This window comes from Eulemur rufifrons, chromosome 18 (assembly GCF_041146395.1).
Source record: "Eulemur rufifrons isolate Redbay chromosome 18, OSU_ERuf_1, whole genome shotgun sequence".
Taxonomy (NCBI): Eukaryota; Metazoa; Chordata; class Mammalia; order Primates; family Lemuridae; genus Eulemur; species Eulemur rufifrons.
In genome coordinates, this window is record NC_091000.1 from 22,165,351 (window position 1) to 22,237,439 (window position 72,089).

Consider the following 72,089-nt stretch of genomic DNA (forward strand, 5'->3'; position numbering starts at 1 on the left):
GGAAGGCTGTTTTACTCATGGTTATGGTTTAGTACAGGAAAAGAATACAGGCTAAAATTAGCCAAAGCAAAAAGCATATAGGTTGGGGTTTGGGGAAATATCAAATGCAAAACTTCCTTGTTTTCTCCTTGTGAAGTCAGCATGCATTACTTTCCAGGCACTGATGTGTGGCAGTACGCGTGGAACACTGCCAAGCACAGATGCTCACCTGAGCCGTGGTGTTCAGTTTTCATTGGAGTTTCAGTATATAGGTGTGATAGATGGATTGATTACACATGTGGTTGATCTCGGTCTCTAGGTTGATTGATATCTTGTGACCCAAAACCCAGCTTAAATTACCTTGTCTTTCTAGGATGGCCAGCCCACCCTAAATCATATCCATAGACTGTGCCGCATGAGCCAAGGCCCTCAGGTGAAGATACTTCTGTCAGGCATCAAATCCCAAGGGTCCAGACATTACCTTCCAAAAGCTGAAGGCAAAAGCTAGAAAAGCACTTTGGGAAAGGCTTAATATTTTACTACATGCTCATCTATAGTAACTTCTTAAGAATGATACTTAGGAGACAAAAAAGTATAGAAAATCATTAAAATACATAACAATTGCTAATTTGGCAGGATAAAGAATTACACCTTTTCCCTCCACCCATTTCAAGCTAACATATATTTTTCACTCTGAGGCATGACTCTAGTTTTTAACGATGGTTTAAGAATTCTGATACCGTTCTGACCCTTGATCAATTATAAATCACTTGCTTTTTCTCTCTGATGCTGTTAACATTTTCTCTGTATCCTTAATATTTTGAAATTTAATGATTATGAGCCCTGGAGTCTTTTTTCCATTCATTATATTAGAATTTGGTTGGCTTTTTAAATTTGGAGTCTAATGTTCTAAAACACTTGTATTATTTCCTTGCTAGCTCTACCTTTTTCATATTCTTTGTGTTCTCTTCTTGGAATACCTGTTATTTGGGAAATGAACTTCTTGAATTGATTATCTAAGGTCAGCTTTTTTGTTTATATTTTTATGTCTTCTTTCATGACTATTTTGGAGAAGATTTTCATTCAATTCCTCCATAGAATTTTTTTTTAAATTTCTACTATCATAGTTTTATCTTGAGGATGTTTTATTTGCTCTCTGAATGTTGCTTTTATAGCACTCTGGTTTTGTTTTAGTGTCTTCTCTTAACATCTGAAGATATTAAAACTAGAATTTTTAAAGTCCTTGTTTCTTGCTGTTTATATAACTTTTAAGTTTTGAAGGATTTTTGTTAGCTTTTTTGGTCTTAATGATTTATGTAAGAAGCTTTCCTCAAAGTCGGGGCATTTTTATAGTTTATTTATATTTACCGTTGAGACACTAAAATGGTTTTTGAAAGATCTGTGTGAGTAGGTAGTGCTTGTTGACTTATAAGTCTCCCTGTAAGGGTGATCAGAGGGGAATCTGGCTTTTTTATTAGGAAAATGTTAGCTGTCAGTCTTTCACGGGCTTTCCTGTTGGGCAAAGCAGTTGCAAGAGGGAAGGAGTCCTTCAAACTTTTACAAGGAGGGTAGGCCTGGCTCTTAGCATTGGTGTGTGTGTTGGGGGCGGGTAGGCAGTATGATGAAAGGACCCACAATTCAGTATATAAATTTTAGTAGTTTCTGGATGAAAATATCTACCACTCCCTTCAATAATGCTGAGCATCTTCAAGATTAGAAACTATATGATTTGATATTTCCCAGGATTAAACTCCTATCTTTTACCAAAGTGAAAAGAGTAATTGCCTGTTTACCTGTTTTGAGGGGAGACATCTGGGATGTAACTGCTTGCTGTACAAACTTTCCAGCAATCTTTCTTGTAATCAGTTCCGTACATACTCCCTGTTTTGTGAGGTACCTGATTTCTCCAAATCCTGAGACTTTCTATTATTCTTCAGGGTGAATCAACCTGTTTTATTTCCTTTTCATTGCAATCTTGGCTTTCAGTTTTCTCATGTAACTAATCTAATTGTCCATCAACTTTTTAGCTTACAAAATGTACTTAATAAGAGCTCTTGTTTGCCATACTGTTCTGTCTTGTTTTCTTTTCCCTTGTGCATTTGGGCTAGTTTTTTAGCCTCTTTACTGCTACTTGCGGGGTGGGGAGAGTGTCAACAGATTTTAGAGAAACCTGTGTACTTACTACCATTCCATGCAAGACCAGAAGTCTAAATCAACTATTGACCAATGGAATAGCAACCCTTAACTAAGATGGGACCACTGTATTATCATCTCAGAGTTTATTTCATCTATTTAAAACATGGATTAGTAAATCATTTTCTAATTGCATACTTCAGGATTGTGTATATAAAATGAAACAATTTGTAAAATTATGGCAGGTATATTCTGGATAATCTGGGGGTATTTATTTTAGAAATACTTAAACCCATATATTTATTTTAGGGCATTACACACATATAACACATATACACATTCACTTACATATACATTCATCCAATTACTGTTACAAATCACATTTATTGAGTGGCTCTGATGACTTGGACCTTGAGCTAAGTACTGTGAGGGCAGAGATCAAGGTATGATTTTGGCCTTTGGACACCATAATTTAGCAAGATTCCTACATGTGTAGAAATAATTTGGACACTAGAAGCTCAAGTGTCAAACAAGGTTTATATTTCAGAACACTGCAGAGAATCAGAAAGGAAACAACAAAAAGCTTTTATAAATGAAAATAATTGTCTTATTATTCACACATTAAAGCTCGACTGCTCAACTGTTACATTCATAGGAGTTCTCTCTATGCTGTCACATGGATTGCATTTGCCCACATTATAGATTTAATCCTAGTAAGTTTAGTTTTATGATTTCTCAGGATGCATAATAATTAAAGTAGCAAGTAACTAATGTAGACCACGGCCAAGAGGGAAGGGAAATGGCATTGGGCTGAAATGACGCTTGACCCTGAGGGAGTATACAACAAGCAGTACCCACTTGTCAGTGTAGTTAGAGGGCAGGGTGAAAATCCAGGCTCTGCTCCCTATTAACGAGGTAGCCTTGGATGAGTCAGATTAAGTCTCTAGGCCTCAGTTGCTTTACCTGTGAAACTAGGAAAATGATCATACATTCTAGACTTCTTGGAAGGATTTAAGAAAAGAGTACACATAAAACACATGGAAATTAATAACAGCACAATTAGTGTGACATAATATTATTATTTTGAGAGCTCTACTGACTGGGATGATTCATAGTAGTTGGAACAGCTTAACGCCACCACCTTCAGTTCAAGCCTTCAGCATGACACGGCATCGGGGAAGCAAGTTGGCCAGAGTCTAACCCAGGAGAAATTACTCTGAGGATTTAAAAGTGAGTGAATTTTATGCAAAGGAATGTTTACATTGTTATAGAATAGATGAGAAGCCAAACAGAAAAAGAGACACTGAGGCAACCCAGAGATCAGTGACAGCAGAAATCACCTACCAGAGACACAAAGCTCCTCACGAGGGCTAGAGGGACACAGGGACAGTGGGAGAGGGAGGCATACCTGGTTAATACCTTCTTCCACCACCCAGGCCCCAAAGTGCCTCCCATTGACTGACCCCAGCTGGAGCCCCCTGACCTTGGAACCGGGGAAATCCAGCCTGGAGGTCATCCACACGCTGCAGAGCAGAGCAGGAGCCAGGGAGGGATGATTTGTGGACAGACAGGCCCAGGAGCAGCACGGATACTCACAACATAAGTTCTACACACTAGAGAACCATTGCAACCATTAAATATTCAGACTCAAAATGTACCAAAAAATTAGTGCTTAAAACAATAAATTTTTAATTATACAGGAATCTTGGCAAACTGCAATTAAATATTCCATTAAAGTTCCAAAGAGCTGAGGCTGTGTGTGTGTGTGTGTGTGTATGCATACACGTGTGGGGAGGGAGAGAGAGAGGAGCAAGTGAATATTTAATAATTCCTGGAAACTTTTCAGGCCACACTGAGAATCTCTTTCCTAAGCTGCTACAGCCCATCATGCCCTTATCATTATGGCCAAACATTGTAGAATTGTTTTACATTTTTAAAAATTTTCAATTGACACATAATAATTGCACATATCTGTAGAGTACAGAGTGATATTTCGATACATGTATACAATGTGTAATGATCAAATCAGGTAATTAGCATATCCATCACCTCAAACCATTATCATTTCTTTATTTTGGGGACATTCAAAATCCCCTCTTCCAGCTATTTGAAAACATACGATAAACTAATTTAAACTATAGTCACCCTACAGTGCCATAGAACATTAGAACTTATTCCTTCCATCTAACTGTAATTTTGCATCCATTAAACAACCTCTTCCTATCCTCCCCTCCCTCTACTCTTCCCAGTCTCTAATAATCACAATTTTGTTTTTGCATTCATCCAACAAACACTTGTTGAGCATTTATTGTGTTCCAGGAACTAAGCCTGGCCCTGCAGATTCACGATAAGTGAGGCATGGCCCAGTTCCTGGGAACCGCAAGCCTGTGCTGAACTTACACTTTTGAGTCTCTTTCTTTTTCTTGGCTTTCCCTGGAATTAAGCTAGTGTAATAGGGAGCTGGAATCATTTGTTTTTCATTCTGCTGCAATATTTTCTGGCATAGTATCTATGACATAGCAGATATTTAATGAATTTTTGTTGAACTGAATTGAGAAACTAAAAAAACTAGACTCTTTCTTCATGTTCTTTGTTCAAAGTTGCTGGAGACCAAAAAGTGATGAAGTAAGAGAATGTTGGTTCTTGGAAAATATGAAAAACAAATTTGAAAGTAGAGTAACTACTTTGCTTTAATATTACTAAGTATTTTAATAGGATTCCTTGACAGGAGATCCTACAATGAGTTCACACTTTGCCATAAAAATGTAAAAAGATTTTTTCCTTCTAAAAGTTATTCTAAACTTTGTGTTTGTTGCCTTTTTGTTATTTTAAAAATATTCCTTCTTAAATATGACAATGCAAACAAATCAAGTTATCAATTAACAAAACATCTCCTGTGTTTAGAGACATCATCTTCAAGTGGAAGCCAGTGATGTGGATTCTGGGCCTGAGCCTGTTCTGAGTGACATGTGTCACCACAGTGATTACCAGCTGGAGTTAGTGCTTCTGAGTGTCTAGAGAAGGAATTTACTTTCTTCCTTACGAATTCATGCATGTTTCCCTGGAGGCTGTATTATCTGAAAAGGAACTATATTTACAAAAAAGAGATTGTTTTATAAATGAGAGATGCAGTTAGGCTGCTGTGTTTCTTTCACAGAAATGTGTTTATTCTGCTTGTGACGATGGTCCTCTATAAGGAATTGTACATTAGTTTCTTTACACACAAAGAAAATGCAAAAATAAATATTGAAATGTTGGCCATGTTTGAAATCAAATCTGCACCAGGATGCTTTAAGTGCACTGTTTAAGGGTTAGGAGACGTGTATGCAGTTATTGCTCCCCAGTGTTGTCAAATACAAACTAAACTATTCAGGACACATTGTACCTCCCACTTGCTTCAATGACTGCCACTGGGAAGAACAGATGAAAGCCATCTATGAGGCCGGTGGGCCTTTCTCTCCTTTCTTTGCTCTTTGTTTCCACTGCCTTTCAAACAGCTCACAGTCCACAGTGAGCACAGAGGTACAATGCACGGTGGGGGGTTGACTTTAAGTTCCTTTTACCTTTTGCAACTATCTTGCTGACTGTGCATTTTTAAAAAGGTCTTAAATTGGTAACTGACAAAGTTATATATAAAATAGTAAGACTTTGATGTTCTTGTTTTCTTCCCTCTGAAGTCTGCAGTGGCAGTGAAAGATCATGTAGACTGAATGACCTTCCCAAGGGTAACTTTTATTAGGAACCAAATGAGTCCTGCCTTCCACAGATGTTTTTTCAAGGTTTTCTACGTGCAGGTAACTCCGGAGGCAAGCTTTCTGTAAATAGACATTCCTTTGTGGCCACATACTCATAATTCTTGTCGAATGAAACCAGTGAAAGGTAGTTTAAAAGATCACCACCTCTTTGCTATGAAATAACTTTCTTTAACATAGCAAATCAATATAAAATGCTCTCGTCCGTAATTAATGACTAGAAGTATTTTATATTTATGGATGACAGTAAAAAATGTCTATTTGATATAATTCTTTATAGGAAATTAAGGATCGTTTTTATCTTGTACCAAAAAATAATGACGTAACCATATGATAGTGACCATGAAGTGAATTAGCCATTTTGAAATTTAAGAATTAAAATTTTATTAAAAAAATGTGGTATTTCTGGAATCTTTGAGGAATATTTCCATGTCCCAAAATATGTCCTGCGTGTTGATTTCTGCCTTAGCCTTTCTCCTGACTTCCGTCTCCTGGACGTTGGCTACTGTTCTTTCTGGGAGACTGGCCCTTGCGTGTCTGATCTAGCCTTGCCTTTCCCTGTCTCATCCCTAGTGTGGACGAAAATTCTTGTCCTCTAATTCCCCCGAGACAATGCTGTCACTTTGGCAATAATTTACTGAATGTTTGGAAGTGATGGAAGCGGAGTGCAATACAGAAAGACTAACGTGCTATCTTTAACTGGTTAACATAGGAATAAAGGGAACTCAAACGCAAAATACATCTACACAGAGTATTAAGGTAACAATTAGAAAAAAAAGAACTAACTTTCCAGGTTGATTCATTGAAAAATAGTTTTTTACCCTCATCCTCAAACAGGTTTGTCAAGCTGTTGTTGTTACTGGCTGAGTTGGCCTCCTGCAGACGCAGCCTCAGGGCTCTCCTTTTCTACTGCAACTGTGAGAGGAAGGGCTGCATCTCTGCACCAAACACTTTCAAATTGTTTCCTGAACTACTTAGAATGACAGAAAACAATGGGTCTTTTTTGGGAAGCAGATATGATTTTATGTGAAAAACTAACCAAACTCAGGGAAAGAGAAAATACAGTCCAAAAAGAATTGTTATTTTTGTAAATTATTCACGTGACTTTATTAATAGTAAATACTATGTATATAGTCAAGTTTTCATTTCATTGTAATTACTAGTTTTCCTTACTATTTTTAAAGTATTTAAAAATAATTTATATAAACATTGACTTCTCCACTTTACCTACTTAGCCCAACAACTTAAAAGTACTTGTAACAAGTGTAATAAATTTACACTTGATTTGTAATTCGTTGGTGTTCTATAGTTGTAGACTCTTATTCCCAGGAATTTTTTCTATCTCTGAAAACAATGAGCCTTGGCCATAAATATAAAAATGAAAAGTTACAATAAATTTAATAAAAATGTAAAAAACCCCACATAATTCTTTATTTAAATATAATAAAGAAAAAACAGGATACACATACACAAACACATGATTTATAGTTTATCTTAAATACACCCAAATATATCTATGCTTATTGTGCTTGCAACTGGAGTTTTTAAAAAGAGCGTCAATTTTTCCGGAATTTATGCTATATTTTAAAAATTGCCTTAGTGACTTTTGTTATAATGTGTTCAGGGTGATTTCTAATAATTAGTTTTACTGATGTAGGTATTCATATTTTGACATGCTAAAATAAAGACTATATACTTTTAAAATGAGTTTTTGTTACATATTGTACTTGAATTTTAGTTGGTTTGCCATTCAAGAAATAGTGGAAATAAAAAGTAGTAATTGCAAAGATTTATTAAAGAAATTGTCTGTGATTGTGCAAAGAAAATTCAAATAGAATTTAGCACCCTATCTATAATAGAATGTCAAAGAAAACTATGTGAGCATTTTTTTTCTTCTTAACTAAATACATTTTCTTGATTATATCCACAGGTCATTTTACGAAACTAGATTAGTCTCCTAATTCTGATTTCTAGTTCCTTGTGTCTTTCAGACAGTGCCATCAGATGAGTAGGACATGAAAGAAGGGTATTTTTAAATTTCCATTTGCATTCCCTGCAACATTAATTCTCAGGTCAGTGATATACTCTTGGGAATTATTTAATAATAGTTGTGCTTAATTATCCGATATGTGTGGAGTATTTACAATGCACACTGTATGCCACTATCAATCCAACCCACAATGTACTAATTGGACAAATGACAAGGGTAATCAAAACTTTCTAAGATCTTGCCAAAATCATAAGTTCACATTTGAGATGAAATTACTAATGACTAGCCAGACTCTTACGTGTTCTTGGGAGACTAATTAACCATAATTAAATACACAACTCCCTTTTGCACTCACCCTGAGCACTGATCATAAAGTTGTGCATGTCGGTGGTAGCAGCAGCTGCATGCAATCAAGGTATAGTTAGTATGCTCTTTGAGCTTTTCCCTTCTCCATGTCCCCTTCCCCCAAGTATATTTGATATATTTCAGTTGGCCTATATTTTTGATAGATCATTTCAAACATATTCTTTAAATTTAGTCTAGTTTTCATTGATATGGTCAAAATAGTGATAAACATTCTGAAACTTAATTTATTTGTAAATGTATTATTATCATGAACCAATATCTTTGCTCTAATATCTCTCCAAACTTTATTATGTCAAATTTTAAAAGGATACCTATGCACATTGAATGTGTCACTTCCTAATCTGACATCATATGATGTTATAGAATATAATAAATATTAGAATTAAAATGTAATTATTTTTAAATGCACTTAATATATATGTACATGTATATCTCTATAGATATGGATATTTTAAGTGATATTTCTAAAAATCATCTAAATTTCATTCAAGATTTAGTATCAACACTGAAAAAATAATATTGGTCTAATTTTGTACAAGAGTGTCATTTTAAAACACATTTTTTATTGATAAGGTAGGATGAGTTTATACAGTGTGGAAATGTAAATGTAACATCTACAGCCTTGTTTTTTGGTTTTCACTTTATAAAGGAGAACTAAAAGATTAACACATATGTGCGTATATATATTTATATATATGATTTCATCATTTCATTCTGTAGGAACTGGGAGAGAAAACCTAAAACTGTAGAGTACAAGCTGTCCCACAAAAAAAAATTATCAGAAAAAAATTATCAAATGCTGTGAAATAGCCTATGACAATAATTCTACATTGGCCTCTCTTTGTCTAGCTACATATTGATTACATAATACGGACGCCTAGTATATTTTCAAGTCTTCGTGTGAATTTTTTAGTTCACCAGAACCCCTTGGGACTTATTGATATTGAACATATTTTGCCACCGTATTTTTCCTCAGATTAGGTTATATTTTCATGTTCTCATTGGAAACTACAAACTGAACTTCGTAGGAAAAGTGCCAAACAATTGGGCACAAAGAGTAGTAGAAGAAAAACACCCCATATTCAGCAGAATACTATCTTAGGACAGAGGATTCAGGAAAACTTTGAGTCCAGTTGAAATTTCAGGGAGGATTAAAATGGCAATAAGTGCATATAATATCCCAGCTGGAATTTGTTCAGGATATCAGGGCCAAGTGCTCTTTTAATTATTCAGTTAATGGCCCTGTCCATGCCAAAATAACCACCCTGCACTGAGGTTGGCAGCCTGTTTTTCCAGAGGTATGCCCTCATTTGTGCACTCTAAAACCACACAGAACTTAATTGCTTATCTGCTTCCCTTTTTGTTCCAAGATTCCAGTTTCATTTATGAAGTCAGGTACATGCGTAGATCATTCTTGGGATTTGGGGAAATAGTTTAATAGTATATAAACTAGTTCTGTTTCATTGAAATGGTTTGTACATAGAAATACCAAAACATAGAATCTTCATTTTTAAGGGCATGTCTCCCTGTAAAACTAAAATAATAGCTACATATCACCTAACGAAGTCCGTAACAGATGGTACACAGTATTATTATTTTTTACTAATTCACTCACTGACCTGTCATGATAATGTTAACTCTTCATAACTTTTCTACATCAGAAAATGATTTAGGTTAGTTTATTAAGCAGTCACTCAGATGCTTTCAAATATGTTTGGATTTAATTTCTAGTCAATTTTCTGAGTTTTCACATTTTATTTTTATGCTTTGATATCCTTTAACTAACTGAAATTCTTCCACTTAGATATTTTCTTTTGAAAAATAGATTTACATGAATTATGAAATGCTTCCACTTTCCTATAAGTCACTAATGCCCTCAAACATTAAAGAGACTCATATAAATTTTACTCAAGCCCTGCAGTACAAACAAATGTGTGTGGAGTATAGACTACTCCAGGGAGTTAAGAGAAGTATAAGGTAGTTTGTTTCAATTTCTCTTTATTACTGTGCTGGCACTGATGTGACTGATGCAAAGACAAGTGTTCAATCCTTCACTCGTGTTTCTCCTTCCCTCTAGCATCGCCTCCTCTCCCTTTTCCACAATCTGTCTCTAACTTCCACTCCAGACCCAGGAACGTATCTCTACATTTATTAACACAAGTTTGCTGCCCTTAAAACATAAATGCTGTTGTACAACTGAAATTATGAATAGAAATTTTACTGCTAACACAACTAGAGAAGCTAAAATCTGATAGTATTTAAAGATTAGTATGAGCTAAGTTATTTGATTCAACCATAAGTTAATTCAATTATAAGAGATTTCAAGATTAAAATATCTATTTCATACCTTTTTTCCTTTCATTTACTTTAAATATGATGTAACATAAATATCTATACTGATCACAGAAAATAATTATTGAAATATGCATTTCATTTTGGGGGTCAACATTTTGAGAGGGTCATTGATAAGTTGAAAAGTGTTTGCAACTGAGATGACAAAGAAAATGAGGCTCTAAAAACAAATTATATCAATAAAGGGGCTTTCTATGATAGATTTGTTTTTCTTTGAGATCAAAAAACAGTGTTTTTATACACTTTACCTCTCACAATGTTCAGAATGACACTTTGAATGAGAAAATGAAATTTTAAAAAGTTGAAGGAAATGATACTCACATGACACTACATGTATTAATAAATGGTGGAACCCGAATTTAATGCCAGGCTGTTGGGCTAACAATCCTTTATATTTTCAGGATGCCATCATAATTTTGTAGAAAAAAATATCAGCTATTTTAATTTGGTCTAGAAAGTTGAACTAGAATCAGTCTATAATATGAAGGCAAATTTTGATTCATATAGAGAACTATGAAATAAAAAGGGATGGTGACAATAAACTAAGAGATAAGGTCAAGAATCCTGATTTAAAAAAAAAAATCATAATGGACTAAATCACTTGACATCAATATTTCCCAAACAAAATTTATGAAGTACTTTCCCAGAATACATTATTGGATAGTTAAGGTGTACTTAGGGAGAAATGAAACAAAACTACACATGACATTTGATAAAGTAGAATTATCATAGAAATTTTAATTCATTATGTGTTGGGAAAATTGATTACAGGAATTGGAGTTATTCTTGTCATACCCAACTAAAATTAGAGTTGAGGGATCAGGAGAAAATGTACTCAGGGTACAAAACACCTGCTCCAGGAACTGTCTCGAAAGCCTACCTGCTGAAACAACTTGGCTGCCAGAATGACCTGCCATGACTGTGAGACTAGTTTTACATACAGTTGTCACTCACCAATCAGAGCTTGCTAGCTACTAAACATCTTCAGTAGAGCCAATAGCTTTCTTTCAAAACAATTTGCATAACATTTCTCATTCCCAATAAAAGCTCAACCTTTTCCTTTGTTCCTTGGACATACTGAAGACAACCCAGGTTTGTGTATATTCCTTGAATTGCAATTCTGTTTTTATATATATTCCAAAATAAAACTTTTTGTTTAGAGTTTTATCTCTATATTTTATTTGATTTTGACTTACTCAGTATCATAAGTGGGTTCCAAACTGAACTCAACTGGAAAGATTGAGTAGCCCCCAAAACTACAGCATGAAGTATCCACCCACAGGCCCCTTGAGCCTCTGCTTCTGCGTGTCACCTTTTTTGCCCTGTGAGTGTCTCTCTTGGATCCAATGCCCATTTCTTGTGATCTGAGTTCTCCAGTTTTAGTTGGGATTTGACATTATGAGGGGCCTTTCACTTTTAATTAAGAAGGAGTTTTTCTTTTCTGTTAAAGAAGGCTTTGTCCTTCTTCCTGTTGAATATGTATTTTATTCTTTGATTCATTTTGCACACTTAGTTTTTATTTTGGCTTTTGTGTATTTGGTGTTAAACTGAATTGTCTAGATAAATTATTTACAAAATAGGCCCTGGAAGTTCAAAGGCAGACCAAGATAACACCGATCAGGGACTCTAGTTGGTTATATGCTTAAGCATTATGTTCCATCTTCACATGCTTTCATAAGGAATCAAATAAGTTCAATCAGAAATGGAAAAGAAGACATTACAACTGATACCAGAGAAATATAAAATATCATTGATGAATACTACACAAACTGGAAAATGTGGAAGAAATGGATAAATACCTGGAAACCCACAACTCCCAAGCCTGCATCAGGAAAAATAGAAATCCTGAACAGATCAATAATAAGCAGCTAGACTGAAGCAATAATTTAAAAAAACTACTGACAAACAAAAAGGTCTGGCTCAAATGGATTCACAGCCTAATTGTACTAGGCCTACGAAGAAGAACTGGCACTCATTCTACTGAAACTATTCTCTAATATTGAGAAGGAGGGAACCCTCTCCAACCTATTCTACAAAGTCAGTGTAATCTTGATACCAGAGCCAGGAAAGGACACAACAAAAAAGGAAAAGTACAGAACAGTATCCCTTATGAACATAGATGTAAAACACCAGCAAAGTGAATTCCACAGCATATCAAAAATATCCACTACTATCAAGTTGGTTTAACCCAAGGCACACAGGATGGTTCGTTCAACATACATAATTCAATAAATGTGATTCACTACAAAAACAGAAGTAAAAACAAATACCATATGACCATCTCAATAGATGCAGAAAAGTCATTTGATAAAATCCAACACCCTTTATGATAAAAACCCTCAACAAAGTAGGCATAGATGGGCCGTACTTCAAAATAATGAAAGCTGTATATGACAAACCTACAGCCAAGATCATACTGAATGGTGAAAAATTGCCCTTAAGAACTGGAACAAGACAAGGTTGCCCCACTGTCACCATGTCTATTCAATATAGTACTGGAAGTCCTAGCCAGAGAAATCAGGCAAGAGAAGGACATAAAGGGCATCCAAATTGGGAAAGAGAAGGTCAAAGTACCCCTGTTTGTTGACAATATGATCTTGTATGTTGAAAACCCAAAAGACTCCCCAAAGGACTCCTAGAATTGACAACAAATTCAGCAAAGTCTCACATTACAAAGTCAATGTACATAAATCAGTAGCATTTCTATACACTAATTACACTCAAGCTGAGAGTCAAATCAAGAATGCAATACCATTTAGACTTACAAGCTGCAAAGAAAATAAAATTCCTATGAATATACTTAACCAAGGAGGTGAAAGATCTCTACAAGGAGAACTACAAAACACTGATGAAAGAAATCATAGATGACACAAACAAACGGGAAAACATCCCATGCTCATGGATTGGAAGAATCAACATTATTAAAATGTCCATACTGCCAAAAGTGATTTATAGATTAAATACAAAGCCCATCAAAATACCAATGTCATTTTTCACAGATCTAGAAAAAATAATCCTAAACTTCACATGGTAGCAAAACAGAGCTTGAATAACTAAAGCGGTCTTAAGCAAAAAGAACATATCTGGAGGCATCATATTACCTGACTTCAAATTATATTATAAGGCTATAGTAACTAAAACATCATGGTACTGGTATAAAGGTAGAGACAGATTGATGGAACAGAATAGAGAACAGAAATAAAACCATATAGCTAGGATGAACTGATTTTTAAGAAAGCAGACAAAAATGTACACTAGGGAAAGGATACCCTATTCAAGAAATGGTCTTGGGAAAATTAAGTAGCCACATGTAGAGGAATGAAACAGGATTCTTATCTCTTACCATATATAATAATTAACTCAAGATGAATTAAAGACCCAAAATTATAAAAATTCTAGAATAAAGCATAGCAAAAACTCTTCTAGATATTAGCCTAGGCAAAGAATTTATGACTAAGACTCTGAAGGCAAATGCAGCAACAACAAAAATAAGTAAATGGGAGTAATTAAATTTAAAAGTTTCTGCACAGCAGAGGAAATAGTCAACAGAATAAATAGACAAACTACAGAATGGGAGAAAATATTCCCAAACTATAATAACATTTGACAAGGGGCTAATATCCAGAATCTACAAAGAACTCAAACAAATCAGAGAGAAAACAACCAATAACCCCATTAAAAAGTGGGCAAAAGATGAACAGAATTTTTTAAAAAGAATATATACATATGGATAATAGATATGTGAAAAAATTCTCAGCATCTCTAATTATCAGGGAAATACAAATTAAAACCACATCAAGATACCACCTTACCCCTGTCAGAATGTTCATTATCAAAAAGTCAAAAAACAATAGATGTTAGCCTGGAAGCAGTGAAAAGGGAACACTTATACACTCTTGGTGGGAATGTAAGCTAGTACAACCTCTGTGAAAAACAGTATGGATATTTTGCAAAGAACTAAAAGTAGACCATTCAATCCAGCAATTCCACTACTGGGTATCCACCAAAAGGAAAAGAAGTCATTTTATTAAAAAGACATCTTCACCTGAATGTTTATCACAGCACAATTCACAATTGCAATGATGTGTAATCAACCTAAGTGCCCATCAATTGATGAGTGGATAAAGAAAATGTAGCGTATATACACCATGGAGTACTCCTCAGCCAGAAAAAGGAATGAAATAATGTCATTTGTAGCAACTTGGATGGAACTTGGGAACATTATTTTAAGTAAAAGTATCTCAGGAATGGAACAACAAATACATGTTCTCACTAATATGTGGTGGCTAAATGATGAGTACAAATGGTCATAAAGTGGTGTGAATGACATTGGAAACTAAGCTGGGGAAGGGGGGATAAGGGGTAAAAACTTATCTGCTGGGTATAATGTACACTATTCTGGTGGTGGGTACACTAAAAGCCCTGACTTTAGCAGTATACAATTCATCCATGTAACAAGAACACTTGTACTCCCTAATATTTTCAAATAAAAATTATTAAAACAAAACAACAGAAAAAAATTTTCACTCTAATAGATAGACATTGTATCTTGAGTCTCTTTACTACACCAACATCCTTAAAAAGGTAGTCTGTAGCAGAAGACATGTAGAAATGTGAGAGCCCTATGGAGAATTAGCTTCTAATAGGAAGCTAGAAATATATATCTAGAATTTTATTATTTTTTTCAATACCAAAAATATTCACTACATGTTTGACCAAGCAAGAAAGCTGGGCCTTTAACTTGACCCCACATCTTTTTCTCCTCACTCATCTATTCTTCAGTCCCGTTCATTCTATCAGATATCTTTCCATCTTGTTCACTTTTCTCTATTTCCATCGTTTTCCCCCCAGTTTAATTCACCATGATCAGTAACTTGGCTTCTTGCAAAAGTCTCCCTACAGGTTTTCCAGGCTTAAGTCTTCTTCAGTACTAATGCTTTTGTGGGGAGCGGTCTAGGCCTCCTAGTGTACCCGCCCAGGACATGCGTAGTCAGGCCCTCCACCTATCCCTGTGGGACACGCTTGTGGGACACACCTATCCGGGGCTATAAAAGCAGCTTGCATTTCCTGTTCGAGGTCTCTTGCCATGTAACTGTTGTAGATGCCTCATTAAACTACTGCTGGAAGAACTCCAACTGGTCGTGTCGTACTTGCTGGCAACTGCGGCGCGACAAGTGGTGCCGAAACCCGGGAACTCTCGCACCAGGCGGAGACGACCTCATTAGAGGTGAGTTCAGAACCGCAGTAGTAGAGGTAGAGTTGGACCCCCACCTTCGATCGTGCTTCACTATGGGAAATTCCCCGAGCGCCCAGCTGCTCCGTGCTCTACAGGAGCTTTTGGCTGCACGAGAGTTGAAAATCCCCGAGCGTGTCTTACGGCATTTTATGCAGGAAGTAGATTGTGTGGCACCATGGTTTCTCCACTCGGGCTCTTTCACCGTTCCGAGCTGGGATAAATTAGAGAAGGACCTTCGTTGTGCCCGTGCTACTGGGCCCCTTCGAGAGTGCGTCCTTCCTATTTGGGCATTGGTGCGCACCTGCCTAGAGGACTCTCCTTGTAGTATTCAAGTGCAGCAGGGGCAGCAAGCTCTGAGTGACTATCAAGATAGTATGTCAGAAAGGGATAAGGGTGGTCCGGACCGGCCGGGGCGTTCGAGAACCCGGTCGGAAGAAAAGCGGGGAGCCGCCCGCAAGGGAGAGCGCTCAGGAAGGCGACAGGGACGCCCGTTGCCCGGCCCGTTATCTAGGGAGGACGTGGCTTGTAAAATGGCCGCCCTCCGTCTGTCTTCTTCTTCTTCTTCTTCTTCCTCTTCTTTGTCTCGCTCTTCTTCCTCGTCTCGCGAGAGGGAGGCGGAGCTTTCTCCGGCCGATAAGGCGGATTTGGAGGAGGCGGTGGTGGCGTATGAGGCGGAGCGTTATTGCCCGCCTCCGTATGCCTCCGCCCCTCCCCCACCAGTTGATGGCGGGGGAGGTATATCTTTCATGTCCTCACGCACTGTCTAGAAGCATGGGCTGCCTGGGGCAAGCCTGAGGTCCTTAAGACTGATAACGGCCCGGCCTATACTTCCCGGGCCTTTCAACAATTTTGCCGCCGTCTCGGCGTTACCCATCGCACTGGCTTGCCCTATAACCCCCAGGCCCAGGGCATTGTAGAACGCGCTCATGGCACAATCAAAGTCTACTTACAAAAACAAAAGGGGGAGGCTGGGGCTTTGGGCGGTGGCAGGTCTCCCAAATCTGCCCTATCTCTTACTCTATATACTTTAAATTTTTTGCTGCTGGATGACCGTGGTCGCTCGGCGGCAGATCGCCATGTGGATCCTGGCCCCCCCCTTTCCGAGCGGGTGATGTGGAAAGATGTGCTTTGTAATCAATGGAAAGGACCGGATCTGATTCTCAGCAGATCCAGGGGAGCTGTTTGTGTTTTTCCACAGGACGCCCCGGACCCTATCTGGGTTCCGACACGCCTCACGCGACGCCTCAGTCATCCTGCTGCTTCCTCGCCGGCTCCTGACGACGATGCTGTTGTGGCGGATTCTGCTTTCCCTGACCATGACCCTCCTCGCCCTGGGAGTGCTGTCCAGGGCGAAACGTCGTTGGGCCATCCTGCCTGTATTCCCGAGACCCCTGCCGGTGACCCATGATTCACACATATTCCCTCGACCTTTTACCACCAATGCCTCTTTGGGTCTTCCCTACCTCCCGTGGTCCAATGAGTCTGGGGAGGTTTCGGGCAATGATTCTTACACCCTTGCAGGGTCCCTATGCTTCACTACCCTTACAACGGACGCGGCTGCCAGGGCTGTGTATCACTTCAGTCCCGTATAACAACCTCTCTCGCGCAGCTAATCTATTACAGGGAATTTGGTCCTCCAATTTCTCTAGGCTAGCTGCTCAGCTTCAAGTGGAAATTACCCATATTAATTCTACCTGGTTAGATCCTATGTTCACTGATGGCCTCCTCCCAACCTTTCTATCTCTTCTCCGCAGTGTTCGGGAGTGGGCCGGTCTCGGGTCCCTGGGCCTGCTGGGATGCCTTGGTTTGGGCCTCCTGTTCTGGGGACTCATGCGTGTTCGACGGCAACAACAGAGGGATCGGGCGGTCATGGCTCAAGCCTTTGCTGCCCTTTATGAGGGCTCCCCTCCTGGAGTGTGGATAAGCATGTTACATACGGACGGCAACTACCGCTCTTCCCCTTGACAGCATGGCGTGGCCCTTGCACCCCGAGGGCTTGTCCCCATTGCACCGGGAAGGGCGCGCGACCCCTGTTTTGTGGTCAGCCCTTGCACCTTCATGAGCTCTCGCTCATTGCACTGAAGAGTGGTGACCATACGCCCCTTGGTGAACTGTGACCCTAGATCCGGACTGGGGCTTCCGTTCACCATGAGGCAAAAACAAAAGGGGGAGCTGTGGGGAGCGATCTAGGCCTCCTAGTGTATCCGCCCAGGACATGCATAGTCAGGCCCTCCACCTATCCCTGTGGGACACGCTTGTGGGACACACCTATCCGGGGCTATAAAAGCAGCTTGCATTTCCTGTTCGAGGTCTCTCGCCATGTAACTGTTGTAGATGCCTCATTAAACTACTGCTGGAAGAACTCCAACTGGTCGTGTCGTACTTGCTGGCAACTGCGACGCGACAGCTTTTGTTATAAATGTAGCCAGGATGATCATTCTGAAATGCAAACCTGATAAGGTCCCTCTCTTGCAGAAATTACTTTACAAGTTGCCCTTGCTTCCAGGAAAAAATTCATACTTCTTTAAATGTCTTGCAATGCACTGAGACTATTTTTCTGTTCAGTATCTTCTCTTAACACCTACTCTCTGTCATTTCCCTATTAAAGTTCCAGGACCGTGCACATCCCATTCCTTCTTCCTCAGTATATAATACTATCTTAGACTCTCATTTACTTTCCAAGGCTTGATTAATGCCTACTCATTCTTCAAGATCCAACTCAGACATCATTTAAAAAAACAAACAAACAAACAAACAAAAAACCTATTTGAATCTATTCAGTCCAGGGTATTCAACTCCATATATCTCCTTTTTCATCTCTTACAACACAATAATGACATTGCCTATTAATTTTCTTTATGTCCCATCAGACAATAAGTTCTATGATTTTAAGTACCCAGAGCCCACACACACTGGCATATGGCAGTCTCTCGTAAGTGTTTATTGAATATGTGAATGAATTAATATGTAATGGGATGCTTTCTTTTATGGGAGATACTAGAAATAGAAATGTGCTCCAGAAATAATGGGAACCAATTAAAATCAACTCTGTTGTTAGACGATACTTTGAATTCTTCCCCTGCCATGATTTTCCTACACATGACATTGCTCCAACCTTACTGGTACATACAGTTGTGTCACTCTACAAAGAAGATTTTAAATGTCAGTCAACTCTGACTTAGATTGTTCACTGAAAATAAAATCACTGGGAAAATACAACAGGTGGATATGTGTTGGGGATTAGAGGACTCTGGGGACTGAAATGAACCTACCAATCTCATTAGCTGTCTTCTGAGCTGCCGAGTCTACCTAGGTCCCCAGGTGAAAGGCTAACAATTAATTCAATTTACTATCTATTCTGTAGAAAGCTCCAAAGGTTAAGATTATGGAGGACCAATGAGGGCAATCTTTTATACTGTTTAAATTGCTGTTTAAATTTGAATTAGATTATAATGGTGACAGTTTGAAACTGACACGGTTTAATTCATTTATCACATTCCAAAACCTGCCTTCCTGAACTAGCTTTAAAGTATGTCTTATATAAGCAGCCAGCCAGTGCACTTACATGTCTATTTTTATTATTTACTAGGAATTTAAATATGAAACAGCACTTGCTACCCTTGGCAACTTTTTTGTTCACTTTCTATTGTTTTAATTTTTCTCTACTATGGGTTCCCTCCTGCCATGATATAAAGTTTTTTATTAATAGTATAACTCATACTCCTTATGACACAGCATTCTAAGTGTGTGTGTTTGTGTGGATTTGATAACAATAATAACTAATTTATGTAGTGTTATGATTTACCAGGATTTACACCATTGAACAACACAGAGGTTATAAAAATACAAAATATTGATTTTATTTTTATAAGTAAATATACTAATCACCAATATAGTAAGTGCTATGAATAATGACCAAGACAGAGAGGAGAGAAAGAGGTGTGTTTGTGTGTGGTGTGTATTTTATATAAGATTATCAGGGAAGGCAACATTTGCACAGAGACTAGAAGGAAGTGAAAGATTTAATACAGGGTTCTCTGGGAAGAGTATTTCAGGGATAGGGAGGAAGTGCAAACCTTTCTGAATGAGAGCATGCTTGACATGCTTGAGGACAGCAAGAAGACCAATGTGGCAGGAAAATAGTGAATAAGGACCAGGACAGTAAGTGACAAGTAGGTCACAGAGGTGGCAGGTGATGCTTGTGAAGTTTTCGACTTTTTTAAATTTTTAAAGTCAATGTACAAATGAATATTCCCACTGGGCTACTATCCAGATGAAAATACAGAACATGAACAGAAGCGGACTTCACATTCTATTCTAAATAATATATCCCACCCCCAAAGTCACTATTATTCTGACTTCTATCAACTCCTTGATCATCTGGCTAAGATAGTTGAGTGACAAATTTCTTCAATGTAAAGTTATGCTTTTTTCCCTCTTTTATACCATACTGTTTGGAAGGAAGTCACTATGTACAGTCCAACCATAAGGCATGGGGAGTTATAGTCTATCTCCCTGAGGGCAAAATATCCACACACACACACACACACACACACACACACACACAGAGTATTTGGAATTCTTCTATAAAGGAGATTTGTCTATTGCTCTTACTTATTTATTAATTCAATTATTTATTTTACTAGTTACCTATTTTCTTGCTCAAATTGTTCAAAATTTGGCCATTGGAAGCTCTTTCAGTTGGCTCCTATGTCCCTTTGAGATACCGTGCTCACTTCCTTTTTTTTAATTTAGCATTTAGTTTCTGGCATTACAAGGTGATCCAGGTTCTCTGTCCCAGTCTTAGAATCAAGTGTGTCTCTAAAGGATCCTGGTTCCTTTAATTGGTATTCAAAAGCAAAATCTGAGTGCTGGATGTGTTCATTGTTTTAGTGGGTTGTGATTACTTCTAGCCCTGCTCAGCAGATAGAACAAGCAAATATATGTTTATATACTGATCCGTATCCTATTTCTTTTTATGCTAAATTTTGATTAGTTTCTAAATATTGAATATTAAAAAATGTAGGGTCTCTGAATATTTTTTTAACAGAGAGGATACTTTAAACATTTATTTGTTTATTTAAATTTTTTTAGCTGCTGGCAGGCAGCTAGATGAGGGGAATATCATCTTGGTCCAGTTAAGGATTGGGCAGATTCAAGACTGGATTTAAATCTTCCTGAGGGTTGGTCTAATTTTTTTTTTTTCTTATAGAATCTCATTTGAGAAACTAGGGTGTAAGTGAGCTCTCTTTATTGGTAGAACCCGAACTTTGTTCCCTTCATACTGTAAAACCACCAAGGTTTACTCAGCGTCTCAGCCACTTAGTAGTCGCTTTCTGCTTATTCTGTAATGCTAAGGGGTTGGCAAGTGGCTCGAATAGAGAACCAGCTCCGGTTACATTTACTTCTTTGGGTTCTTGTCACTCCAACATCTTGTTCCCTCAAGTCCTGGAAGTTTTGTATCCCTAAAATCCAATTATTGTTTTTCCAGCCCTATGAAACCTGCAAAATTTTTGCTTGGCTACTGCTTTCAGTTGAGAATTCTTCTTGAGGCTTTTTATCCCCGTATCTATGCTGCTTTATAAACGTGGCAAATGCCTTGAGGAAAATGTGGTATGGGTTGTCAGGATCGTCTCATTGGGTTTCTCTTGTATTCATAATCTTGATCGCTCAAGTCCCAGCTTTGGTAGCTCTCAGATACCTTCAAACAGATATATGCTTTAAAATATATTGTATCTACCTTTTTTAGTTGTTCTTGGTGACAAGTTTGTTCTGCGGCACTTTATTCTGTGGCAAAGCAAAAATAATCTATAAGAAAATGTATTAATCTCAAATCTCATGATCAATATGTGAACATTAACTTGGTCATATGTTCTGAATACAGTCTTAGTAATTCAGTGCTTTCTCTTATAGATGATCACAATCAGATCCTAATGATTAAATTGAATATTTTTAAAAGTTTTTATGGGCTAAGAACTAAGAATAATTTATAAGAACTTTTTATGGTTAAGTAAATAAACATGTTATGTATTTTTAATAATGTTTAATCAAAATTGAACACTCTGTTTGAAAGAGTGCATGGCCTCATATTCCCCTAAGAGTAAACTAACATTTCCATTAACAAAGGATCTGATATGTCACATTATTATCTCTGAGTTGTTGAATCAAGTAAAGATTAGCCTCACCTAGCATGATCGATTCAAGGGAATAAACTCTATATGCTATTTTATTTAAAAAGGTTAAATGAAATGTCAGTCAGTTGTTAGGAAATTTCAGTACTTGGTTAATTTTGAATGCTCCAATACAGTAAATAACACTGAACTTTAAGAATGGCAGCATGTACAGGACATAAATTAAAACTTTGTAATGGCTCTAAAAAATTCAGTGATGATATTATTCTCAGGTACATGAACATGATTGATTGTAGTAGAGAGATAATTTAAAAAATATTTTTTCTATTATTCTAAAAATAGAACTTGTAATTTGAATATTATATATATTATTATAGTTTATATTGGCTTTAATATTTTGAGAATTGACATATATATACTTATGTATAATTAGTGTAAGACACTATCAACTTAGTTTTTAATTCTCATTTCTTTATATTATATCAATTAATGACTTCAGGGATCTCACATTGTACTTTCCAAAAATAATTTGGCCTATATCAATTTCAATGAAAATTGGTTGATCATGACAGTCTCCCATGCTCTCCATTATTTTTATTCTTATTTATTCTTTCTTATGGTCTTATTTTATCTATATATAAAATCACTCTTATCCACCCAATCTTACGCACATGAAAATAGAAACAAAGATATGAAAAACTGTTGCAAAGGCACTCTAAGTTTCTATTCCTCTGCAATAAGAAAAGTTACATAATATTTTTCTGGGATGAACTAAATACAGATTTTTGTAGCTGTTCTACTTTTCTTTTTTAACCAATTATGACAAATTTAAAATAAAGATTTTATCACATAATTTTTTCTTTCATTCACTGTAAATATAATAATCAATTTTCCCCATCAACAACACATATTGCAATCAGAGTTATGATCAACAGGGAATGGCTAATATTAGCAAACATTCAAATTCTTTGACACTTCTTGCACTAGTAAATAACAGAGTATCTTCTGTTAAGCTCTGAAAAAAATATGAGATCAAGTTTAAAATATTAGGCTAATTAATTTATATTTATTCATCAGTTTAAGAAATCTTTACTTATCTGAAATCATAAGGAAATCCAATATTTAAAATTTCAGAATGCAGGCATGTGTCTTTTTCCTTCTTCCTGATCCTCTGGTAACCCAAGCCGCCTGAGAGCACACTTCAGATATAAAGAATACCATCTATATTTTATCTTACAATCAATTTTTAAAATATAGACCATTATTACAACAGAAAATAGATATGAATTGCTCTTCTTGACTTTGCGTTCCTTGAAAGGTAGAGTCTATCGACATAAAACTCTTCCCACTTAGATGAATGACAGGCATATGCACTTTTTCTGTAGATGCATAAATAAAAGTGATATTATACAATGATAGATTTTGCAAGAAGAACAGATCCTAGTGGTTATTTAATAACAATTCTCTTATCAGATAGGTACTATCCAAGATTTCATTATTTGTTGATTGGAGAGTTTGTTGATAGCCATCCCAGATATTTTGACTTTTGTGCAGGACTCTTTTCTGACTATGAAATTACATTTTCAATATGATGAACCTCTTTAACATACTTTGATATGGCACATTCTGCTTAATGGAAGTTGAAAAATCTTTTGGCATATTGACATATAAAATCATGGAACAGTCACATCTCTATCAGTCACTCAAAGCTTATTGGTTTCCTATAGCCATGTAGAGATCCACAGATTTATTCGCCCAAATTGTCTTTAATTTTTTTGACATTTGTTTTGTGTTAGTGAGCCCCTTCAGAACATAATGTAGAGTTAAAAGTTCATTTCTTTGCTCTATTTAGTCCTCTAATCAAAGACAGATTTCTTGACATATATTTGGCACTTGATGTATATATTCTGTATGGTGTCTAATATGTATGGTTCTGCAATTGGAAAATTACCCTCTGCAGCACAGGTGGTATTGTACAGAATGACTTCCTCGGTATTGACTTAAGTAGTTGATGGTTGCATTGGAGAAGGAAAGTCATTCAATTGTATCAAAGAGCTTTTGGTAAAAAGTAATTGGTTAAGCCTGTGCTAAACAGCATCTTCAAAAGATGTTTTCAGTAATAACCTTAAATTTAATTCTAAGGTTTCCTCTGCATTATAGCATTGTGCCTTCTTATTTAGTGAAGACATTTTTAAAGAAAAGAAAAAAATAGCTTTGCCATAGATGCTTGCTAAGCATTAAATTTACTAAGAAATATATTTTTTTCTACTAACATAAATTTTCTCAGCTGGCATGAAAGTTGGGGGATATAATAGTAGTCAGCTATCTTAGAGAAATAGCACAGCAGTCTGTTCTTTGGTTCCTATTTTGGGGAGAGTTGAGAATAGTCACTTGCTGCAGTTTTCTTATTAAAAAACATTTATGTTCTGGAAGCCTGCTTCAGTTTTCCAGTTTGGAATTATTCACATTCAAAAGTGTGAAGCTATTGTTTCAGCCATGGTTTCTGCGGATTCTATGTTAACAAAATCTGTAAATTTTTATGTGTGCCAAATTTGTGTAGCTCTTTACACATGGCACAACTTCCCTCATTGCCTCTTGCTGGTTATCACCTTGACTGACGTTGCATGAGGGTTGCTTTTGCCCTCTGCTCCCAAAGGCCTTTAACATGTCCTGGTTTTTCTTTTCTCCATTGCACTTACTATATTTTAAGCTAATTTTACTTACTTTTTATGATTAGTGTTTATCATCTATCTTTCTTGCTGAAACATAAGCTATACGAAGACAAGAATCAGTCATACACCTTAAATGCCTAAACAGTGTTTGACATATATTATAGAAGCCACTTGATAAATACTGGTGAAAAAATTAATCTGTCTATTCATATAATTGTGAAATAATGATGGTATTCTTTAAAAAATCATTTATTAGGTAACATATGTATGGATATCTGTACACTACTTCCAAAGAAGAAATGACAGTTAAAAGATGCCCTTACTCTAAAGAAGTTTACTTTGATTAATACCAAACAAAAAAATGTAAATAATTGTAATATGATTCAAACAGGATGCTCCAAAGTCAAGGGAGTTTCCAAATTCTTCTGATAGGAGCATCAGGAAAAGCTTTATGGTGGGGGCAACTAAGTACGGCCTTGAGGTGATGGCCGTATTGTCAAACCTTTTCAGTCGATCTCTTTATCATCGTTAGTTTCTGTGTGAGGTTTAGTAATCCTCAGAGTCCTTGGTCCTCTTCTTGAGGGATTGTGATCTTCTTCCTAGTCTTCTTCCCATTATGGTTTTGAAATATTCTTTTTATTTACATTTTCATTTATTAAAGTAGACACGACTGTATGTCATTGGATGTATAAGTATTATGATGCCTACTAATATTAATCTTCCCTATTTATCACTCTTCAAAGACCTAAATTTCTTGAGCAATTTTATAGTATTTGTGTAAAACGGCTGTATCTATATCAAATATATATCTCTGTATCTATATTTATTTATATATAGATTTAAATATGTCACATATTTATATAACTGTCATAAATTTATAAAAGGAAGAAAAAGAGAGATAAGAGAAGAGAGGGAGAGAAAGAAGACAGAAAGAGAGAGAAAGAGAGAGAGAGAGAGAGATATTAGGAGCTTACAATCCTGTCCTTTACAAAAAGCACCCATTTCCGGGACTCAGAAAGCTATGACCATGAACAGTGTGCTAGGCCAACAAACACTGCGCAGCTTGTGGTGAGGTACACTGGAGCACCTGTAAAACTCCTTTTACCTAGGTTTGAAAGAACATAGGGTTTAGAACCGAAGGAGGATCAGTGTTTCCATTTACATCAGCTTTTAAGCTCACAACCTAAAACACACAACTAATTTTATAGCTCTGGTAAGAAAGGAAGACAATAACAATCTACAGAGAAAAATCAAGCAAAAGAGCAAGAGAACCAGACAGCCAGAGAGAGCTGTTCCAGGGCCAGCACCTTTCTCCTGAGCATTCTCGCCTAGGCATCTCCTGAGTCCAATGGTGCATCTGCTTGTGCCAGCTGCATGGGACACGGCATGGTCAGATGGACGGAGGAGGTGACAAAGATAGGGAGATGATTGTGCTTTCATGAACTAGTAGAAGTCTCAGACCCTGGTTATGTCTCCAGACCCTAGAAATTATAAAGGTCAAACAATAATCATCATTCCAAAGGCTCTGAACCCTAATCTATGTCTTTGAACCTGACAGATAAAGAGCAATTCTTTTCCTTGAAGGTAAAGTAAAGGGGGCAGCAGAACAGGATAGTGAAGAAACCTGATTTCACTGGGGCTTACTCTTGACAAAACATTGAAAAAAATATTACTATAAAATGGAGTTCCAATTTATAAAGTAAAATATGGAGGGAAGTTGATGTTAAATCTTCACAGGAAAAAAAACCTCAAAGAGAATAAATAGAGAATGAAAGTTAAACAACATAATCCTTTGTTTAGTTTTTAGGCAAAATAATGTATTTGCATTGTAAATAAAAACAAAGATATTCTGTATCTTTCTCATGTTACAGAAATAAGTTTTATAATAGGAAAGAGCATATCTTTACACATTAACAGAGTATATGGTTTAGCTTATGTTGAAGAAAACAATTACTTTACAAATGAGTCTGCTAAACTGCAAACTTCCAGAAAGCACTTGGCTAAGTGCAGAGAAAAGTTAGGGCTTTGGAAATGGTGTGGGAGGAAAGTGAGCACCGGAGCCCACCCCTGGCCCTCCTGCTTTATCCTTCATGTTCTTTCACTGGCTCCATCTTTCTGGATCGGCTTTTCTTGTTCTTGGAACATCAAGGTCCAAAGTTAGATTTTTGTCTCAGAGGCAATATGAAGACAACACGTCATGGAATTTCTTCAAATAATTGTGGCTTTAACCCATATCTACTAACACCAATTAACATCATCGACAGATGACTTATTATCTATGACCAAATATTTTTGGGCCTTACATTTCTTTTCTTGACATTTTAACAGGTTTTATCAGCTATTTTGCACATTAGCAAATAATATTTCAGTAGATTTTATCTACGTAGGTTTCATGTACATATTCTCTTTAATGTTTTATTCATTGTTGGTAACTATTACACTGGATCCATTTCTGATCAGTTGTTTATATAAACTAAAAAGAGATTGAAATATGCAATTTGTTTCCATAATGAAGTATGCTAACTGATGTTTTATTGACTTGAATGAGTATACATACCTCTTTAAATACATAATTTTATTATTAGAAATTAAATCATGGATATTGGGGTAATTTGTTAGGCAATAATAGATAACTAACACACTGAGATAGAAGTGTTTCTTTATCTTGCCTGGAATGTATATGAGATAATGGAGCACTTCATTATAGTTTATATAAAATTATTTTTTAGAATTCAGAATTAATTGGAAGATAAACATGGAAGAGTTTGTGATAAGTAATTATGGCAAATCCATGCTTAGCATGTGTTATCTTTTTAGCATGTGTTCATATTCTAACATAACCTGTATTATTTTAGAATGCATTATATATAATAATTGAATTGTACATACTGTTTTAGAATAGTCTCATCTTATCTGTATTTAGTAAAGCTTGTTCAATACTTCATAATATTTGAGGAAACAACTAGTATACATCTCATATTTTATAAACTGTCTTTATTTCAAAATTCATACCATATGGCTTAAGTAAGAATTAGCATGGATTAATGGCCAGCTTCCAAACAAAACCGAAGATCAACTTATTTTAAGGTAACATCTCTTCCTCTATTTAAGGATGTTTTGTTTAGTTCCAAGATAATTCCCTCAAATTCTGAATAAAAATTTGAAAGTTTGAATGCATTGTCTTGACATGTGATGAATTTGAACATGTGCTTGCTGCTTTGCTGAAACATAAGAAACAGAATATATAGCAATGATGTTTAAAATGCACAGCTTACGTTTGACTCTGTGTGATAGCCAAGTGACAATGAGAGATCCAAATGTAATCCTGACTTAGAGCGTCAATTAGGAAAATGGCAAAGGCCTTTCCAACATTATAAATTACTCTCTGAGTGCCAGTAACAAAAGCTGTCACTACCAGTAATTTTGCATGATTATGGTTTGGACAAAAATAGCTGATAAGGGTAATGCTTTGTATTTATGAAGCAAAAAAATATTTCTTACTAGATATGTGACTGTGAACATGATCCCAACTACTTCTATGGCTCTAAAACACACCTATGCCAAACACATTGCAGATTTAAGCTACATTTTGCTATGTCTTTATAAATGACAGCAAAGGCATTTTTTTAGATATTCATATCCAAGTTTCTAACATTCATATAGCAGGTTATTTTCTATGAAAAGACACATATGCATGTTGTGATTATTAGTTACATCAGTTACTGACTATGACAAATAACTCGTTTTTTATTTTTATTTTTTTTTTTTGAGACAGAGTCTCACTTTGTTGCCCAGGCTAGAGTGAGTGCCGTGGCGTCAGCTTAGCTCACAGCAACCTCAGACTCCTCGGCTTAAGCGATCCTACTGCCTCAGCCTCCCGAGTAGCTGGGACTACAGGCATGCGCCACTATGCCCAGCTAATTTTTCTATATATATTTTTAGTTGTCCATATAATTTCTTTCTATTTTTAGTAGAGACGGGGTCTCGCTCTTGCTCAGGCTGGTCTGGAACTCCTGACCTTGAGCGATCCACCTGCCATGGCCTCCCAGAGTGCTAGGATTACAGGCGTGAGCCACTGCGCCTGGCCTTCGTTTTTTATTTATTGCAAGATTAGTTGCCTGTTTGGAATGTCTTAGACTACAGCATCTGTAATATATTCTGTTAGCTTTAGACTTTCCAGAAAAAAATGCACAGCTTAAATTTTATGTTTTGTGACAAATAAGTAGCAAGCCCTTACAACTGAATTTGTAAAGTACTTTATGTTACCTTTAAAATACAGTACATTTCTGTATTGCTTATTGCTCATAGTATGATATATTATTTGCTGACATGTGTTAAAATATCAAGCATCCCCAAAATAATTATATTTGTGAGTCCATCACTGTCTGACCTTTCCAACATTGGTTCTTGAGCCTGATCTTTACACATAAAAAATTTTAAGGACTGGTGAGAATTTAATACTTCTGTTTTCTTTGTATTCATAAAAGTTAAAGTTAAAAACATAGTTTATGAAGTTCAAGTCCTGAATTTTATACCGATGGAAACAAGAACTCAGAAGTTAAGTAACTTCTTTGAGGCCAGCAAATTGGAAACCTCAACAATGTCATTAAAAGTCGAGATCCATTAATAGACCAAAATGTCTTCTTGAAAATGGTTAACCTCACAAATAATTGCTCTCCTACCCCTTCTTAATATTTAGTACTCTGAGAGTCAGTATCCACCCAGAAAAACAGAAACTACTATACTGTAGATACATCAGGCAGAGAAGAGTTTAACTCAGGGAAATGATTCTGAAGGTGCCGGGAGGGCACTAATGGAAGGAGATGTTGGCAAACACAAAAAATAACTGGCTTCTCCTTTCCTCCCTACTACCAGTTCTTCCCTTGAAGAAGCCAGATGACAAGACCAAGAGGTGAATAAGCAATTATAAAAGTTGATTGTAGAGCTGACAGTCAACAACCACAATGACAAAGTTGAAAGAAGTACTTCTGATTCCAGCACAAGTAATGCATATCCTGTGCTCTGTGTTCCAAAGTGTTTCCAAAGAAATATTGACAGTTTTGTGATGCTTCTTAGTTGTTAAGTTAGAAGAGAGCATAAAGCATTGAGTAAACTAATTTTTAGTTCATAGCAAAATAGAGAAATTTTATTTCTAGCCAAAAGAAGCAAACATAAATATTCCTTCCACAGATGAATGTCACAAGAGCCCACCACTTATATACTGGGGACAGATCTTCAAAGTACAGAAAAATGGAAAGTTTTCCCTGTTCTACTAGAATTTGCCTGCACCCCCCTAGAGAGTTTCTCTTTTGGCCATGTACTAACCATGAAAGAGGTCTCAGGTCTTTTTTAGATTTCTACAAATAGAATCTACTCCAATAAGGGATTAAGGTAGCAAGAATGATTTTAGAGAAAATAATCTAAAATAGATTAAAGAGAGGTGCCCTTAAAATTTAAATTTTAAAACACTCCTTTTAAGCCTTTCTTCTTAAATAACAGCCTGTAGGTCTTCCCCTTTCCCACATAGCCTCTAATGTCCCTTCCATCTCTTCAGAGTAAATTAGATCTTAATTCAACCTTTACAGTATAATCACTAGTACACACACAGGCCTTTGAGGTGCTGCTTCTTCCAGAGGTACGTGTCACAGTTAAGGTCTCTGAGAAGCATATTTGTGTGCAGAAAGTTTACTGGAGACTGCTTTGGGGATCAACATTGGTACGGGGATAAAAAAATGCGGGAGTAGGAAGAGGTAGACGTTAAGCCCGGACGCAGTCACAGCAAAGATCAGTCTCAAAGGAACTCTGGACCAGACACATTCCCTCCATTCCTGGAAGGAAACTGAGCCTTTATAAGTCTCACAGAGAACAGTCCTTGGATGTGGCTTCCCCAGGAAGACGGTATGACCTTGAATGAGGAACTTTCCTCAGTCAAAAGCAACTACCAAGAGCGGGGAATTAGCTGCGAGCTGTCGGCCATTACTACTATCAGGGGTGATGAGGGCTTTTGTCCTGAAGGGTTGACTTCTGGGCGAGCATCACAATATCTACTACTAGAGGGATGGGAGATTCTTCTAGAAGCTGATGAGAAAAATGGGATTTTCTACCATAGTGTTTTAGCTTTTAGTAAAAATGTTTTTCCTTCTTGAAAAATCGTATACATTCTCACTGAGGTGATACTAATGAGAAAACTTAAAGCAACAATTACTTGTGCCCTTCTCCAGACTTTCTAGCCCTCTCTTCCCTTGCTCCTTGTTTATGAATGAGGGAGAAAGTCATCCTGCGGCTCCTTTGGAGGCCTCATTGCTTAGTTCATTTCAGTTATTGAATTACTGAGTAAATGTCTTGCTCTCCCTCTGGGGTCCCTCTTCACCCCATCCTAGGCAGGTGGGAACACTTCTGCATCAGTGAAGGCTTCGAGATTTTCTTTGAAACTTTACGAATAAGGAACTTTTGACAGCCAGTGTTAGCAACATTAGAATGGTAAGGTGCCTGGGGGAGCTTGAGGAATTCACAGTCTGGTTTTCTTCCACAGCTCCTCCAAATAAAAAATAGGGGTTGTCCCTAGTCCCTGACCCAAAGATAGATCCAGCATTGCCACCAGAGTGCACTGCATCCAGGGTCTTTGATTCCTGTATGGGAGGGAAAGGATTCATCTACTTCCTCACCCATCCTCCAACGCATGTGGCCAGGATAACTCAAAATATAGCACTTTTACTCACTGGGAAATCAAGATAAAAATCCCCTCAATAGTAAAATATTTTATAAAATGTCCATCTTAGTGTTTTGGGTTTTTTTTTTTCCTGAATCTCTTAGATACTGCTAAGGCCTTCTATGGGATTATGTGGTAGCATAGCTTCCAGTTATCCTTTGGGGCAAAGTTATTCACAGTAAAATCAAATTAGTCATGTTTATTTGAATAACGCCAAGCTTGCTAGCCTTCTAATTAGAGGTGGGGAAGCTGAGTGCCCTGAGTGGATAGGATCTGTCAGGACCACAACCTCAGCAGCTCTCTAATAAGAAATGATACATGCAGTTGAAACCTTTTTGCTCAGTTTTATTGTCTGACAGCAGCCAGTGCTGCCTTCTACTTTTGAACCTCCAAAATAGCTCTATTAATACAAAGAATCTGAGGGGTCACTTCTGTCTGTGGAAAAGTCTAGGTTTCTTCAGAAAGAGTTTGTTATGCATCAATGTCAAAGAGACTTATGTTGCCTGCTCTGATTTTCGATGCTCTGCCCTATTTTACCTTATCATAATTGCTCCCTGTGAAAAAGCAGAAATCTCACAACTTAACATACATGTGCAAGTCCTCTCTCCTTGATGCTGATATCTGGTAAGAAACCTGACATACAAGTCCCTGTAACTGTCCTCATTACTGAAAACCTACTCAAGAGCTGTCAGCAACAGTGACAGAGGCATTGGTGAATATGAGAACATAGATAATCCCAATGGTAAACCTTGAAAAAAATGTATTCAGTGCCATTGCTGCTCTGTCTGTGGACTGACACCTCTCTCATGCAGTGGCAGTTCTCACCACAACTAAGGTTTTCTCTCTAATATCTTGCACATTTTTTCAATATAGCACATACTTTTAGTCAGCAGTTTCAAAAGACAATCATATTATAGCAGATGAAGAAAACATAGGTCCCAGAATCAACCAAAGCATAGCTACATTTTGGGGGAAATACTCAAAATCCTAAGAAATTTTGAGTTTTTCAAAGCAAGGTTGAAGACCAGTTTCCATTCTGTGACTTCATTGGAGCTTTTTGGATACTCCAAAGTTAGCTTAAAAAATGCTCTCTAAAACATCATATCTCAAACAATGCATTTCTCTGGCCTCCAAAGTGGCAATATACTAATTCAGAGTTATTCCCTTAACTTTTTTATGACATTCAAATCAAATACAAAGGGCCATTGTTCAATTCAGACTGCTATCTGAGAGTCTGGCTGTCATAGTGACAGATGTATCCTGGTTAGTTGTAGTGATCTACAGCAAAACAGCACTAAGTGCTGCACCCTGGTTTATGGATTTCAGCTGCAATCTTAAAAAATAGCCAGATATGACTGATCACCCAAAGGCAGCCTTTATTTTTGTCCTATTCCAATTCTGAAGCACAACAAAGATGTTCTTGATTACTCCAAAATACAAATTTCTGCACAAGCCAATTACTAATCTACATCGTTTTTAACTAAGTATATCATAGGTAAAATTTAGGCAGTTTGCGTTGTGCAGCTCATACAATTTTACTCCTAAGTACACACACACACACACACACACACACACACTGAATGAGGCTTCTCTCCAAAAATTATATCAATCATTTCAAATTGCATAGTCTTTCTCTCTTTCTCTCCTCTTTCCATCAAACTTGCAGCCACTGAAATCTCTTTCATGTAGAGCAATTTATCTGGATCTCAAGTTTAGAATATTATTTTCTATTTACCATTTTCTGGAGCCTTGGTCTCCCAGCCTCCAAGGAAGCTTATTAAAGTATTATTAAATGCTTATTATATATTCACCTATTATTAAAGAAAGGTTATTAAAGTATTCGGCCAACATAAGTAGATCTAACTCTGGCAGGTGGGGTGGATTATCTTACTGGTAATGAGGAAAAATAAAATTGTCTTCCAGCAAAAGGAAACAGCAATAGACATTGTGCAGACACACAGTTTCTGGTGTAGAAAAAGAAAGTATCCTTTAGCAATAAAATAAAGAGAAGTTTTTAAAACAAAGTTTAAGAAACTACCAACAAAAAGATTAAAAACCTTTAATATGTATATGTAGAAGAACTAAGATTAGAGAAGTCTGAAACAGTTATTACATGTGACTAAAAAAGAGACAGCATAAGGAGAAGCAGCAGCAGAAGCAATTCAAGACAGAAACTACTCTCATAATCACCTCCAGACAAGCATTTTTATAGTTGATTATGTACTATTACATCTTTAATAACTGCATAGTAAAACACACGTAGTTCTCATTTCATGGTAAGGATTTTCAACTTACTCTTATTGTATAGTTTACAGAGACACAAATATTTTTAAGGATTCATGCATAGACTAAATGAATTCCACCTGACAACTGTAGTCAAGATTTGAGGTCTAAAGTGGAAAAGCAGGTCAGCATCATGCTATGTGGAGTGATTTTTGAGCATGGTTTATTTATATGCCTGGGCGTGACACCTGTTATACAAACAACAATGGTAATGCTTTTTATTCTTAGGATGACATTTTTCCCCATTCCTCCTTTCCCCTGCCATTCTATTAGCTTATTTGAAATAATTTGAGGCATAATTCATTCTTAACTTTGTTATTTGGTCTCTGTAAACTCAGCAGTTTTATAAATAGAAAGTTTTAGGAAGGAAAGAGGCTACTAGAAAAATAAAAATATATGTGTATGTATCTATATATCCATATCTATATATATATATCTATATATATATATATAAAGAAATTATGAAAGAAATTGCCAGCAAAAACTGTAACTTTAGAAGCTTAGTAAATAGGATTATTCAATTATAAGTCATTTGTCTGCTGAAACAGATTTCATACATAATTAATATTAAAGACATCCCTGTTTATACTCTATTGACATATTATAACCCTTATCACTCTTAACTTCAAAAGAACACAAAGAGATAAAAATATGGGATATATTTTCATAGAAGTGTCAGGAACAAAGGAGAAATATGGGGAATAGTAGCCATGATGCTGCCTTAGTTTGAGGTATCAAAATTCATTTTCAATGAGTGTGGAATTAGATTGGACAACCAGGAAGAATGTTTTGCCCAACTCTGTGAAACTATCTGTTTGTACTTTGTGAGAATTTGAACTTATTTACCTTTTTATAATGCAGTGAAAAATTTTTTTCTTTTATGTCAGGCTATCCATCAAAATGTAATTTTTAATGTGAATAGCTTACAGTTTTGCTTTTGCTTTAAATAAGAAGGTGGTATAGTACATGTGACTCACTATTATAACCACAATAACTTTAAAATTTGATATCTCAATTTTAATTCACATTTCTTTTCTTCTCAGTTTATATTTCTTTTGAATGCAGCTCTAGTTTGATCAATAGATAACTAATTGTTTTCTTTAATACTACTTTTAGGCGGTATTTTATCATGTTGCCTATTGTGTTATGTCTGTCTTCCATTTTATTAGTCAAAATGTAAAACTTGAAAAAATTGTTCATGATATCCAATAAGAAAGGCTCATCACAAGGAAATAGAATATACACGCATATGTATACATATATTAATATAACCCACATATTATACAGCCATTTATTTTAACTCAAGAAATTAATTACCTTAAAGATAATGTCTGTGTATGAAGAATTTGGGGCACATCCATGAGAATACATTTACATATACCTCTTATATATTAAGGAATCTTCCAGATATGTTGGTTTGTCCTTGCTTGAGTCTTGATAGCTGACAAGCTATTTTTACTTTGCCATTACAGGGCTTTTCTAAAACACTAAGGTACCATGCGTCCCCTTTATGTCCCAAATCCTACAGGATAGAATCCAAACTTTGTAGTGTATCCACAAAGAAGGGAATCTCTCGTGTTTTTATAGCACTAACAGCAACCCTCACTTGCCTGGCAACAGCACCTTGATTTTTCTCCTGTGACTTGCCTCTTTCACAATGAGGAGTGTCTTGTTGGGACTCAAATCTCAAGAGAGAGAAAACCAAATGTTATGGCGTAGAACCAAAGGAAGGAATCTGGAGTTTTCACGGGCCCAACATTAATCCCCACTTACCTGGTATGGTGCCTTGGTTTTCCGTGTGTGATTGTCTCTCCTACAATGCATGTAGCTTTCTTGGGCTTGGGAACTGGCTTGACTCTGTGACCCATATCAGTCAAATCACTCTCTGCCTTGTAGGAATTTAAATTTTGAGGGAAATAATGAAGACTAAGAAGCAGTTGGAACTGTTGACTCCAGGATCCTGGACTGTTCTTCATTTCTGCCTACCCTTATTTCTGATTAAATCCTTTTACCTTTTGTTAAATTCTTTCTGAGGATGAGGTCTTCAGCTTTTACTTGGATTCTGAGAGATAAACCGTGTGATTCCAATTAGTTGTGGTGGTGTTTTTGTTTAAGTAAAGTAGTTGCTTTTGCTATAATAGTAATAAAAGGACCTTCATTAATCCAGGGTTCACGATCTGCATTTTGCTTACCTCTCCTGCTCTATTCCTCTCACAATTAGCTCCTCTGGTAGCTCTTACTCATCCCTATGCTTTTTTATTGGCTAATCACTTTTCCTGGAATATCTTTCCTGGCTCCCTTCTCTTTATGTTCCTAGCTACTTCTTATCTTTTCTCCTCAGTCTTGTTTCCCTTGGAAAGCCTTCCCTAGAGCCTTTACTCTATACTCATGTTAGAATAGGTGCCCTTTCCCTGTATTCCAATGGCAAGCACACTGTGCAGACTGTAATCACAGCAATGATACTGTAAATAATTGCTTACTTCCTTATCAGTCTCTTCCCACTACAAGTGGTTGCTCCAGGGGAGGTTCTGTGCCTAAATCTTTGTGCCTTCAGAACCTACCATATTATCTGCTTACAGCAAATATGATAAAATATTTGCTGAATAATTAGTGAGTGGGTGAGTTCTTGCTTATTAAAAAAAAAAGCACAGAGTTTTGGATATTGTACTGTATATTAGAAAGCTCTGATACTCCTTTCCTTTAATTGTGGTGGTGTCTTTCATGCACTAACAAAAGCTTAACATTGAAATGCCAGAACTAATGCAGGGGCATTGGCTGATACCCTGTGTTTGACAATAGTATATAAGTCTGGATATCTGTCACAATTAGAGGAATCATATCATTTATTGTCCAAATGGTAACACTTTTGCAAGAGAAAGAGGGCCTTGTTATGCCAGAGTAACTGAAATAAATTGGGCTAAACTAGCTCATACAATCATCTTAGTTATAATTAACTGACGAGGCAGCGAGGGATTGAGAGAGGCCAATGTTTCTTTGTTCTGATGGTTACAGTGTGACCTAAACAGGTCTGGCTATTTAACAGGCAATTTCTTTAAGTGTAATTTTTGTTTTGCTTTATTTTTAAGTTCAAAATCTATCTGGATTATTTGAAAGGGAAGAGCCATGCCTTCTCCCCACTGCCTTTTCTTTAGACCAAACCTACTGATGAAAGTTATTTTAGTGACTTCTTAGGGACCCTTTTATTTGTTTCAAAGGCATTAAGAATAGTAATTTGTAGTCTCTCTATGTTCAAGTAACTTCACTTTGGTGGATATAGAAAAAATTCTTGGATTTTGGACAGGTATCTTTCCATTTCAGTTGGCTTGCAGTCCTATTTCTGGGGGCTGAATAACAGTCTGTCCTGAAATTCATCACTGCTTAATCCTTCATTAATATGTGGCTGAGAAGTCCTTGGGTGAAAGAAGCCATAAATTCATGCAACCAAGTGCTTAGGTAAAGATGCTTGAAGTATCCCTTGCCCTCCTGTTGCCTCTCTTTCCACTATCTACATTCCTGCCCCAGTTTTGAATGTCATTTGTGGGAAAAAATAGACATTTGACATTGACTTTACCCTTTGTCCAAATTCAGTGCTTGAGGAAACGTGTCTGACAGTATTCTGATGAACTTTCTCTTGACATTTAAAATCCACTAGACACTATGCTATTCCTAAGAGGAGCTCTGCCATTGAGGATAAAATCTAATTTGACTGTCACAAAATGTAGAATAAATTTGGAGATTAAAAAAAATAGAGATCTTTAACTCTCTGATTAGCAATAATATTGTCTCCAAATGGCAATCATCCCTTCTCAGGCACATGCAATAGGGCCCTGGAGGTAATTCATGGAGTTCTTGAAGGAAATAAATGTTACCAGCCCAATAATATTGGAGGGTAACAAAAGAGAGCTATGAGGTTGGATAACAGAGTGGGTATAGGGTATATGTAGGAGCAAAAAAAAAAAAAAAAAAAAAAAAGCATGAACCCTAGTAAAAGTAAATACTTCATTGTTGTTCTGGGGATATTAAAGAGGCTGAAAAGCTTCCCACATGTCTCTGGTGAAGAGGAAACTTGTCTGGCATTATCACGTATGTGGCATGTGAGTCCTGGATACTGGAAGAAAAAAGACTGAACAACCAGAGGGCAGGCCTAGCAATCGTGGAAAGGAACAAATGGTGGCTCTGCTTAGGAAGAGCTGAGCTAGTCTAGATACTCCGAAGGCTTGGCACGTGCCATGCAAACTTGGGACACCTGGGAGTCTGAAAGTCAAGGTAGATAATCCCCAAAGTTTCACATACTAGTAATGTTTTGAGAAAACTAACAATGCTGCCATGGTTGTTATAGATGAATAAGTGTTGAATAATAAGACTTGCGAAGAATTCTGTGATTACACCCTTTGATTTTGATATGGGTACTATATATCCACCTTGCTAATTAAGCTTTCATAATTTCTTGTTGTAATGCCAGATTAAAAAATAATAGGTGAAACATATTTGGAAGTTATATGATATTGAGATTGCTTTTTATAATAAAACCTTTCCATATTGCAGAATGTCTCTAAAAAGTTTAAATTTCTATGAATTATTAATTTATGAAAACTTTCAGCATGCTCTCTCTGGCCAGAATAGAAGGTATTAGACAGAAAAGACTATTTGTACTGCCATCTGTCTCTGTTGCAAGGAACAATTAATATATCTCTGAGCATATCAGAAGCTCTCTATAAGTATTTGATAAACTGAACATAATTAAATGGAGTAGAATTAGAAGTTAGGACAACAGATCAGTTTGACAATGTTTATTCATGTATTTAAATTATGTGCAATATTCTAGGCTGTTTGTTAAGTACCGAAGTACTGGAGATTCAAATATAAGACAAGATTTCTACTCCTAAAAAGCTAATTTTTCACCATCTAGCAGACAGGTTGACATGAGAAAGAACAAATAATACTACTTTGCCAAATACAATAAACACTATGTGTGAGAAAGAGAGATTGTATACAAGAAGTATGTGTTAGGCAAAGATGAGGTTAGAAAAAGCTTTATAGAGTAAGTATGCATGACGAAGAAAGAACAGTATTACACCGTCAAGAACAAGGTGAGGCCATTTTGAATGTAGGGAAGAATTTATGAAGAACTAAATGAGCAAAATAGTAATGTGTGTTCCTGAAAGTACAAATAAATCAGCATTGCTTCCATTGCAGTGAGTCTTAAGATTATCTTTAAGAGGGAAAAATGACCGGATCCCGGAGGCTCTTTTATGCTATGATAAGGTACTCGACTTTGGGCAGTTCACAATGGAAAGCTATCAGACTGTGGACACCCCCGGGGGCAGGCAGGCTCTCTTCTTTTGTTTAATCCCCAGTACAGTGTGTGGCACATGGATGAGCTACAGACTTTTGTTTGGTTATTTTTGTTATTTTTTTTCTTTTAGTGGCTGAAGAAATAGAAAGCTGGAACAAGTGTTTTTATTGGAGTGATACCATTAGGTGTGTATCTTCAATCACTCCAGTTGGCAGTAAAGTATAATATCTTGTAGGACATTTTAAACCTGGGAACAGGGAAACAAATAAAACAATAAACAAATAAAAAGCTAATAAAATATTCCTTGGGAGAGAGAAGATTATCGATTGAGGCAATATCAGTGAGGTGGCCAAAGGGGAATGGGTTTGTAACATACTAAAGGGATAAAGAAATGATATGTGGTAATTTGTTGGAAATGGAGTCATGGGGAAAAGAGAAACAGGGAGAACTCAAATTTTCTGACCTAAGTGACTGAATTGCTGGAAATCACCAACTGATGCAAGGATTGCAAGGCAGAAAGGGGTATGGAAAAAAAAAATTCATTTTAGGTCATGTGTTGAAATGGGTAGTACTTATGCTATATCTGAACTCAAAATCAAGTTTTTATTTAATCAGTCTGAATGGCAGTCAGAAATTAGGATTTGTTCTTTTAGCTCCTGAAAATCCCCACTGTTGTTCTAATGCACCCATATGAAAGGGGCACCATGGCCACTTTGAACCTCAACTATAATTTATGACTTAACCTAGTAGCTTCATGTATATGGGATTGGATGTCAATCTGCAGATCTTCTTTCAGCTGGATCTTCTGAAAATTGGCAGTTGCTTCACCAGCTCAAGAAATGTGGACTCTGAACTTTTTATAAATGAAATTAATTAAGCAAGCTCTCCACAAATGTGCTAGAAATAATTAGGTATTAACTAATTTCTTGCACTGATTTCTGATTTGTGCATTTACTTTTCCATTCAAGGCAGTTGCTTTAGGAGTTCAACTTTTCTATGCCAGATATGCACCTTGGACAGTTTCTCTGTTATATCTCTGTACTTTGAACTGCTTTGTAATTTCAGCAAAGATACAAACCTATAAACAACTTTAGAGTTCTGTCAAGAGTGTGAAACCATTGTGAGAATTCAAGGAGAGGATGAGGAAAGGACAAAAGATTCAATGAAAGGAATAGAAGACAAAGTCTAGTAAAAAAAAAAAAGTTAAGTACTTTGAACAGACAGGAGTAACTTCAGACTACTTAGAAATGCATTGCTGGGGAATCAGAATTGTTATTCAGACAATACCAAGAAGAGAGGCTGCCACTAACGCTCTGGCAGTTATTTTCTTTACATTTATAAGGATTTGCTTGGATTCTTTTTTGTACTAACATTATAATATCACATTAAAAACATTATTCACACTTTATGGAGGCATTTATGGATAAAATATAGAGAAATTATTCTAATTTATGTAGACATTTATAGCTGAAAACAAAAAAAAAGTGCTCAGTTACTAAAGAAGCACAATGCAGAGCTGCATAACTTAAATTTGCATTATAATTTTCAATAAACATGAATTTTTGCATAGGAATAGACTTTGAATCAGTAGCAATTATATTTTATTTTTGCATATTTGTCTGAGAAATAGCATAATAAACTTAGATCTTAAAATTTCTATGAATAACAACTCAAGTTTGTGTGCTATAGTAAAACAGTAATAATCATATCAATGACAACAAAAAAGGAATTTGGGATCTAGCAATAAACTTACTACAATGAGCTTGCTGCATTTAGGAGAAATACTTCTGGGATTTGGTGAGTCCTATTGTTGTCAAAGCACTAAATATCTGAAAAAATGAGACCATTATCTTTCTTACCATATAGAAATTTACAGATTTGTATATATGATTTTTATTAGAATGTATAGTCATATATCTATTTATAAAAGGAAGAAACCTTATTTTATATTTTATCTTGCTATATTTTTTTCTTTAATCTTATTTTCCTACAGAAATAGGAATTGTGTTTGTTTATTGTTTGTTGGCATTTCAGGCCTATTTGCATATCTGATAGAAGTTAAGAATACTTTCCCTTAAAAAATGATGATATGTATATTTTGCTTAAGATTTAAGAGTGATTTTAGAATCTCCTAAAGCCTATTCATAGAGCCCAGGTCAAGAATTTTTGAATTATGAATTTTTCCTTTGTAGGTTAGAACCCCCATCATTAGCTCGTTTCTCTCTTACCAGTTTTTAGACACCTCATTTAGGACAGTGATATTGTGGGTGTGCTCACTGAAGTGTGATTTAGGAGGTTGTACGTGGTGTCAATCATGATACTTTATCTCATCTTATTTCATAGAATCCTCTGAGACCAATTTCAAAGATGATATGAATTAAAAAAACAAAACAAAACTTCTACACATTCTTCTTAGGAAGCTCCTCCCCCCAAAATGAAAAGAAAATGAAAAAAAAACAGACAAATTATGTGATAAACATGTTTTATGGAATTCTTTGGGATACCCTAACATTGAGGACTTTACTATCCAAAATAAGCCTTTGGCTCACAAATTCAGCCTCAATAGAAAAAGAATAAAGTAAAGGCCAAAGGACCAGGAAGACCTTAGCACAAAGAACAAAAAGAATAACTAGTATAGTTAAAACATAAACAGCAAATCCAAGAGTGTTTTGAGGACATATTACAAAAGTTGGCAGGGCCAGATCATGTGGGGCTTTGCAAATTAAGATAAGAAGTTTGCAATATGGGAAGATATTAGAAGATTTTATGCCAAGAGAGCAAGTAGCATAGCAATCTAAGTAACATTTTGAAAAGATCACTGGCTTCTGATGAAGAGTGTGGTAGAAGGACAAATAATGAAGTAGAGAGACAAGTTAAGAGCCTGATCTCATCTTAGGGGACAAATAATGAGAACTTCCTCCAAGCCTTCGTGAGGCTTCATGTCATAGTGGAAATGAAGAGAAGTGAATATAATTGAAATTTGATTATTAGTAGAATTGAAAAAAAATACTGATGAATAAAAGTTGGGACCAAGGAAAAATTCTTACATTAATGGCTTGAGCAATTGCATATATTGGTGCCATTTTTGGAGATAGTAAGAACTTGGAGAATAGTAGAGTAAATTTACATGTGTATGACACATTCAAGTTGAGATGTTAAGTAGGTGGTTGAAAATATCAGTATGATTTCTGCAAAGAGGTCATGAATAAAGCCATAGATCAGGAGCAATTATATTGTTGATATTAAAAGTTATGAAATCTTTTATAGAAGATTTAAACATTAAAGCTATAACACACGCTTTTTTGTACAATTTTCATTCCAATTTTATGTTATGGAAATTTTCTATGCTAATAAATATAACTATAGAATTATATTTTTAAATGGCTGCTTAATATTCATCCATATGAATGTGTAAAAAAGTCCTTTGCCAATCCCCCTTTTTGGAAAGAATATATAGAATATGTTTTATTACAAGAAATAGTCTTGAAAATAAATAGCTGTAATTTTTTTAAATTGACAGATAAATTGTATTTATCATTTGCAACATAATGTTTTGAAGTATATATACCCTTGGAATGGTTAAATCTAAGTTATTAACATATGCATTACCTCACACAGTTCTCATTTTTGTTCTGAGAGCACTTATTCATCTACTCTCTTAACATTTTTCAATACAGTATATCATCATAGCTATGGTCACCATGCTGTATAATAGATCTCTTGAACTTATTCCTCATATTTAACAGCAATTTTATATTGTTTGACCAACAACCCCCTAAATCCCCATTGCCTCAAGTACTCTGGCCTCTAGTAACCACCATTTTACTCTCTACTTCTATGTGATCAATTTTTTTATATTCCACAATGAATGACAGTATGTACCCTTCTGTGTGTGGCTTATTTCACTTAACATAAAGTCTTCCGGATTCATCAATGTTGTCACAAAAGGCAGTATTTCCTTTTTTTGTGGCTGAATAGCATTCCATATTATGTGTGTGTGTGTGTGTGTGTGTGTGTGTGTGGGCGCACGCGCGCATGTATTTATATATACCACATTTTATTTATCTATTCATTCATTCATGTCCATTTAGGTGGATTCCTCATCTTGGCTATTGTAAATAGTGTTGCAATAGACATGGGAGTACCTATATCTCTTCGAGATATGGATTTCATTTCCTTTGTATAGGTACCCAGTAGTGAGCTTGCCAGATCATAGGGTAGTTCTATTTTTAATTTTGTGAGGACTCTTCATACTGTTTTCCATAACGACTGTACTAATTTCCATTTCCATTGACATTATGCAAGGGTTCCCTTTTCTCCACATCCATACCAGCACTTGCTATTAATATATTTTTTCTTTTTGGTAATATCCATTCCAACTGGAATGAGGTATCTCATGATGGTTTTGATTTGCATTTCCCTGATGATTAGTGATGTTGAGCATCTACCCACATATTTGTTGGCTATTATTTTTATGTCTTATTTTGAGAAATGTCTATTCAGATTTTTTGTCCATTTTTTAATTAGGTTATTTGTTTTCTTGTTATTAAATTGTTTGCATTCCTTATATATTTTGAACATTAACCCCTTATCAGATATATAGGTTGCAAATGTTTTATTTTCCTTATTTGTGTAGTATACCTCTTCATTCTGTTGATTGTTTCCTTTGCTGTGCAGAAGTGTTTAGTTTGATGTAATCCCATTTGTCTATTTTTGTTTTTGTTGCCTGTGCTTTTGAGGTCATATAATACACAAACACACACACACACACATTGCCCAGACCAATGTAATAGAGCTGTTCCCCTATGTTTTCTTTTACTGGTTTCATAGTTTCACGTCTTACACTTAAGTACACTTAAGTATTTATTCCATTTTGATTTAACTTTTCTATATAGCTGAGATAAGGGTTTAATTTTATTCTTTTGAATGTGGATATCCATTTATCCCAACACCATTTATTAAAGAGACTGTCCTTTCCCCATTGTGTGTTCTTGGCACCTTTGTCAATAATCAATTGATTATCTATGTGTGGATTTATTTCTGGGTTCTCTATTCTATTCCATTCATCTGTGTGTCTGTGCCATGATGTTTTGGTTACTGTAGCTTTGTGGTATATTTTGAAGTCAGATATTCCGATGGCACCAGCTTTGTTCTTTTCACTCAAAATCACTTTGGCTTTTGGGGTTCCATATGAATTTTAGAATTTTTTTCCTGTGAAAATGCCATTGGTATTTTGGTAAGGATTGCATTGAACCTATAGATTTCTTTTTGTGGTATGGACATACTAATTTTTTCAATTCAAGAACATGGCATAACTTTCCACTTATTTGTGTTATCTTCAATTTCTTTCATAAATGTTTTATAGTTTTTGTTGTAGAGATCTTTCATCACCTTAATTAAATTTATTCCTAAGTATCTTAATTTTTGTAACTATTATAAATGGAATTGTTTTCTTGATTTCTTTTTCAGATAGTTTGCAGGTAGTAAATGAAAACATTGTTGATTTTTATATGCATATTTTATATCCTGAAAGTTTACTGAATTCATTTATTAGTTCTAACAATTTTTTAGTGGAGTCTTTAGAGTTTCCTATATATAACATCATGTCATCTGCAAATAGGGCAATCTGACTTCTTTTCCAATTTGGATGCTTTTCTTAAATTTCTCTTGCCTAATTTCCCTGGCTAGGACTTCCAGTACTATATAAATAGTTTTCTTTTTCTTTTTTCTTTTTTTTTTTTTTTTTTCCTTTTTCCTTTTTTTTTCGAGACAAGGTCTCACTCTGTTGCCCAGGCTAGAGTGCTGTGGTGTCAGCCTAGCTTACAGCAATCACTCTCCTGGGCTAAAGTGATCCACCTGCCTCAGCCTCCTGAGTAGGTGGGACTACAGGCACACGCCACCATGCCCAGCTAACTTTTTTATTTTGTGTAGAAATGGGGGTCTTGCCATATTGTTCATGCTGGTCTTGAACTCCTGGCCTCAAACTCCTGGCCTCTAGCGATCCTCCTGCCATGGCCTCCCAAAGTGCTAGCATTATAGGCATGAGCCACCACACCCAGCCTATAAATAATTTTAAAGCCAAATTTTGCTCACAGCCTGGTTAAGTTCTTTTTTCACTTTATATATTACTTATTACAAATCAAAGCCAAAATTTATTTTTAAAGAGTGTCTAATAAATATGTGGGAAAGCATTATTGGCAAATGAGATAGCTTATTTAAAGGATGAGTCCATGAAAACATATAGAGTGCATGAGGGAAAGTAAAGGTTACTAGAAATATTTTTTAAAAAGTGTAAGTGTGTATGTGTGCATCTGATGGAAAGACAAAGAGTAGGTGTGGTTGGATTTGAGACAATAGAAGTAAGTTGGAGAGAGATTTCTAAGGACTTTGTGTTACATGGTAAGAAGAGTGAACATTATTGTCTGGCAATAAGAAAAAATTCAGCTTTCATAAATTAATATTTATTTTTATCAAGGTATCTCCTGTATGTAGTTTAAAACAACAATAATAAAAAATGTTTCATTGCCCCACCCTTTCTCACCACAGAGTCCTGCTTCTTGGAATCAACCACTTCTGCTCTTTTATCTGCTTCTTTCAATATTTACCTGAGTAATTTTGAGTAATGTATTTATGCTATGGGTTTACATTTTTAAATATAAATTTTAATATTTTCATGAAAAAGACTGTGAATATTAAGCTCTCTTACACACAAGTATGTACACATACACTCTCATTATAATTAAAATTTTTAAAAATTAATAATTGCTTAGTGTTTATATTGTATGACTTTGTATATACCATTTATAGCTTAAGCTTAGCCACTCCAATTATATATCTTTTCTTTTTGGGAATTTTTGTTGTTGTTTTGCATAAACTCTGTACCTAACATTCAGCTTCCAACATTCAGCACAATTCACAATTGCAGAGATGTGGAATCAATGCAAGTGCCCATCAATTCATGGGTGGATTAACAAAATGTGGTATAGGTACACCATGGAGTACTACTCAGCCATAAAAAAGATGAATTAATCTGGATTTTGCAACAATATGGATGGAACTGGAGACCATTCTGCTAAGTGAAATATCACAAAAATGGAAAAACAAACACCACATGTACTCACTATTAAATTGGAACTATCCAATGAGCACATAACTGCACAGAAGGGAGTATAACTCAGTGGAAAGCAACCAGCGGGGAGGAAGAGGGAGAGGAGGGGAATAAACCAACCTAATGGGCACTATGTACACTATTTGAGTGATGGGCACACCTATAGCCAGGAGGACTCAAGCATTACAAAAACAATCCATGTAACCTCAAATATCTGTACTCCCTTAATATTTTGAAATAAAAAAAAATACAAAAACAATATTACTTCAGTACAAATTTAAACCAAGACTGACGCTTACCAGATTCCCTCTGTCCTCTGTGTCTTGCCTTTTGATTCTGCTGTTTCCAGAACTCCATGTGTTCCTTTTTCTTGGTGTTTTCATTGGTTATTTCGTCCATTCTCCTGTGTCATCTGAGAATAGAGCAAGAGAAAGTATTTCATACTGTGGTTTTCGCTGATATAGTGTCATTTTCTATAGGAAAGTCATTTCTGTTAGAATTTTGAAGACATTTCTTCATACTTTCTAGGTTTTAGTGTTGATAGTGAAAAGTGTTAGCCATTTTGATACCCTATTTTTGTTTTAATCCAGTTTTCTCTTTCAGGAAGATTTATGCATTTAATTATAGTGTTAAATATTATATGTAAATACTCTGTCCTTCCCCAGAGGCTTTTAGGGTTGTCTATTTACCCACAGTACTTGTATATTTCATTATGATATGGTTAGGTGTGGGTTTTTAAACTAATTATTCTAGATACAAGATAGGACCATGCAACAAATACTGGACTAATTATTGAACCCTGGATATTATTCTGCTTTTTACCAGCAAGTAAATTATCTCTTCCCATTTGTTTTTGACTTACCAACATTTTGATTTGTTGCCACATACCATAATTTTGTTTTTTAACTCATCACTATTATCACCTTCCTAAGTTCTACTTTTTATGGTGGATTTATACTTTTTTTTACTTACTGTCATTTTACAAGATTTTGGGGTAAGGATTAGAGATTAAGAATTGTGTTTGGCCGGGCGCGGTGGCTCACGCCTGTAATCCTAGCACTCTGGGAGGCCGAGGTGGGCGGATCGTTTGAGCTCAGGAGTTCGAGACCAGCCTGAGCAAGAGCGAGACCCCATCTCTACTAAAAATAGAAAGAAATTATATGGACAGCTAAAAATATATATAGAAAAAATTAGCCGGGCATGGTGGTGCATGCCTGTAGTCCCAGCTACTCGGGAGGCTGAGACAGGAGGATCGCTCAAGCTCAGGAGTTTGAGGTTGCTGTGAGCTAGGCTGATGCCACGGTACTCACTCTAGCCTGGGCAACAGAGTGAGACTCTGTCTCAAAAAAAAAAAAAAAAAAAAAAAGAATTGTGTTTAAGCTAGTCTTCTAAACAAAAGCTGTAATTACTATTATTATTATTTTTTTTTTTTTTAGAAAAATTACCCTAGGGACACCATAAGGGATAGAATAAATTAGGAAAGGATTAGAACTAAGAAATTGATTTACTAGTTCAGAAACAAGATGGTGAGAACATGCAACGGCAAGTGATGAAGAATTGATCTAGAAATTGTTCCATTGTAGCTGGCAGGAAGGAAGTGAAGCTAATGCTACGTCTAAAGGGGAATGAAGGATAATGTTAATCCTTGAGGATAAACTGATAATGGCCTTTTGAAGTTTGAAATTTCTCTCTTCTACCTTTGTTTATTAATTAAGAGGATAATGCTACAGTGTCTAAGCATAATTACTTTTATATAATTTGTGCAAATATAGGGTAATTGGAGTAACTGCCATTCGTTTACTAATAAGATCTGTATAATGTAACAGAAGCAATTCTAGAAGGGTCTTCTGTATGTCTCAGCTTCATTCTCTCCCCATTTTCTTAAGTTAAAAACTTCTTATGGGTTAACTGCTTAAGAGTGCAAAAATTAAGAGGTATCCCTTACGTGTCTGCAATTTGCCCATTTAGAATTTTTTAAAGGGCAAATTATTGCCTGTTAATATCCAGGTTGACTTGATGAGAGCCCAGGGCTCAGCCACCCACCCTTCCCACAGCTTGCTCTCTCCCCTTCCTCTTTGTCATCTCCTTAGTCTCCCATTCGTTTCTTTGTATTTTTTGTGGATTTTTCCTCTAAAATATTATGAACAGGTAGACTCATAAAGAGGTAGAATGGACATAAAATACATTTGTGTATAAAGAGGTTTGCTGTGGTGAAATTTACAAAAAAAAGCATTCAAAGCTTTATTCCCTGTTCTGAAAACTCCTTGATAAAAGCCATGTGGTCAACTTCTAGCAGTTCCTGAGTTGGACTGTTTCATTGTCAGCTTGGTTACATGTTCCAGAATCACCTTTCCTTTATGGTCCTTGGATAAAAGTATACATTGCACAAATTCTGGAGGCAAGGGTAATACAACAGCCATAAATCTGTAACGGTCTTTAGGTAGGCATGGTAAAAGACAGACACAGAAATGCCCAGCAGGTTGAAGCTTGTCCTGGCTGACCAACAGCCACTTCTGCCCCACCATGGCCATGGGACCACAGGGCCAGGGTTAACAGCATTCCACAGACATCTCCACCAACTACCTTTAATATTCTTTGCTTTGCTTCCCATATTTCCCTTCAAGACTCTACTTGTCTACTTGTGAATGGGCTTCAGGAGGGGTTGACTTTAACTTTTCTCCAATTTTCTAACTCCTCCTCCTCTCACAATTGGGTAAGGTCTAATTTTCATTATAAATCCTTATTTTATAATAATCAGAATGGTCTACTTCTCTGATAGTACACTGAATGATACATTCACACAAGTCCATGTTTTCCTTCTTTTATATTATTAAAATTTTAGCTGGGCATGAAGTTCCCTGCTGGAGACTGTATTTTATAGCCTCACTTGCAACTAGGTACTGCAGCTAAATTTTTGCTATGAGCAATGATATATGCAATTTTCCTTTCATATGCTTAAAAGAAAATTGAGTTGGACTCTTCCTTCTGTCCAATGGGATGAAATATCACCTATGATGACCCAACTTCTGCCATGCAAATAAGGACCATTGTTAGAGGGTGGTAGAAAAAGAAAGAGTGGCCGCAGATCATACAATGATCACTGGAGTCAAGCTATCTGCCTGCCTGTATCTCTCACTCCTCATATGTTATGTGAACATAAATAAAATTCTATCTTATTTAAGTTACATTAGAGATCCCCTTAGCTGAAGAAACATAACCATATACTGAATATTGCAGGCAATGTCACTAAACCCTAGTCACTTTACTGCTTTTCTGGGGAGCCCTTCAGATATACTTTGCTGCTATTTTTCTTCCCACAGCCCCTACTCCATGAGTGCATGAGCACATGTGTATACATGTGTATATATGTGTACACACACACACACCTGCAGATGAAACCACACACACAAAGTGTAAAGGAGCAAGGTATAAGATGGCAGACTGAGGCAGAAGTTATGATACAATGAGGTAGGCATGAACCACACATTTTGCCTCATGGGTTAGGTTGGTGTTGTTTCATGAAATAACTCTTTTCACCAAGATTTAAGTTTCTCCAGGAAAGCCCAACCTGCACAGAGTTCCTTGATCACCCCGGAGCTAGGCTAGTATTCTGATAAAAATATTTTTCAAAATATTATACTTTTAATAAATATGCATTCATTACTCAGTTTTTATAACCTTGGTGACACAAAATATTCATTGTTCATTTCTATTTGGGTTAAAGTTTAGAAGAACCACCTGTTTGCAAGGAGGAAAGAATGTCAATTTAAGTTTGGGTTAAGGCCAACTTTCACAAGTGCCAAACTTGCCGGCAGCAAATTTAGCAGCAGAAAGTACATCCTAGAGCATGAGAGAACTGCCGCATCTATCTTTAGTAAGAACACACAGCGGCTGTGCTGTCTAGAGATATAGTAGTGAGAGAAAAAAGAATAAAGGATGCAATCTCAAACAATAAAGAACAGGGTGGTGTGGGAAACCAGGAGTTAGACCAAACAAATGTTCGGCAATATATAGTTTTAAGGTTTGAAGTAATATGCAAACAATCTCTATTATAACTAATCATGGCAAATGATTTTAGTAGTCCTTGAGTACGCCTGTTTACGGTGGAAAAACCACGTGTGATACAGAAGTGATGCTTGTAAGGGAGACAAGAATAAGATAAGACATTGAAGCAAGGCCACAAAGCATGAGACAAAATATACTTCAGATTAAATAGACTTGAAACACTAGAGTGCACCAAGTGATTAAAATAATTAAAGTGGAACAATTGAGATGTAAAGATGAAGGTGAATGCTTTTAGCGAAAGCACTGTAGCATCCATTCTCCCAGTCAAGGATGCATAGCAATCTCCGTCCTGAGAGAAAAGAAGCTAGAAGCCAAGCCTTCGCTCAGGACTGCCTAACACCCAGCTCTTGGAGGGAAGGCAGTGCATAAGTTAATCTCTTTGGTAAGCATTTGTAGCTATTAATTTAATTAGCAAAGGCAGCGTAGCATGAATCATCCTGGTGCAATATCAAAATATTAATGAAGATTTTGAAATTTTAACCTCGAATAGGCATATTGAAGACTGTTCCTCAGTCATAGTGGTCCAGGGGGAATTTATTAAAGAAAAAAAAAAGAATCAGAAAACTTTCTCTGCAATCAGGTTCTGTGGGGTTTCTGAAAGAGGGTACAAGTTAAATTCTCTTTCTCCATTCTCATTGCACAAGAATTTATTGTTCAGCTTTGAAAATAGAGACTGAATGAGGTTTTTCTAACTGTAAAATTCTATGAATCCCAAAGACCCTCTCAATGTCCTAGTTTTAATTGTACTATTCCTTAGAAGATCCATGGATTTGCCAACATAACTGTCTTCAAGGCAAATTGTATTGGATACCTTTCAAAGGCTATTAATGCTCCTCTTGTTTGCTGGCTAGAAGGGTAACTGTTCACTGATAACAAGAAATGTTGCATGGCTTTGACTCAGAAGCTGAGTGTTCTATCCCAACAAGGCTCCTGTCCAGACTTCTCCATTTCAATTTAATAAAAGACAGTTGTATTTCAGATGTTTCAGAAAGTTAAGTTCCACCACAGGCAGACTACCTAGCATTTTATGTACTATCTAACAACTTTTTCCTCTGGAAAAATGCTTTAATGGGGTACTGGATCTTGACTTTGGAAGCAACACTGTGTGATAAAGCTTCAATGTTGTTTTGAGCTTTCATGAAGATACATTAAAAAAAATTAAAACCAAATTCTTGTTTTGCTCCTCCTTTCATTCTTTTTTAATAGAAGAATGGAATTCAACAATACTGTAGTTTCTGAAAAGTAAAACAGTAATCACTGGTTATTACTGTGAGAATTATGCCTTTCTATTTGATAAGAGAATCTAAAGTTTAGAAATTAGAATACTTGTGAACTGATTATGAACAAGGTCAAGGTTGTTAAATGCCTGGAAAAAAATCTTAAGTCAAAAGAAAAAGGAAAACAACCATTACAGTAGTAGATATGGTTATTTAAAATCATAAAGTCAATGAGTTACCCATGAAATGTAACATTTCTATGGACAGGAAGCGTGTGGGGGGGATCCGCTAATTCTTAATTTTTCCAGTATGTTTAAAGTATTATAAATATAATGTTGTTACTTTAGATAAATTATATTTAAATATATTTGAAAAACACTGTTCTTATTTTATTTTTCTATTAGTGGAATTTTTTAAAATTCACAAAGTTTCCACATATTTATAAGATACCAGAAAAAAATGTAAAAAAAAAAGGGGGGGACAAAAGAATCGACACTCAGAGATAACACACAAACAACATTTTGTTAAAGAATTTTCTGTATCTCTATGTGTTTATAAACCTATACTGTATAATCACGATCCATGGTGCTTTGGGTCGGGGAAAGCTTTTATTTATTTATTATTATTTTTTTGTTTTTGGCCAAAACATGAATTACACATTCTTTCAGTGAATTTCTGCTAGGTTATGTGCATACTGAAGGAATTTTGAAATCTCAGCAGCATACAATATGCACAATTTTTCCCTTGCATTACATCAGCAGCTCAGAGTCTTTTTGGCTGGCCTGAACTCCATGAACCTGTTTATCCTGAGACTGAGGCTGAAGGATCAGCATCTGTCTGGAACATGCTACTTTTATGGTCAATGATAGACACACAAACTGAGACACACAACCCATGGAAAGCTTTCGCTCAGAAGTGGTTCAAACCACAACCCAACCCTGTTCCACTGACCAGAGCAAGTCTTGAGGTCACAGCTGACAATGGAGCCAGAAATCTCCCTGTGGAAAAATGCGGCAAGACACAGAGCAGGAGCCTAGAGCCTAAGACCCTTAGCGGGAAGAAAGTTGGTTCTTAGGAACAATAACACAATCTGCCACAGGTACTTGTCCCCTTATGTTTTTTCTGGCACATCCAATGTCACTATTGTCTTGGTTCTCCACACCTCAGCTATTATGCAAATGTTATTTCAGTTTCTTCATCATCGTTTTTTCCTCACTTCCACAGACTGAATTGCCTACTCCTCCTCTTCATCAAATCATTGCTCTCTTCTCCCCAGCTGTCCTTGTCCCCAGGCCACATCACAACTTCCGTTTGTGGGCTTTTAGACTTTACTTTCCATTCTTCTAGCCCCTCTATTCTTGCGTGTTACATGTCATCTCAAAATCCTGCTATTCTTCTGATTCCCATTAGAAATGGTGACATTAACTAATGCTGAAACATTAGCAGCCAATCCCAAGCTTCCTGAAGCTCTCTGAAACCCATCTCTAGAAGGTTCCACTGCTTCTTTCTTGCTTTCGTTATTTAAGTGACTTCAGTAATATTCCAGACCACATAGTAGATAGGAAGAGAAGACCATTTTGAATGTCAGCCTCTAGTTTTACGGAAAGTATAAGTTAACACATAAAAGAGATTGGTTAGAGCCATTGGCATGAAGACTTGGTTCACATGGCACCTCAACAGCAGAGGAACAACCTTTCAGTTCCCTATCTATCTTGACACTGAGAGTTGTACCCAGACCAATGTTGAAAGAGTTGTAGTGAGAGATGAGGCATTATCAGTTCAGGGAATTTCCACCTTACTGAACTTTTTAGACCTTAGTTTGAACTGATGAAAATAGTATCCCTGTTTTAGAAATCTTTTGGTTAAAAGTAATATATCTCCTCTTGTTTAAGCAACTAGGTACAGAGGTGTTTATGTTTGCTTCTGGCAAAACTGAGCAATAGAGTCTAGCTGGGATCAGATCACGTACAGGTTGTGTTGAAGATGTTAGTCCTTATCCTAGGAACAATCATAAATAATTTGTAACCCATATGGCATGAAAGGGAGACTTTGAAGCTCTGTGCAGTGGCAGTATTGTAGCCAATGAGGTTTATCCATGGTGTGATTATTGCTTAAAAAAAAAAAAAAAAATAGAAAAAAAACAGAGACTTTGGGTCAAATATGAGCCCTGGAAATTTACCTGACAGAAACTGGGCAGGCTTCAGAAGTAAGGCCTGGGATTTTAAATAAAGATCTCTATATTATCCCCCAAAATGTAAAGCATTTTAACAACAACCAATTAAAAAATGTGTAGACAATTTGAGTGTAAAAGAATATGCTTCAATTTTATTCTACACCAACAATGTTATAATTCAATTGTAAAGTTAACATAAAGATATTTTCATAAATGTGAGGACTCAGTAATTCTATCCTATATATAACCTTCCCACAAAGTTCTATTTATTAATGCTATTTAGTACTAACCCAGAGATATCTCAAAATAAAGAAGACACAAATGTGAGCATATATTATAAAAGACAAACAGCAAGCATTAAGTCTCTTTAAAAACAAAGAACTAAGTCTAAAAATCTTTAGTAATTATATGTATAATGTAGAATATAAATTTCAATGTTCTTGAATAAAATACTGTGAGATAAAAATAATGAATGAAATGCACTGAGGCAAACATCACAAAAAACCCCACAAATACCTGGGAAGTTAATTGGAGGAGGACATGTAAGGGCACAACTTCTTTTGTCCTTTATATAAGGAATAAAACATTTCATATATAAAATTAGTAAATTAATAAATATGGATTCAATTGTTTTATTTAAATTTACAAAATTAATGAATAAAACAATCATGTATATCTCCCAAATTATCATCACAAGAAAGAAATAAAAAATATTGTGAAAGATAAAAATAGAAATATTCATTCAGTCTTTCAGTGAATATTTATGGAGCTACTACTATATCCACACCTTGTTAGAAGATATAATAGTGAGAAAAATCAGCCATATTCCTGTCCTTATGGAACTTAGACACTATTTTAGGAGTAAAACATTAAATCAATATTCACTATTAGTTATAATCACTGTTAGAATCATTACTAATGAGCCAAGACACCTATGATTGATTTAAGCTAATACAAGCCCACTCTTGGAATTGGGTACAGGATTAACTTCTGAATCACATGGGCTACTTGGGAGTGGGTGGCTCCTGAAAAAAATTGGGATTTTTAAGGGAGATTGTCTTTTTAAGAGGAATATATATCTCGTTTGAAAAAGGCTTCTGAGAACAACCAGATGAAAATTAGATGAGAAGTTTATTTTCTAATACCTTATAGACTGTTGGTTAGAATGTGGCTACGAGAGTTTCTGTAGTGGCACAGTTGTGGATTCTATGTTTAAATCCATTGCTTTCATGTGTAATAAATTTAGCCACGTGTAAAATGGGGAAACGATACTACTTACCACATAGGATTTTCTTTTCCTTATATTACTTAAATAAGCTAATACATGGGCCTGGAAATTAATGTTGAATTTATTTTTATTATTAATTTTCCTTAAATTTCAGGAATCTCATTTGAGTAAATTGTTTCTTCATCATGCTCTATCTATTAAATTTCCTGGGACATTTTAACTAGCTCCTCTGGTTAGTTTAGTTCCTCCCTAATTTTAGGAAATACTTTCTTCTTCTTTTGTTTTAACTTTGAAATATTTTTTGTTTTATTTCTCTTATTCTTTTCTTCAGAAACATATGACCTCTGTGTTATACTCTATGCTGTGTCTCCCACATATGTCATTTTGCTTCTAATCATTCATTTTTAATCATTTTTGTTTCCATTGCTGTGATTTTCTCAGCCCTATTCTACACATAACTGATTTGGTTTTGTCTATTGTCAGTATACTCCTTCCTATCTCCAATATGTTGTTTGATTGAGAAATGGTATTGTTTTGCTTCTCCATTTCTTTTCTGACAGCTTCTTTTCAATTTCCTTCTGTTGTCTTAGCATATCACCTTTGAAACTCCATTTCTTTAATATTTTATTACTATTTCTTGACATCGCTAAGTAGTTGACTATGTTTGTTTTTGAATTTTGGAGGAACATTGACTTTTAAAATGAGTTTTTCATCTGTATTTTTCACGTGAAGCTCCTCTTATTTATTTATTTATTATTCTATATTCCCCATTAAATTGGTCTCATTTATTTCCTTCTTGTATGATTATCTTTGTCTGGAGATAATATGGGTCTGTGTTGGCATCTAAATAGTGTGAATGTATTCATCTTTGGTCTTGTTTAGCTGGATGATCTTTAAAACCTTCTCTTGATTTTGGGAGCTTGAGGACTAACTAGATGTGCCTAGTTGTCATTTTTTCTTTAATTCTGCAGGAGCAGTGCTCCATGTAAGCCGATGAATACTTGTCTTGTTAAACTTTTCCTATAACACACACTTCAAGATTACCCAGTCATTATGGTGTTAATTTCCAGTGGATAGCTTTGTGTTTGAAGTGCTTCTCTTTTTAATTATGTACTAATTTCCATTTTGTGCTGCTGCCATCTTATCTGACACCCTGACACTTAAAGAATGGAAACCATTCTTTATCCTTATTCTATCTTTTGCTGGGACAAAATGGGAAAATGTTGGATTTCAGTAGCGCTTCTTATCCAAGCATTGGGATGTTACTTATTTGCAGTGGAAATAAACGGTAGTTTGGAGGACATTTAGAGTTTTTCTCAAGAGTTCACTCTTACTTTATTTATTCCCAAATTATTTAGGGTTTGATGTGCCAGTTAGAAATATTCAGAAGGAAATAACAGAATACTGAGAATAATAGCCTAAACAATTGAATTTTTTATTATTGTTGGTTAATAACAAATATTTTACAGGAATTAATCTGCTAAATAATGTCCTAGCTGACATCTCTTCATTTTATTGGTCTTTACCTCATACCTGGAAAATGCCATCATGGCTCCTACAGAAAATTAGAATTTTTTTTTGAGAGACTGACTGGTGCAAGAGAATAGACCCACAGATATGGGACTTTTTTTTTATGGCCCATTGATGAAATACTTAAACATCTGCCCAGTAATAAAACAATTAAAAAACCCCATTTGCACACAAAAAAACTCCCTAGTGTATCACCCTTAAATATATCACTGGACATTTGATAAAAGCCTACAACATAAGAGAAAAAGAACTATATTAAAAAATATGAGAAAATTTGATATTTCTTAAACTGGCTGGTGGTTATATGAGGTTCAGTTCTTCTTCTTTAGCTTTTTATAGATAATACATAAACTCATTTTTATCCGTATACATTTTACATTGAAAAATATGTTATAAAAAGAAGGAATTTGGAGGCAGGATGAAGGGAGGAAGGCCAGCATCATCACATCTTTTTTTCTGTAGTAGTAGAACAATGTTTCATGGCTATACCTACTAGGCAGTGAGGATATTGGAAGTAGTAAGTAGTTTTTTCATCTTCTGTGCTGGAGGCAGGTGGGGGAGAAAGGGTTGGGTCTGGTGTTGCATGAGCTAAATTAGAGTGTGCACAACAACAGCCCATCTTATTCCCAACTTACTTGCACCTCAACTTATGAAATCTGTAACCAAGCAAACCAGAAGGCTCCATAGCTCCTGAATCTCTGCAAATTTGATTTCAGACCATGTCTTCACTAATTCTGCTTTCTTTGCCTAAAACATTCCTCACAGCTATCTCTAGAAATTGTACTCAACATTCCAGGCCTAGAAAACGTCAAAGAAATTTCCACAACATGTCAGTCCCTTCAAGAACATTTCCCAATCTTACTTGTTACTTTTGGTTGGAATTTCTCTCTTCCTTCTTTAAGCTATTATTGCATTTTTAAAAGTGTCTTTTAGAATGTTTTATGTTCTGATGTGTATGAAGGTAATGTCTTTACTTTTACTGTCATTTCTATAAGATTGCAAGTTCTGTAGAGTTCTTTTTTTGTGCTCATCTCTTCCACAGCAAATTATAAAGTGCTTAGCACACAGTAAATGCTCTTTTTTGTTTGCTGAAAAAATTGCTCAATTGGATATATATTAGCCAGAAATTTGATTTGTATTTAAAAGCACTTCTTTGGAAAGAAATGAAAAATATAAGTGTATATTATCGTTTGTCATGTTTCTGTGAACACTCAGGTTAAATCTATCCATTTAAATACTTCTATTTATATTTTTTCCTTAAAAATATGAATTGAAGTTTATCCTTGCATAATTTTAAGCACTTCAATTTCTTAAGAGACTCTTTCTGAGAGTGGATGATTTACAAAAAGAAACACCAATTTGATTCATCTTTTCTTGCTTGGTCTCAGGGTGGCTGTGCTTTATCAGGCAGATGGCCTGCCGAAAAGGGTTTCATAGAGTTCCCCACTGACACAGAAGTCAGTGACATTATGTAGTGACTACGTCTATAGATGACAAATAATGCCAGAATTCGTGCTGCCTTTATATGTCTTTTTTGAACACAGACTAACCTTTAAAGCTATAAGTTACAATTTCCTACTGTCTACTGAGTTGCTAACAATAGGATAGGTCCCCTGTGTTCAGCTGAACTAACCAAAATTCTAAAGTTCATAGGAAAGAGATGGGGTTTCTTGCTTTAATGTTGCATTCTATTTCTCCCCTTCCTGTTTTTAAATCTTATATGTAGTTACATCTTGGAATTCCCTGGCTTGTTACACATTGCTGAACATTCAATGCCCAGGGTAAGGTAAATACAATCCTTTATAATCCTTTCTCAATCCCTTTTGATTAAATATGTTCCATGACTCTGTCTAAGTGAGTGCAGAGAGGCCAGTAAAGCTGCTTCAACTTAATTGTTGTTGGCATTCTTTTTCACCTGGGGCCTCCGTGGGAAGTTTCTCTTTGACTTTTTTCTTTTTTTGAGCAGTAAAACTGCGTTGAATTCCCATACACTTTGTAGGAATGTTTGCATTACTTTGAGAGCTTCCCCCTTAGATTAACTCCTAAAAACGAAATGAGAATAAATATTGGGAAATCTTGGTGAGAATCACAGAGTACCAGATGCCATCATTGTAATTTTTAAATGTTACAGATTACTTCTGAGAAAAGAAAAAAAGAAGAAAAAACATGTTTAAATATTTTAAGGATATACAGAATGCGTTTTTATGCATATATATAGGATAAAGCAAAATTTTAACATTTTTATTGAAATCAGATTTATGCTACCAATATATACTATTTAGAGTTTTCATTTTACTTAATTTGTTGGCTTGTAATTTAAATTACTTCTTTATTTGAAAATCTTTAAAAAACATTTTTAGCAAAATGGATAAAGGATCTCAGTCTAATATATATGCACGCCACAAAAATAAGAAAACATTCCAGTGGCATGACTCAGTATTACACAAAAACACTTACTTTTTCCAACTCAAGTTTGTGTTAGACAATCAAAACAATACCAAAAGGCCAGAACTTTTTAGACAATAGAGAAAGTGTTAAGCAGTCTCTTTAGTTAACTATAAATTGTACTCACTACAGAAGTCTGTAAGAAAATTTAGCTATATATTAATTTTTTTAAACATTTTGCTGGCAATCCTTGTACACTATACATATAAATGCTTTTGAAAATTTTAGCACCTGCTCTATTTTAAAGTGTAGTTTAGCTCTTAAAATATCTTCTTATCCATTAACATAATCAAAGCAGTTGTATATAATTTTGTCTATTGAAATGCCTATTCAAATGCCTATTGAATTATTAAAGAGCAACTTATACTGACATTTTCTAATTAGGAGTCTCTTTCATCAGAATACTATGCAGCATTGATATCCTCAAATTTTTTCCCTATCATCTAGTTACCTAAAAAAAATTTGTATCTGTATGTATATAACATTCACTCATTGTAAGCCTAATTTTTCAGCTCTACCTAGAAACATACTTCTTCAATAGAGGTTAATGGTTTTATAAGTGTATTTTTAAAAGCAATTATTCATGTAAATTAAAAAAATGCCCTGTTTTCACAAGTCTATGAAAATACCATCAGAAATATTTTATTCAAACCCCAAATTGCTATGGTTCTACCCTCATTTGTCTACGCAAAACGTTAAGTTTTTGAAACACTCTGCAGCAGCTGCTCAGTCATTTGCTCAGGTGTTAGGCTGTTACCCAGGCAGAGCCTTTTGCTGCAGTTCATTCCTAGTGTCATACTAAGTGTTACGGAATTCAGCCAAGCCCTTTTCACCTTAGAAGCCACAAAGGATTCAGTGTTTAGCAATGAGATTTTTAATCTCCTTTATAAAGCCTTCTCTGGGAGCCAAAGTCATTTCCAGGAGCACTGGGTGAGAAGTCCTTCTGGATTTTGCCACCTCATAGAACCTAAACTCTATTCTTCCACTCCCAACTTCCAGAGAACAGAATTCCCAGGAAATGGCTCAGCTTCCTTTTTAAAAATTTTCAGTAAAAATGAAATGTGGTTTTGATTTTTGTTTTTACTTGTTTTGATGACACTGTCCAGTTTAGGAAGTATCTAAAAATATTAATGTTGCAAAGATATCCCTAAATGTCAAAGGGAACTGATTATACTTTTTGAAATAATGAGAGAGACAGATAACTTTCATTAAAGCTTTTACCTTGAGATTTATTTCCTCATAATATCAGACTAACTAGGAGAAGTCAATATTGGAAAATGACCTTAGAGCTACTGGAATGTGTTCAAATAGTGGTATAATGTAGACATTTACCTTCACACAAAATGATTTACCCAAGCACTTTAAATAAAATCTTTGAATTATGTATTTTCTCTTTGAATGAGAATGTAAAGACTTTTTTAATATTGCAAATAACATTGAAATGTAAAAGTTCTGCATGACAAAATCAAGAAGGTCAACTTAATCTGGCAGAATGAGTAAATAGATAACCATAATTCTTTTAATTGGGAAGTTTAAATTGAAAGTACAAGTATATATCATGGATTCCATATCTTAGGGCTATCAGTAATCATGTAGAATACACTTACAGAGGAAAATAGTTATCTTAGTGCTTTTGGCTTTGGTTGATTTTGGAAGCTGCAGACATATTGAATACTAAAAGAGAGATGACAATAAATGTGTTCCATTGGAATACTTTTGGAATAGGCAAGTTATTCTGTAGAATGTTTCATAATTTGGGTATTTCTGATATTTTTCATGAATATTTCTCCAGCCCCATTCCTTAGCCACTACAAAATCTCAACCTATGGATATTTCTTTGTCCTTTCCATTCCAAACTGACTTGCATTTATTCTGTGTCCCCCGGAAGTGCCTGGTGTGAGTAATGAATTCTGTGTCAATTCTCAATCGTGAAAACTGTCATCAGCCTTGACATCTGATCTATTACTTGAGAAGGGGTCCATCTGCCTCCATGGGGTGACCACCAAACAGAAAGCAATCTTCAGAGTAATGACTAAATATATAGTTAAGGAGGATGTAACTCTCTGGCTAATGAAAGGAAAAACAGAATAATAAAAAAAAAAAAATAATCAATCCAAAGACAAGGGGAATTGGGGGTGGGGGATAATATAGGAGAGGCAAATAGAATTCAAAAACTAATATATGTTATTTAAACCAAATTTATCAATTATTACATTAAAGATAGTTGTTAAATGATTTTGCTAAAGTATAAAGACAATAAAAAAATCTATCTGCAAATTGAAAAGAACAATTGAAAACATAATACGACTGAAAGGATAACAGTAATTGACAAATATCTACACATCATATCATAATGACAAAAATTTTAATGTACTAAGCAGCTGAAAAGGTATACCATATCACATCATACTGATAAAATTTTTAATTCACTAAGCAATTGAGAGCAATATACTTCCTCACATAAACAGTTTTAACAGGCTAAGGACATAACAATTATAAATTTGTATGTATCTAATAATATGCCTCAAATGTGTAAAGCAAAAATAGAGAGGATTTCCAAGGGGCAATAGATGGATCCATAATAAAATGAGAGCATTTAACACACTTCTGTAAGGATCAAGACAAAAATCAGTAGGAACATGGAACATTAGAATCATGTAAATAAACATGGCCCAACAATGAAAGAAACCTGCACCTAACAATGGAAGGATATGTAGCCTTTCCTTATGTGCTGGTGCATTTACAAAACTTGACTATATATTGGATATATTAGAGTTCTCCAGGAAAACAAAACCAATAGGATATGTATGTATATATGTGTGCATGCATGGAGATGGGGGAGAGAGAAAGAATATAATAAAAACAATAAAAACACTACCCTATGACAACTTGTACAATGTATTTAAAACCATACTTAGAGGTTAATTTATAGCCTGAAATGAATATTTTATAAAAGAAGAAATTCAAGGAAGATTCAGTCAATGAGTTCAATTCAGGAAACTCTGGCTGGCTAGTTATGCTCCAGAGCTTTCCATGAACTTGACTAAGGCTTTATTGGACTTCATTACAGTTTGATTCCTCCCACTGAGCAAAACCTACTTCCCCCTCCAACTTCCACAGTTGTTGATGCCTAATAAATACCTCTATACCAAACTTCATCTCAGAATCTGCTTCAAGAAAATCCAACTTGGTACACTGCTCAAGTTGAAAATATTCATACACAATGATACGACACTTCACTCTTCATTTCTAATCAACCTAAATACATTTGTAACAAGAGAAAAGTACAAAAATGACCATAACAGTAGCATCCATTGTAGGTTTAAAACTAGAGGCAATGCAACACTAAAATGCATTATGTTCTTACAATGGATAACTGCAGAGCAATATAATTATTGTATAGTTTCATGTAACAAGAGATATAAATATGATAATTAAGAAAGAATGAAAGAAACCACAAGAAAATGCACAATATGATTCCATTGAATAGAAAGTTAAAATACCAGTCAAAACTAAAGTATTGCATTAGAATTTCAGATAATGATATAAAATTGGGTTTGAGGGAAAATTAGTAACAGAGCAGGTTTATTATGGTGGCTTTCGAGATCTTGGCAATGTTTCATTACTTGAACAGGTTGAAGATTGCATCCTATAATAAATGACTCTTTATTCCACTATTGATTTTTTAATGGCCCTTTAATTACATATGCAATAGTTTTGTATTTTGCAGCTGGACTCTATTTTATCACATTTTCTACATTTTTTGCCTACATGAAGTTTATTTAATTTTTCTTGAACTTTTAATACTTGTAGAGGTTTTCAGTGTTTTGAAGCTGGAGTGTGGCAACAATCATTTAAAATATATCTTTTGCTGACATTTTTTCAAATGAAATTTCTTTGTGTTTTTTAAATTTGTGGGTAAATGGATTTTTGATATTGTATCCATGTATACAATTAAGTAGAGGATAATTCAGTCCCTGAGAACATTGATCTAAAATAACTCATGAAGCAAATATGTTCATATTTAATTTATTTGAAATAGACCACCTTACTTCATTCTTTTTTCACATAGTAATGTAAGTTGTTTTAGTCTTTTTAAAAGATTATTTCATTATTTCTAATAACTAAATATCTTAAATTGTACACTAGCTATGTGTATATGTGTGTTTGTGTGTGTATTCACACCTGTCTAAATGATAGGTATGATTATATTAATACTAAATAAAGGAGAAAAGAAGTATTCAAGAATAAACTGCTAAAATCAAACAGATGAACAAAGTTCCTATTACGAAATGTAAAAATTAATATAGTATGAAAATATTTTTTATTTTTGAGTTTAGATGTGTGGCAACATAAGAAATGTTAAGGCCAATAAAGCCAATTTGAGCCATAGAAAGAGAGTCTGTGTGTGTGTGCGTGTGTTCAGGTGAATATTTCAAATATCTTGGAAAAGTTTGAATAAATGAGGGATTTCACTTCATACTAAAAACAATGTATATTATTAAGTATAATTATGGCAACCTGAAAATCTCTTTGTTCTTTAAATATTCTGCCTAGAGAAGAGTTGGGTGCCGTCTCTGTTCCAACAATAGCTTTACAGTACTGTAACTGCTTTATGCACACCCATACGTGGGGAACAGTCAAAATCATCAAACCTTGAACATTTTTACTCCTACTCATCCTATTATTCTGTTTAATCTTTTGTTTTAACTATTTTTTATTCTTATGAGAGTAATAAATGCACTTAGTTTAAAAAGTCAACTAGTACTACAAGGCTATAATAAAATATTAGCACTCTATTGCCTCACTTATTCCATTCTCAGTCTGACTCATACTGACAAATGTTTTCACCTATTTTTAAGAAGTTTTTTTCTGTTTATTTCAATATTTTAAAATTATATATTTTATTGCTAGTTCTTGAAGTGTGAACTTCGGAAGTTATCTACTGACTCCATTTTATGAAAAACAATTATCATTCTTAATTACTATTATGTTTTCCCCATCTTTCTAAATTAATATTGTGATTTTTTTATTAAGTCAATATGCTTCACTGCAATATAATAAACTATATAAATATTGCATTTTACCATGATCACATTTCCTTTCTGCTATTCCTGTAAATAATAATTGCTTTTAAAAATTATATATTTTCAGAAGTATCTATCAGGTAATTTCCTAAACTCATCAAAAGAAATGGGAACTCTCCGTTATAAAATTTACCACTTGGTCAAACATTTCATGAAATCAGTTAATTAAAACTTTGTGAAGACCTGTCTTCTGAATCTTCTTGTTTTCTTAATTCAATTTGGATAGATTGAATTCCAAGAACGCTACAGAAACATTATGCTGAGAATTCTTTTCACTCTATACTAGATTTCTCTTTGCCACTCACCTATGGCAAACACACTGAGAGATTTCATATTTTTTCTTTTTAAATTTAATTTGTCATACTTGGAAGACATATGCTCTAGTAGCTTCTTGAAATGAGGTGTAAGTTAGGTAAATTTTTGAAACCTTCTTTATCATTTTGAAAATTCATTTCTTCTGTGCTCCTTCCTCCCACATTAAGTTGCAGAATTTTTAAGTTGAATTTTTTTTTGCAATGTATGGATGGCTTTGTTTCCTTGTGTTCTATCTTGCACTGTGAGAGAATTTATATTCATATTCCTTTGTATATAACTTGTTATATTTTATTCTTTTTAAAAAAATTTAGAATTTTTCCTTATCCTTGGTATTCTAGAATTTTATTAAAATGCACATTTGTATAGATAAATCCTTGGAAAGATATAACCTACCCAAATAGAACTGTGGAAAAAAATATAGAAAACATGAACAGATCAATAATGAGTAATGAGATTGAAGCAGAATAAAAAATCTTCCATCAAAGGAAAGCCTAGAACTTGAGGACTTCACTGCTGAATTCTAGCAAACGTTTAAAGAATGATTAAGACCAATCCTACTCAAACTCTTCAACAAAATTGAACAGAAGGGAATACTTCCAAATTTATCCTACAAGGCTAGCATTAACCTGATAACAAAACCAGACAAAGACACAACCAAAATAGGAAATTACAGGGCAATATTCCTGATGAGCATAGATGCAACAATCCTCAACAAAATACTAGCAAACCAAATTTCAATAACTCATTAAAAAGATCATTCATCAAAATCATCATTCCCATTTCCCATGGTCAAATGGGATTCATCTCAGGGATGCAAGGATGGTTCAACATATGTAAACAAATAAATGTAATACATCACATTAACTAAATCAAAAACAAAAACCATAAGATCATGTCAATAAATGCTGAAAAAGCATTCAATAACATTCAACACTCTTTCATGATAAAAACCCTCAACACACTGTATATAGAAGAACCATACCCCAAAACCATAAGGGCCATATATGACAAACCCACAGTTAACATCAAACTGAATGAGGAACAATTGAAAGCCTTTCCTCTATGATCTGTAACAAGACAAGAATGTCCACTTTCGTTACATTTATTCAATACAGCACTAAAAATACTATGCAGAACAATTAGGCAAGAGAAAGAAATAAAGAATATCCAAAGTAGAAAGGAAGAAGTCAAATTATCCTTGTTCACAGAAATGATCCTATATTTAGAAAAACATAATTATTCCACCAAAAAACTGTTAGAACTGATATACAAATTTAGTAAAGTAATAGTACACAAAATTAGCATACAAAACTCAGAATTTCTACACACCAATAGCAAACAATCTGAAAAAGAATTCAAGAAAGTAATCCCATTTACAATAGCTACAAAAAATACCTAGTAATTAATTTAACCAAAGATTTCTACAATGGAACTTAATACATTGATGAAAGAAATTAAAGAGGATTCAAATAGATGGAAAGATACCTATACTCATGGATTGGAAAACAATATTTTTATTAATAATTTTATTAATATTTTAAAGTATAAATACTACCCAAAGTGATCTACAGATTGAATGCAATCCCTATCAATGACATTCTTTACAGAAAAAAAAATCTAAAATTCATTTGGAATCACAAAAGACCCAAAATAGCCAAAGTGATCTTGATCAAAAGGAACAAAGCTGGAGGCATCACACTACCAGACTTCAAAATATATTACAAACCCACAGTAACCAAAAGCGCATGGTACTGTCATAAAAACAAACTCATAGATCAATGAAACAGAATATAGAACATTGAGATATAGCCACATATTTCCAGCCAACTAATTTTTCACAAATTCACCACAAACATGCAGTGGGGAAAGGACAGTCTCTTCATTAACTGGTGATGGGAAAACTGGATATCCATATGTAGAAGAATGTAACTGCACCCTATCTCTCATCATACACAAAATTCAAATCAAAATGCATTAGACATTTAAGTGTAATATTTGAAACTATGAAACTACTAGAGGAAAACATTGACGTAATGCTTCAAGACATTGATCTGAGCAGCAATTTTGGGGGATAAGACTTCAAAAGCACAGACAGCCAAAGCAAAATATAGAAATAGGATTATATCAAGCTTAAAATCTTCTATACAGCAAAGAAACAACCAATATAAGGAAGAAGCAACCTTCAGAATGGGAGAAAATATTTGGGAATTATTCATCTGACAAATGATGAATAACCAGAATGTATAAGGTAACTCAAACACCTCAACAACAAAACAAACAAATAATCCAATTAAAATGGGCAAATTATCTAAGCAGACATTTCACAAAATGAGATACAAATGGCTGACAGGCATACAAAAAGTACTCAGCGTAACTAATCATCAAGGAAATGAAAATCAAAACCACTATGTAGTAACTATTTAGAAGGGCTATTACCAAAAAGACAAAAATAAACCAATGTTGGCAAGGATACAGAGAAGGGGGAATGCTAGTACACTGTTGGTGGAAATATAAATTAGTACAGACACCACGGAAAACAGTAGGAGGTTTCCCAAAAATCTAAAAATAGATCTACCATTTGATTCGGCAATCCACTACTGGGTATGTATTCAAAAGAAAGGAATCAGTGTATCGAGGAGATATCTGCACTCCCATGTTTATTGCTACATTATTTACCATAGTCAAGATATGGAATCAACTTAGGTGTTCATCAACAGATAAATAAAGAAAATGTCGTGTGTGTATATATACACACAATGGATTATTATGAAGCCATAAAGAAGAATGAAATTCTGTCATTTTCAGCGACATAGATGAAACTGGAGGACAATATGTTAAATGGAATAAACAAGGCATAAAAAGACAAGTATTGTATGTCCTTACTCTTATGTAGGAGCTAGAAAAAGTTGATCTATCAGAGGTAGAGAGTAGATTGATGGTTATCAGAGGCTAGCAAGTGTATTGAGGAGACGGGGATAAAGGGAAGGTTGGTTAGTGAGTACAAAAATACAGTTAGAAGGAATAAATTCTAGTATTCAGTAGCACAGTAGGGTGACTAGAGTTAATGATAACTTATTGTGTATTATAAAATTAATAGAAGAAAAGATTTGGTATGTTTTCAACACAAAGAAATAATGAATGTTTGAGGTGATGAATATCCTAATTACCATGTTTTGATCATTACAAATTGTATGCATGTATCAAAATATCTTATGTACACCATAAATACGTACAATTATGTATCAATAAAAAATTTAAAAAGTAAAGTAATATGCCTCACCCTTATATTTAAGAATATTTGAAATGCAAAACATGTACAGAGAACACTATAATCCTAGGTAGATAGTGCTAAGAACCATAAGAGAAATATAGATAGATAGTGGAGTCAGATAGGGGATAATTTGTGAAATATAATATACAATACATGAGAATAAAAAAGTTTATTTTACATTTTGACTTAAACTTAGCAGATTAAAAACAAATCAATTATTGCCTTTGTATCATCTTTAAATTTTGACAGAAAATACCTCCATTTTTAGACTTGATATTTAATATCAATCTTACTACTCACTCATACTGCTCCCTAATTTTTATGTAATTTCCATTGGTAATTTTTAAATGATGATTATTTTATCCGTAGATTTTTTTTTGATTTCTATTTTATCACAAATTTTTATGTTCTCTCCCACCTCTCTAACATGTTTTTCTTGCTGCTTTGTCCTGGAATTTCTGTTCTTTTTATATCCTATGTATGTGTTTAGTACCAAGTTTCTCAGCCTCAGCACCGTCTTCTTTTCAATTTTCCCTGAACACTTCCAATCACCTTAATGTTTATTATATAACTACTATTTATACTGATGACTTCTAAACCTTATCTTCAACATGGACCTTTCTCTTGAATTTCAAATCTATGTACCCAATTGTGTATTGAAATCTACCACAGGCATCTCAAAATCAGTATGTCCAAAAAGAAAAGAAATTTTTACCCTTTACAAATCTGTTCCTCCCACGGAATTCCAACTCTCTGTTAATGGTCCCACAGTATCATCGATAATTTATTCTGGAAACGAGGATTTAATCCAAAATTATTATTTTCCTAATTTTCTTTCTTTCTTTCTTTTTTTTTTTTTTTGGCAGGGGGAGGGGGCAAGGTCTTGCTCTGTTGCCTAGGATGGAGTGCAGTGGTGTGATCCCAGCTCACTGCAACCGGGAACTCCTGAGCTCAACCAATCCTCCTACCTCAGCCTTCCATGTACCTGGGACTCCAGGTATGTGTCACCACAACCGGCTGCTTTTTTTGATTTTTTTGTAGAGACAGGATCTCACTATGTTGCCCAGACTGGTCTTGAACTCCTGGCCTCAAGCAATCTTCACAACTCAGCCTCCCAAAGTGCTAAGGTTGCAGGTGTGAGTAACCACGCCCTGTTGCCCATTTTCCTAATGTTCTAAATCTACTTGCTTATCAACTTTGTTGGTATTACTTCCCATACATTCTTTAAATGAGTTCTCTCTTCTCTATCTCCAAGGACACTACCTTTGCATTGTGATTGCATTGTGGATAGTAACAACAAATTCTGCGTCTATATCATAACCTGTGACTAGTGTCAGTCTTTCTTTCATAGTGGTAACCAAATGATCTCTCCAGATTATAAATCTGGTGTCACACTCATACCCATGCATAGCCTAAAATCTTCTGGATAAAGACTAATTGCTTTTGCTTGTTATATGAAGTCCTCCAGGATCTGGATCCAAGCATAACTCATGGCCCTTCATTTCTTATACCCTATGCTACATTTGTACTGAATTATAAGCAGTCACCCTGATGCACTCTGTTATGATGCACTCTGTTATGATGGTGGACATTCCTTTTGCCTGATATATTGACTTTTCTCCCTTATCTATCTAGCAAGCCCCTACTCATCATAGGAGAGCCTGTTCCCTGAAGCCATCTGCCTCACTTTTCCAGTAAGATTTCACTTTTTTTAATCACTCCCCTTCCATACTATCTGGATATTATCACACAGAATTTGTTAGTGTGGTGTTGTGAAGAGGTTTCCCCAGCAGTTGCTCCCCAGAGTTTAGAGAGCTTAGCACTATGTCTGGTTCATAGTAGGATCTCATCTATAGTTTTTTGAACATATGAATGATTAATTCTACTGAATCATTTTTTTTCCTGGTAAAATAAGCTAATAAAACAAAGGCAGTTGTTGAGATCTAATCAGAACCACCTCCTCTGCAGTGAAAGCAGCAGTAAGTGGCTAAGTTACTGGAAATGGTTTACTAAATAAAATCAGGATTCTCTTTGGAAAGAGAAACGGCGGTGGATAGAATGGTGAAAAGACAATCAACAGTATCTGGCACAATGGCATTGTTTTGGTGACAACTTTGAAATGATGTCAAACATAGAATATTTTTGACATTGAAATTATAAAGGAAAATGAGACATCACTTTTATCATGCACACACACACACACACACACACATATACAAGTACATACATAAAACACATACATTGGGTATTTCTGCATTTTATAACACATTATATAAAAATCTTTTTTGTTCAAATTTATGACAGCTGCTTCCAAGTACTAGAGAAAATAGACTTCTAAATAAGGCGAATATGGGGAGGAGGGAGGCAGTAATATGCTGGTAGTGATTCAGTGCCTGAGCCAGCTGACGCTCAGCTATTCAGCCAGGAAACAACTCTTGAAGTGTGTTGTGAATTAGGCTGGCTGAAGCTCAACAATTCTGGGGGGAAAAAAAAACCAAAACAACAAAAACAGATTTAGCCAAGAGGGAGTAAAGGACTGAGCACTGCCGAAGACTTAATGAAACAGATGGCCCATTGTTTTGCAATGGAACCACTACAATCAAGTCTGTTTTTAACCCATTTTAAAGACTCATGTATATCGATGTTTCAAAAGTATACTCTAATCCCAGAGAATCTATCGAGCAATAGTACTTTTGTCCTGAACAGCTGAGTGATGGTCATGAACTAAACACTGCTTAGAAGAATGAAATTGCAAGGGGTTCTGTATTTTTTTTTTTTAAATCTGGGATGCTTTAATTTCTGTCTTCGATAAATTTCCTGATAAAAAATATAGAAGAGCAGAGTGGGAAAATATATTAATGGTCACTGATTTTCACGTTCATAAAACTAAAATAACCACAGATTATGATACCTTAATAAGTGAGAATAAATAAGGCAATTAATGATGCATCATTTTATAAATCATTTATCATATAAAAATTAGCAAGAGTAGTTTGGTTAGATCAAATTCTGACTTATATTCACAGGGAGGGAATATTCCTTTCAGTTTGGATAGGAAAATTAGGCCAATGTTTATTTGCCTACTACAATTGGGAAATACATTGACAGCCCATTCTTTACCCAAAATATTCTTCCTATGTTTTTAACCTTTCTTTTCACCTGCTTTAAAATTTTAATTATTTTTGGGGAGTCAAGGCATTTTGTTGAGGGGCATCTTCTGTAGGGGAGTGTTGAAGAAAGGCTGAGAAGGACAATAAAATCCAAGGTCCTCTGCCAGGTAGGGACATTTCTGGCCTCTGAGTTACTGAAAGCAAAATTTTAATTATTTTTAAGACAAGTTTTATAATACTTAAATTACCTATTGTTGAGCTATTGATCTTAAATATACTAGTTATTCATTCATTTATTCATTCATTCAGATTTTTTTCTGACATAGATGGTAGCGTCTAGCAGTAGTCCTTTCATTTGCCATGGATATCCACCACTAATTTTTCTTCATTAATACAATAGCACAAAATACCTTAGCAGATTATTAGTCACCTTTAATTACAAAAACAGTATCTTTGGGAAATAGGGTGCTGAAATTGTGTTGATAATGGAAGTGCTTCCCTACTCACTGCTCTGTATCTCTCTTCTTATCTGGCATTTTGTTGAAGGGGTCATTCATGGTGATTATCTGCACTTTCACATGTGCCATTCTTTATTTTGATCTTGATTTTGCCCCAGTCACTGTTTTGAATTTGTTTTACTTGTTTCCTCAATTTATGTAATTGTGAAAAACAAATACTTCTTTTCAAATGTCACCTTGCTTGATATCTCTGCTGCACTTCTATTTGTAACTGGTTTTCATGTCTTTTCAAGTGGGAAGAATTGTAGCCCCACTTGAAGGTTTAGCATCTCACCTTTCCTGAGCAAACCAAGTGTTAATACCTCCAGTGCAGGGTAATGATCATCAGCTTCAGCCTTTCAGTCTGACTGCTATAGATCTGGCCTTTTGCATGAGCCCCAAGTAGTCTCGTGTCTACTAAATTCCAGTCTTTTTCAGTGTTTTGCCTATCTGACAAGCTCAGGTCCCTTTCTACCTTCCCCTACTTGGAGCTATTGGGATTAGCATCCTACATTTACCTGTTGCCAGCCCTAACTTTAATCTACACAAGGATCCCTTGGGGTTGTTGTTTAAAACGTAGATTTATGGACCCTCGTGGATTGGAAGGTTGAACGGGATTATGCCAATAAATCTCCATTTTAACAAGAATTTTCTGGTGATTATGATTTGCTTATCTTGAAAACTATTCAGAAAACAAGTCACTAACAAGACACTAGGATGCTTCATAAACGTATGGCATTTGTAGTTGCTTGATATTGAATATCACCTGCCATTTTTATTTCTTGATGCTATCTCTCATTTGAAAACATGTGCATTCTAATGTTAAATCATGCCTAAGTCAAGTTTGTTGCCATTTTGCTAACTTTCTGTCCTGTTTTAATGCAACATTTAAAATATTTTGAGCTGGAAATAAGAGACTGTCTGACTATAAGTAGCTTAAACAACACAAATGATGACAAAATGGCATGAGGTCTCAGTACTTAGGACTACTTTGGTGGCTCAATAATGTTATCCAGGACCTAAGTGTTTGGATCTTTTTGTAATTCATAAATATGCTAATTTTTGTCTTTAGGCTTAAGCCCTCTGAGGTACAAAATAGGAAGTCACATGCAGTTAAAATGGCTGCCACTGCTCTGGGCATCAC